Source organism: Cottoperca gobio, chromosome 22, assembly GCF_900634415.1.
Source record: "Cottoperca gobio chromosome 22, fCotGob3.1, whole genome shotgun sequence".
In the NCBI taxonomy this organism is placed as follows: Eukaryota; Metazoa; Chordata; class Actinopteri; order Perciformes; family Bovichtidae; genus Cottoperca; species Cottoperca gobio.
The window spans coordinates 8,306,502-8,378,590 of NC_041376.1; the positions used below are offsets into that span (position 1 = coordinate 8,306,502).

The 72,089-nt window shown below is 39.2% G+C and overlaps 1 protein-coding gene across 2 annotated transcripts; it reads right to left on the reverse strand.

The window, feature by feature from the left end:
• Nucleotides 1-1,026: 1,026 nt before the first annotated feature.
• htr1d (5-hydroxytryptamine (serotonin) receptor 1D, G protein-coupled) lies at nucleotides 1,027-23,438 on the reverse strand. Of its 2 annotated transcripts, none has more exons than XM_029461427.1 (2): nucleotides 22,942-23,438; nucleotides 1,027-5,365 (listed from the first exon to the last, which is right to left on the reverse strand). In XM_029461427.1, the coding sequence occupies exon 2, from the start codon at nucleotides 4,518-4,520 to the stop codon at nucleotides 3,375-3,377; it is 1,146 nt and encodes a 381-aa protein (XP_029317287.1). In that variant the 5' UTR covers nucleotides 4,521-5,365; nucleotides 22,942-23,438; the 3' UTR covers nucleotides 1,027-3,374. The 2 variants fall into 2 exon arrangements, with proteins under 2 accessions (XP_029317287.1, XP_029317288.1); XM_029461428.1 differs by lacking the exon at nucleotides 22,942-23,438 and adding an exon at nucleotides 8,912-8,986.
• Nucleotides 23,439-72,089: the final 48,651 nt, after the last annotated feature.

The window sequence follows — 72,089 nt, forward strand, 5'->3', positions numbered from 1 at the left end:
AATAATTAAGTTTTATTTGTTAACACTGTAAAATGTGATGCACCTTTACATTTGAAGAGAACATCCATTTTGTAACACCGCAAGGGTAATGTGACCTCTTTTCACAGAGCTTGGTATATTCACGGTGTAATTAATTTGGTTACATTAACCATTAGCTTCCATGACTATTGATTATTTACTTAAAGCTGTAGCTGGTATGTTAAAAGGAAAAGTATGAATGCATACTGTGCATTTTTCTTCTGTTCTACTTAGCAGTGACAACTCCGACCAAAGCTCCTCTTTTACATTACCATACATTATAATTTATTCTAAAAGTTACATTATAAGGAAATACATTTCACCTTTATTTTCATCCATTGTGGACGTGACTTTTCTGAACTTAACTGAGGAAAATACCATATATTTGCATCCAAGTTCCATACTAAATACTAACTCTGTACAGTATGTACAACATACTAATCATCATTGTACAGGTCTACTGTTTTAGCAGAATGCAAAAATATTAACATTTTATTTTATGGAATTATACAATATGTGAGACGTTGGTTTCTTATTTTCTAAGAGCTGTTTCACCACCGCCTACAACGTATTAAGATTCCTTTGCTCCTCAATTTCCTTTGTGCATTGCATTGTGGGAAAATGGTGTGCATCGACAGTACAGTCGGCATTAGGGTCTACAACTAGCTAATGCTAATGTTGGCAAGCTCACATGATCACAGTGACAATGCTAATGCTAATGCTTAGCAGACATGAGGCAGATGGGATATGCTCACACATCAAATTATTGGTCAAATTGAAATAATCTGATGACGGAACAAGATCAAAATGTATGTGAACAACAAAGTTATGATGATTCCTCCTGATGTGGACATGTGTGTAGTGGATTTCATGGCAATCCAGCCAATTTAACTCAAAACCACAAATGTCAACCTCAAGTTGGCGCTAGAGGAAACTTCAGAGGATCAACAAAGTCAGTAATAAACATCGTAAAGGCTCCATGAATGTCTTCACAACATTTCATGACAATCCATTCAGTAATTGTTGAGATATTTCAATCCAAAGTGGATCGACTGACCAACATAGAGCCATGCCCATAGCATAGAAACAAACAATACTTTTGATATCTATAATGAAGTTACTCCTCAGTAGAGTGGGCCTGTGGTTCAACTGCAGCTCTTGTTAAAAACAGAAAACAAACCAATTGCACATTAATAATACATTTATTTTAGGTTGATGAGCTGTCTTCAGTTCTATTTCCTGTGGACTGAATTTCATCTGCTCCAGCACTGACTGTTCAATCCACTCTTTCATCCAACCAGAGCTTTTCAGACCAGTGGAGAGAGAGTGAGAGCACTGCAAGGTATGGTATCTAGCTGTGTATAGTGTATGCAGCAGGCACTCTGAGAGACAGACATGAAGAATTGATGGCAGAAACAATTGGTGGTCCATTAGGTCACTCTGTGTTCTCGCTCCAGAGGTGGTCAACTCTGATGTGCAACTGTGGAGTCACTTGCAAAGACACCAGGACTATACTGCATCTCTTATCCAAACTAAAATGATTTTATGTTGTAGTTTCTTTTCAGCGGCTGGTACACACTGAACTGTGAACTTCCTGAAAAAAAATCCGCTGGTCAAGCATGTGAAGGTTATCCAACTTCCACTGTTAGATTCCTGTTTTAAGATCTCGACTTTAAGATTTCATGTCGACAGTATTTATGAAAATCGGGGATGTCTGAAGATATTTTCCAAGTATTCCAAAGATGAATGACTAAATTGACCTGCTGCAAATGCATTGGTAATTCAGGTCACATATTTCCCACTCACCACCAATGAAGTCTCTTGTAACTCTTTCTGTCAAGCAATGGTCATGCATGAGTTCATATGAGGGAGCTGGCTTCGTTAAATACAGTTACCGTCACTTCTTTTTTCAACTTCATGTTTGTATTACTTCATTCTGAATTCCCTTCGCCGGTCACACATAAGAAGTTAACCACGGCTTTCATGATAACCCTAACCCTCCATAAACCCCATAAAGTACATATAGTTTCTCATCGTGTCTGAAAAAATCGCTTTGAATTCGCCTTCGTCTCGTCTGACACTCTGAATGAGTGTTGTGAAAAAAGTAATTTGATATGAATGTCTCTTGCATTAAAAGTGGCTGTTCACAGTATATCTGATGTATCATTCATTACAGAAACTCATGTCAAGGTGCTAAATTATTCAGTTTACTATTTCTGCAGCTCACACCTGGGAAAATCAACATGATTTTTGGGGTTTCCAATGTTTTGATACATGTATCTAACGAGGGGGACTAAAATTTGAAAGAGGACAATAATGTAATTTTAAGTAAACAATAACTAATCTAACAATTTTGCTTGTTGATGAATTATTTGAATAAAAGACACTTCACAGAGAGTTAGCTGCTTGTTGTTCACCATCAAGACAAACATTGTTAACCCTTTCTTGCAAGTATGTAGCATCTGCCAATGATACTCTTTTATCTTTACATAACTGTAAAACATTAAGAAAAAAAAACACATTAGATTTTGCTCTCAGTAGCCGCAACTCTGATCATTTGCTCTTACCTTGTCCTTTTTGCAGAGCACATCATTTCATAATCTTTTTGAAGGGGTTTATTTGTTGCTATGGCATTGGTTTTACTTTTAAATTAAGAGGCAGGGTGAAAACGCTGTTTCCATTTCTGTCTCTGTACGACGAGACAAGCCTCGTTGGAGAAAAGCATGTATAAATGTCAACCACTTGACAAGGCTCTCTTCCCCAAACACGCATATATTACATTAAATTAACTACATGTACACACACACACACACGCAACACTTATAATTTCATACTGTATGTGACCACATATACGGAATCTCTAGAGTTTTGCAGTCTTTTCTAAGTTCTTTACTGTACACAGGAACATTATATGGGAGCAGCAGCATACAGAATGATGCAAAGATTAAGACAACAAATATTTCATGGCTTTTCATTTCCGCTGGATTAAATCCAGTCCCTCTGAGTTTGCTCGTTCCACGCAGTTCCACCAATCCTTGTTTTTGATCTCTGCCTTTGTCCAAGAAATAACAGCTGTGTCCCCGTGACATGAAATAGACTTCAAATCCTCTTGCTGCCACAATTCTTCTGGATCAAGACTTTCTCTTTTTTAGCATGCATGCATAAGTCTATAAGAAGGATATGCCGTAGGTATCTAAAGAGCTATGGCACGGAGCTGTTTGATATAAAAAAACATAAACATATAACAATTAGCATGGGTTTACAAGATGGGACATTTAAGTGTACAGTGCTTCCATTATCTTTATTATCTTGTTGGATTTTTGTCTTTTTTCACTTTCTGTTTTCCAACAGTGTTTTCAGGTAAACCGTCTGAATTTCATGAGTTTTTGGAAAGCCTGCTTGAATTCATCGTTGAATGCGGTGTAGATAACAGGATTGATGAGTGAGTTCAGGTATCCCAGCCAGGTAAATACATCAAAAAGCACTGGATCAAACCAGCAGTCTTTACATATGGCCGTGACGAGAGTGCCCACAAAGAACGGGAGCCAACAGATAATGAAAGCGCCAAGGATGATGCCCAGTGTCTTGGTCGCTTTCCTCTCCCGGGCCGCACACAGACGTTTCCTCTCCAGCACGCTGTCTGCCAGCTTTACTTTCACGCTATTCATGAACAAAGGCGATCCTCCCCCACCTCCTGCATTGCCAGAGTGTAGGTGGGCTTCCTGGTTGGAGGCAGAATTAAGAGAACAGAGAGAGGAGCCCGCAGAGGTCTGGATGAGCTGTGCTGTGGTGAATCGTTTCCCCGAGGACGACGGCGTTTTAAAGATGCGGGAGCGGGCGGCAACATAGATCCGTCCGTATAGGATGATGAGAAGCACTGTGGGGACGTAGAAGGCGCCGAAGGTGGAGTATAGGGTGTAAGAGATTTGATCTGTATTCACCATGCACTCAGTCAGCTCCTCGTGGGCTTTGGCCTGCCGCCAGAAAAGTGGAGGCATGGAAATCGATATGGAGATCACCCACACCACCCCTACCATGATCGCCGCCCGGCGCATGGTACGGCGTTTTGTGTACTCCAACGCGTCTGTGATGGCCCAGTAGCGGTCCAATGCGATCACACACAGGTGCAAGATGGAGGCCGTGCAGAAGGTGATATCAGACGACAGCCAGATGTCACAAACAATCTGCCCCAGCGACCACGTCTTGCTGACAGTGTAGACAATGCTGATTGGCATGACTAAAATAGACACCAGCATGTCTGTGACGGCGAGGGAGCCGATCAGGAAGTTGGCAGGTGTGTGGAGCTTCCTGGTCAGAAAGATGGTGGCGATGACAAAGGCGTTTGAGAGCACGGTAGCTAAGGTGACAAGAGCTAAAAGTGCAGACAGGGAGATCTGAAAACCGAGTACCGTGGCCTCGCTCCAGGGTGGAGTTGTAATGGTGTCTGGAATATCTGTGAAGTTGCTGGTAAAGTAGTCCAGGGAGCTATTATCCAGCTCCATCTCGCCTCTGCTGCTTTGAAACCTTCTTGTTCTTCAAGGTTTAAGCCAGCCTCATTACATCAGTTCAGGCATGACACTGAGGAGGGCTGTGCAGTGGCGTGGCACTGTTGGTTTGGGCTGAAGAAAACTTATCTTCCTTATTTCATATTGCAGTCCCCTGTATTGCAATTTCATATCAACCTTCAGCAATCATCTAATTCCATCCACAACTAATGCTCCTCTAATTGAAGCCGGCTAATATGTTCATTTGGCATCTCTAATATTGATTCGCCTCACTGGTGTAGCTGCAGGAGAGACAAATTCTAATTTGTATTCAGCTCCTGTCAGACTGGCACTCCTTTTCTCTCTTTCCAGTGCTCTTATCTCATCTCCAGCCAGCAGCCAGCTGGCAACACCACCTTCAGAACAAACCTTCCTATCTATCAAATGCTTTAATGGGCTCCTCCTTTTCAATAAAGCTAAGCGGGGAGCTGCATGTAGGAAGATGATGACGACAGATAGACAAGGTTTGCTTGTTGTCTCTCTCTTATCTGTTCTCAAGTCCACGTGAAGCCTTCTAAATTGAGATTTGCACTGAAACTTGGCTGTGCCTAGTGTCTTTGATGATATTAGAAAACCAGAACATTACAGTGACATGATGCGGACGAGGAAAAATGTTTAGTCATCGTGTGGATAACTGTTAATTATTCATATAGCTTTTGGCAGCTGTATAAAAGGCAATCAGCAAAGTTTGTTCCTGGTTCTCTGTGTTAAAAGCTTGTTTGTGAGCTTCTCCTCTTCACCGTTGCAGCGTCCATACAACTAGGAAGGTTTTGTCATGGATCTTCCTCTGCAGCACGTTCATCCTAAAGACAAATAGGAGGGACACATAGAAAAGAAGATTAGTTATATTGAACTTTACCATTATTCCCTCCCCCATACTGAATATGGGCCTCCACAAACAAACCTCCTACATGACAAACCGTACACTTGCACACTGTAAGGTACAATAAATGAACATTTCACCAAAGTTATAACCAGTTAACTTTGCTATTCACGCAAACAGCGGTGATATTCAATGTAGATACGTGAATTCTCAACATAAAAGCAGTCAATACTGAGAATGTTATTTCAGATTATTGTGGTATAAATGTATATTTTCTGCCATAGCAACAGTTTCCCCTAATATAATAGTTCCCAGTACAATAATGGAGCATCCTGGTTGCCCAGTTCATCATTTCCTGGTTGTTCTGTCACTAAAAATGGTCATTTCCAAAGCTTTTCATTTCTGTTGTCTAAAGCACACAAAGCTAATAATAATAACAACTAATAATATATGTTTCTCTCATTCAGAAGGCCACAGATAGACTTTTGGACTTGTGACTAATAACCTCGACTTTCTTCACATTTACTGGTAATGATGGCCAGAAAGAGACACTCACCATGGTGCCTCCAGGTAACGTTATCACGGGATGGAAAGCTGACTTGCTTTCAAATTAAATGAAAGAGATAAGAACTGAAATGTGGAAATGTGGCATTACATCCCAGTGGGCATCAGGACTGTTAATCACCACAGAAGGCATTCCCGTCCTCCAGCTTTCCATCTATATGTTAGGTTTGCTTTAATTTATTATTTAAGACCGGAAGCATGAAAAGTAACCACTTGTAATTCAGAGGAAATAGTACAAAAAAAACATATATTCAGTGGCACTATTAAAGGACCTATAGGTTATTAAACCAGAATTTGTACAATTAAAACAGGAATGGACTATGGGCAATATGATTATTGGAAAAAGGTTTGTATTATTGTTAATCAGTTTCTCATCAACAAGCTATGTTGGAATATTAATGAACAAACCTGCCAGGAAAACAAGCAACGGTGTTTGCCACAATAATAAAAATGTTTGCATTTTCACAGTCAACACATCCTTGTGCCGGCACATTACACGCGCTAAGACTGATTTCCGAGTTCATGTGTGTTCCTGATACAACTCTGCAAATCTCCTCCATTAATGAAGTGTGGATTTGCAGATGGGCTCTTGAGTGGGATTATTGTGCTTCAGCTGTGACAAAAAAATATGCTTATTAAATAATAGATGAGATGAGAACAGCCTTGTCTGTCTCAGGTGAGCATTAACAGTATTATAAACCAAACTGTCATTTGGAGCCTTGTGTATTCTTTATGTCTATGCGCACACACACACACACACACACACACACACACACACACACATACACACACTGGTCCTGCACTGCTTTGTTGCTCAAAAGCCTTGCTCTACTCATGTAATTTATTTCAGTTATTGATTTGCATTGTATAGGATTATTAATGGTAACCATTGATTATAAGGCTGAGGTTCCAGAGGGCTTTAACAATAACAGTTATTCATTTCAATCTGTTTTTTTTCCCTCAGCCATTTCCTTTGTAGCTCGTTGTAATGGCCATTTGTGTTTAACAGCCAAAACGCTAAGTACTTCCACATATCTCAGCCCAACATCAAAATAAAAACTGTATGATCCAACCCGTTGTGAGAGTATGAAGGGTACACACAAGACAAGACTAACAGCATGATTTGCTAATTTAAGAGCACACATTTGTTATTTTTCTCTCCATGACACCGCTCAGGCTCTGCGTGTTATTCTTTTTGTCAAGGACTGTAAAATAAACCCATTAATCCAGAGTACATTACATAGTGGGCCTAAAGGCGTCTGTTGGATTTTGGATTTAAATTCTAAATCTTCTAAATGTTCTTTCCTGAGCACCAGTTTAAAAGTAATACTCCAGCAATTTAGTCTTGCACTTAAATAAAGAGGTGGGGCTTGTGAGAAAAAAAGTCTGTTGAAAAAAATGTTTGTAACGCAGGCTTTATGTTACACGTTTGAAGTCTCAAGCCAAAATGTAGATACTCCTGGTGATATCACTATGACAGTATCAGGGTTATTTTCTCAGACTTTAGTAAGCTCTCTACAGAACTACAGAAGACATTATACAGGCTGTGTCCTCGTGACGAATAAACTGAGCTGCATTTGTCAAATATGCTGCTAGCCCATTTAAAACTTTGCTCTAGCTATGAATGAGTATTTTTTTGTTTCGCGTGTCCTGCGGATTCAAAGAGGAAAACACGACGTGCCAAATGTATTAGATATAGCTGTCACTACTGACGGGGGAAGGGTTACACAGCATGACAACCTTACAGTCACGCTTCATTGCATCAGTGGAGAAGAGATTGATAAGCGCACAGTGTTCGACAATAACGCCGAGTCATAGGCTTGTCATATCGAACGCTGCTCACAGTCAGCTAATTAAGAAGATTGTCCTGGGCAGCATCGACTTATTCATTCAGTTGTCTCTGCAGTATGTTTCTGGTGCACGCACGCACGCACACACACACACACACACACACACACTCACACACACACACACACACACACACGTACAGTTGCATGTTTGATAGACGGCTGAAAACCTTATCTGTTTACAGATCAAGCAAGTCAAGGACAAGGCTTATCTCCTCATGGTCTGGTTTACAGCACAATAAGGTAATGAGGTTCATAATGACTGGATGAGAGGAAAAAGATTTTCAATCAAGAACAGGCTTTGCCTAAACCGGGCTGCATACTGTTTGTGTGAAATATATTAGCTTCTACATCTGGCTTTCAAATTGAAGATCTAATACAGGGAGGCATCTCTCAGCCTAATGAGCGGAGATGAGCATTTATCATTGTTGAAACAAGGGGAAAAGTTGGTACAACAAGGCAAGATCACAAAAAAACAAACACAATAAAAAAGATTGTTCATGTTGGTCTGACGAAGAGCACAACTGGAGCCGTATACATTAACGTGGCCCATCCCAGTTGGCCTCATTGCATCACATACCCATTCACTACAAATCCAATTCATGCCTTTCAGGCTTGGGTCAAATCCAAGCAGATGCTGCAGTGTGTGGGGCAGCCTGTTTGTTGGTTGGGTGAAACAGTAATACCCTCTGAACCCAGCAGTCCTGCAAACACTGCATGGCCCCACTAGAGAGAGGCTAATTGATTTATCTCAGAGGAGGTAGAGCCATTGCTATATCTGCTGTCAGCTAATATCTGGTGTTTACTCAAGCGTGCAGTAAACGGTTGGTGAGCAAGGATGTACTGTGTGTGTGTGTGTGTGTGTGTGTGTGTGTGTGTGTGTGTGTGTGTGTGTGTGTGTGTGTGTGTGTGTGTGTGTGTGTCTGGTGTGTGTGTGTGTGTGTGTCGGTGTGTCGGTGTGTCAGTGGGGAAGTTTACATAGCTGGAGAGAGAGGTTGGGGATTGATGATGGGGTAAATATGAAGAGTGATTAGATGGAAAGAGTCATGAGAGCAGACTATTGCAGCTTTTCAAATAATTATGTTTTGAACCATTTTTTAATGAGAGCTTCATACCTTCATTCCGTCATTGGTGTGATTGCTTTGCAGACTTTTATTGCCCAGGGTTTCGCCTCTCAGGTTACATACAAGCTGCCTTTCTTTTAGGTGATCTGCCGACACTACTCGGGGCTGAAAAGGTACTTTCAACTTTGGGATAAGAAAATGTAAAAAATAAATATTGTTATTTATTGTTTAAATCCTCCTAAAAAGATGCTAGAATGGATTGAATATCAATCAAAGATAAGATAGTAAAACACAGAACTCTTTGTAGTAAACATTAAGTAAGCCAGTTCAACATTATCTATCAGAAAGTGTCGTCTATGGGAAACTAAGGATGATTATAAATACATTTAATTATTAATCCCGAGATTTAGCCTTATGTTACACCACCATTATTATGAAAATCACAATAACCAGTTGTATTTGCCTGATTGAGTCAAATATACATAAGTGCAGAAATATTATAAATACACACACACACACACACACACACACACACACACACACACACACACACACACTCACACACACACACACATCTATGACATTAAACAATAATCATTGTGCAATTGGTGCAAGTAGGTCAACTGCATTTGAACTGTCCCACAGCCATGCTTGGCTCATTTTGTTTATCATGACAGTCAGTATGCACTCCTTGATGCTGTTGTTTGACACAATGGAGTATGCTTCGCACCATGCAGATACTGAATTATAAATGGCTGTGATGCATCATGCGTGGGAAAATTAAACTATAAAATATAGATTAGTAGGAATGATTGAACAGTCAACATGACTTCAGAAGTGATGTCTGTCGAAGTGCAAACAATGAAAAGAGAGATGGAGTCCATGCCAATAAAATACAATTCAACAACATAAACACCGGTATGCTATGTGGATTAATAGAGACTGACATGATTGGCTGGCATGTATGAATTTGCAACATGTTGACATGTCGTGCTGCAATTCAGGTAATAGCAAATGAAATCATATTGTTTCTTGAAGGCTTAATGGTTTAGCTCATCTCTGTTGTCTGCAGCTGCCTGGGAGCGTGGAGAGTAAGTGTTTTTCTCAAGCTGTGTGGGATGCACATGTGCAGAAGCATTCACATGTACAATCACACATACATACACCACAATCCACCAACACACACATGAGTGTAAGCATAGACAAACTACAAAATACACAAAATATCACGTAATTAATCCTCAACTGGCACTGCAGGACTTTGAAGGGGCTTCACAGACTCATGTTAATTTATGATAAATGATTCCTGTGCAGGCAAATGAACTGCAGAGAGGGTGTGAGGAAGATCAAGTTACGCAGCAACACAGTGAAACCTCTGGGTACAAACCTCACAGGCCTGTAGAAAAAAGCAGGATTTGGGGTTAGCGAGTTTAACTTCAGGGTTAACCCTGTTGGGTTTTCAGTCCTACGACGGTGGTTCACTCCTTACCGGGGTCGATCACTATGTTAATTTATGCTGCACACATAATCTGCTCCGAGATAAGAGATCAACTCGTGTAAAAACAGCACCTGCTGACCGCAGTTCGGTGGGTACAGAACGGGAACAGATTGTTGAAAACAATTTAGCATCTTGAGAATGTGATTTTTGAGTTAATGAAAGAAATGTATTGCACAGCAGAATGTTAAAACTTTTTCAAATGCAACTCTTATCATCTTTTCTGCCTAAACTTTATCCACACATCAAAGCCTCTACTGCAGAGACGACCTTCAAACCATTGTGTTTCACACGACTCCACTGTAAAACACTCGTCGCTGTGTGATCATGACCCTTAGAAGGTTGAACAGGTCCAGTGCAAATCTAGAACACCTGAGAGGCCCTTCATCGAGAGAGGACTCGGGATGAGCTGATGCAGAGATTATCTGTCACTGCTGTGTGTGTAAATGTGTGTGTGTATGTTAGGAGGAGAGAAAGAAAGAGACAGCGGTGATGATAAAAGAGCTTATGATCAGAACATTGTTAATGCTAACTATGTATTAACAAAACAAAAGATAAAATGTAGGTTTTCCCTCCTGAAACTTGTGATGTTGTGCAGGATCACAGGAGTTAACACAGAACCAAGCAGTCTGGGGGTTATTTGTGAGAACTTGCAATTGTTTTAAACCCTTGCACAATTTTTTACAAAGATATGTGAAATTGCTCCAGCACAATAACATTTCCCTCACAAATAATCCAATTTCCACCAGCTGTCAGCACAAGTAAAATGAAAACTAACCTTCAACAAACCAAACGCTCATCAAACACATTAACGCCTGAAAACTTTCTTTCCCTCAGTGTCGTCTTCACAGAAAATGCTGACTAACAAGTGTTGAATCTTCTCAATAAGTCCTGTCTCAGCAAACAATTTCTATTCTGCAATAATATTGAACCATCTTACCTTATAGCCAAATTTATACCTATGACTCAACTTATATTTAACTTTAAATAATCATTTAGTGGAACTCCAGGCTGTAAGTAATACCTTCAGCTGCAGTAGCTGCACAGTCTACCCCACATTTACAAAGTTAAACTATGCGCAAAAACCTTTTAGGACAACAAGTGTTAATGATTTCATATGTCTTCCCTCTGATTTGCATTTTTAAACCGTGCCAGTTACTGCACAATAATACAAAATGGACGTGAATTGGGTTGAAATGTTGTTGCAGACTCAGTTGTTTCAGGTTTTCAAGAGCCAAAGCTCCCCATATTAATCCTGTGATAAAAACATGACTGAGGTAATTATCCATTAAAATGTTGAGGGGCAAAATACACCACTTCAAAGGAATCATGTTTTTCGTCACAATTTAACCGCTTTTGGTGAAGGAGAAGGTTACAGTTGCTGCTCTCCTGCCAATAAAGCATTTTTGTATGAAGACACAGAGTGAAGACTGCTGAGAACAGGCAGTGATGTGGATGTAGCTTTAGATGTATGAAGTAACAGTAAATTAACATTCCTTAATTATCTTTAAGATTTTTTATTACGTGTGAACTAATCACATACAGTCATAGTGACTTGATAATTTCTTAATGGTGAGCCACATGAATTCATGACACAATTCCTGCATTAAATCTGCATGAGTCATGCATTACGTAAGTATATTATTTGTACCTGTCATGATCTTGGTTTCTGTTTCCTGTTTTATTTTGAAATGTTCCCTTCCCCTTGTGTCATGTCTAGTTTACTTCCTGCCCTTGTGTTTTCTTCCTTTCTTCCCAGGTGTGTCTCGTTCCCTTCATTAGTTTCCTCCTGTGTATTTGCCTTTCTCTCCCAGCTGTGTCTCGTTCCCTCATTTAGTGTCTGTGTATATATCCCTGTCTGTCTCAATGTTCATTGTTGGTTTGTTATTCATGTTACGTGTTTGTTACCGGCCCATGTCTGCCCGTATATGCCTGTTCGTGTCCTGCTCGTACCCTGCTCGTACCCTGATTGGTTTCTGTTGTTTTGTTATATTGTATTTCTGTATGTTTATTAGCTTTTGTTAATAAAGCTCTCTTTTTGGTTAAAATCATCATCCATTGTACTGCATTTGGGTCCTCACCGAATCGTGACAGTACAATCCGACCAAAAATGGACCCAGCAGTGCTTGACGACGAGGATTATCTGAGTTTTTATGTCGAGATATGTATTTTGCGGGAATGGAAAGAGGCCGCATGTGGAAGGGACCCTTCTTCAAGAGGCCTGCAGGGAGGTAGCAAAGAAGCCCTGGTTGAGGAGTCTTCTGCCTGAGGTACTCGGGGATTTCCTCAACCTTGTCGATCGGTCTGCCTTTCCATCAGCTCGGCAGCCGCTTCTGCAGACCCCGGCCGTCTACCTGCCGCCTCTGCAGACCCCGGCCGTCTACCTGCCGCCGTCTACCTGCCGCCTCTGCAGACCCCGGCCGTCTACCTGCCGCCTCTGCAGACCCCGACCGCCTAGCTGCCGCCTCTGCAGACCCCGGCCATCTACCTGCCGCCTACCTGCCGCCTCTGCAGACCCCGGCCGTCTACCTGCCGCCTCTGCAGACCCCGGCCGTCTCCCTGCCGCCTCTGCAGACCCCGGCCGTCTCCCTGCTGCCTCTGCAGAACCCGGCCGTCTACTTGCCGCCTCTGCAGACCCCGGCCGTCTCCCTGCCGCCTCTGCAGACCCCGGTCATCTACAGCGACTACTCCGTCGGCCTCCCGAGCGACTACTCCGTAGGCCTCCAGCCCGGCCTCCCGAGCGGCTACTCCGTCGGCATCCTGCCCGACCTCCGCGCCGGCCTCCTGACCGGCTCCGCCCGCATCCTGTTACGTGTTTGTTACCTGCCCATGTCTGCCCGTATGTGCCTGTTCGTGTTTTGCTCAGCCTGTTAGTGTCCTGCTCGTCCCCTGATTGGTTTGTTGTTTTGTTACTTTGTATTTCTGTATGTTTATTAGCTTTTGTTAATAAAGCTCTCTTTTTGGTTAAAATCATCATCCATTGTACTGCATTTGGGTACTCACCGAACCGTGACAGTACCCTTATTACCTCCATATACCTAGTTATGTTTACCATTCGGTTTTTTTGTTTGTTTGGATTAGGGAAAAACTACTGACCCGATTTTCATGAAACTTGGAATGGTGAAGCATGTGCCGAGAAAGAAGCCATGAAATTAGGGAGTGGATGTGAATCACGTTGCAGATACACATTATTTTTGTACCTCCGGAAAAGGCCTTGGCGGAGGTCTGCACTCTCTAGGTGCCCCTCTAATATAACGTGTTACCAACTCAAGTGTAAAATTGTAGTTTGGTGAGCATCACTGCTGAGCCACAGAATTACACATATATACAGGCATTACATTACATAAAATAAGCTTGCCCACTCATGCAGTCTGTCAGTTTCTGTTTATTCAAACTATGCAGATAGTCCGTCCCAAAGCCTAACTATGGTTTAAATGACAATATTAAACAGTTACCATCCCTGACAAAAGCACCTGTTCACCAAAGCCAAGCAGTGTCTGAAATACTGTCCAGAGATAAAGAAATAGACAAAACAAAAGAAACACTAAATAGTGGTGAGATTCATTTAATAACCAAGTTTTGTCAAGATATTATCAAGAACAAAGAACGTTGTTTGTCCAAAAATATAGGCGTAAGTGAAGAAGCTCTGCAGTTGGAATTCATATGAGCGGATGTTGATGAACAGGAGGGCTTTTATCTTTATCTTCTATGTTTGACTATGAGTCATAAAAGTGAAGGGGCAGCGGTTCAACAGAGGTTAGGAAACAATGATCCCCTCAGGAGGCAACAGCGGATGTTTGATGGAAGCGCTGAAGAGGACAACATGAAAGGCCTATTACAAGTTTAGTTTTCTAAACTAAAGTGATGATACAAAGAATGTGGAGAAGAAGAATACAGATAGCACATGACTAAAAATAACAAGGTACAAACTGTTTTACATAAGATATATGGAATATGTCTTTAGAATAGGGAGTAAAAGGGAACATATCAAGGAATTTGTTTTAAGACGGGGAATAAGCAACAACGTGATCACACAGGAAGGTGTATAAATAGCAAACCATGTCATATCTACGCCCTGTTCTCATTCCCAACTTGTCATACGGTCGCTGTTTCAAACACGTGGTTAACGTCGTGAATTCAAACAAAACTACTTTAGTTTAGTTTAGGAAAAGATCATTCTGTGGGTTAAAAAAAAAGTACATTTGTTACGTAAATTAAGTTATGTAAGTTGTCGACTTAAATAAGTTAATGGTTGACTTTTGGTTCCTCACGCTACTCAAGCAGTGGTCTCCTGGGTGAAAGTCATGTGTGAAATTCTCACTTGCTCTGAGAGTCTAATATTGATAACATGGGAAATTACTTAACAAATTAATTAAAAAGACAATTAGGTGTAAAGAGAGTCTTTCTCGGAGCACAGCACACTCTAGATGACAGCTTGATTATATTTTGGAAATATACTGGAAACAGCCCCATGTGAGCAGAGTATAAAGGGAAACAAAGGTGTTAGCAATATACTTTTAACACAGTGCCTCTTTACAAGACAGGAGCACAAGATTATGTAAGAGGAGAAGTTGATATTTTAATTCAGTGGTGCAAATTCCATTCACATTTGAAATAAGTAATTACATTCCCCTAAAACCAACTGACACTCACACGCACAAGAACGTTTTGTTTTTTCTCTTTCTTACTCTAAGTTGGTGCATTCTTTACTATGATTTGGTAGTTGCTATAAACCCTTTTTTAACACTTAAATTGTTCTGCAAATATTTTTTATAAACGGTGGGTCATAAAAAAAACCTAAAGACAACCTTTGTACCCTGACGGTGTCCAGCTTTTATAAAAATGTAAATTACTTATCACTTTTCGCCAAATGATGTGCCTGTTTATTTCCATGCACTCGTAAGTAGATACACTAAAGAGACGTTTTCAGGGATTTTAGGGATCTATAGCCTTTAGATTTAAAAGAAACTGCAATGTTACTCTCCTGATCCCTACAAATCAGACTTGGTAATACAAAGGCAGGGATTGACATAAACATGGCAGTGAAATAAAACACAAAGATTCACATGGCCTAGCATGTACTGAAATTGCACCACGATTTGAGCCCTGCAGCACTGTGCGTGATGTGAGGGAGAGGAGCTGCAGCGGTGAGAGATTGTTCTGGAGCTACAGCAGCAGATGATCCAGTAGAGTGATCTCAGCAGAGACATTAACATGTGGGTTGATTTGATCTTGTGCAGCTTGTACACAATCTTACCAACCCACAGTTTGGTGCATGCCAAGTACACACACTTCTGTGTTTTTGTGTACTGTAAACATGATGGATATAACTCCAGGCATCCATTTAAAATTAGAGCATTGTTAAAGGATTAACATTTGACAATAAGCCAGCTTTCAGTGACATCTAAAAGGTAATTAGGTATTCTAAAAGATGCCTTCTGTGTGCTATTTAAATCTCTAAAACAAGGCTTGGATTACTTAGAAATGTTGTTACAAAGCAATATCAGCTAGATAAGAAATACTCTGGTTAGGAGATTACATATACACGTCAGTTTAGAGACGCTGTTACAGATAAACAGATTAATTACAGTTTTTTCTTAAAATCAAGATTACACATCTCCAAAAATATTTTATTTTCTTTATTACATTTACATTTCTACGCCTTATTAAAACTCTTTGAAATATATTCTCTGCAATACAAACAAACTTCTTTCGGAAAATAGGTTCAAAAGAATAAAAGAAAAGTAAATGGTTTAGTTGAGCTTATTAAAAAGTGTAAATTGTGACAACTCTTATAATCCCATGAAACTTTTGATGTAACTAACCAGTTTTGAATATGTTTTTCTAATAAGCAGTAAAGGCTGGTTGGTGAGTGCTGGACAGACAGCTGTAACTTTCAAAGAGATGGTTCTATGGATTGTATTGTAAATTAAGCCGGATGGATCCATATAGCATTGCAAAGCCCCAAGGAAATTGTGTGGAAGCCCATTTGTGAGTAAAAAGAACAGAAACTCTGACATCTTGAACAAAATTAGATTCAAGTTTCAGACGTAAAGAAGTGGCTGTCAATTAACACAACGGACTACTTTAAAAAATGAGAGAGCACGCTTTCAACTTCAGAGAAGTGTCTGAATTACAACCACAGACTTTGAAACCTCTGTGTTATATCAGTTTGACAAAAGAGACATGACCAGAGTGCTAACTAAGTTCAAAAATCCTCCAGTGATAACAAACTCCATTCATATTGGCTCAGCTCCATGCTGTATATCAAATGCAACATTTCAACCATACCAAGTCTGAAGGCCCTTCAACACCGACCTCATCACGTTTGGACTCAGTTTGATCAGAATCACAATTACAAACAGCTGAACTTTGATCCGACTAAACGAGGTGGTCTTGATCTAGATCAATTTGAACCATGGTTCATTTTTGGATTGTTCAGACTTTTGCTTGAATTGCAGGAAGTTCTGGCGGGCTATCGCCCTGTTACAAGAGCGAGGAAGCTCCTTTAAGGAACGCCTCGGTGCGTAAAAGCAGTAAATGCACAGTGTAGGTTCCAATTTGTCTCTGAATAAATGCTGCAGTTCCTCAAGACCCAAGTGAAGGACCCGTGTCTTGCTTTCTCATCTGCTGCAACAGTCAGAACCGGAAAAAAGGAAAAACAATGCAACCAAACAAAATGAGCCGGGGTAGCACGGGGGAATACATTCCAACACTAGACATTCTGACACTAGAGAAAGGATATTACGAGAGGACGGGGAAACCTGTCTACAAACGAAAAAACTACAAGTATCGGGAGCTCACGTAGGGGATGATGACAGGATGTAGATACGTCAGGTATAGTTCTTTAGTTTGCTCACATAAGTGAAATGTGAAACAGTTAAAATTGGCATACAGTATAAGGCTACCTGTTTATAAAAATGCTACCAAAGAGTAAAAAGAATCATTTCACTTTGCGGAGCTTCAGGTTCTGATTCGGAAATCAGCAAATGAAAACAGAAACACTTTAGCGGAGTCAGTAGTCATGAAACAACACGACAGCTGTCAATGACGTTTCATCAGAGCAGAGCCGAACTGTGAAATAAAGAGGGAATATTTAACATGATTATTCCATGACTAATAAGAGTGGCGGTCAAAGTAACAGAGATGATTTTATGGGATGCTACACTGACGGTGCCTCAGAGGATGACACTGGATACGTCTAAGTACGAGAAAATTGGTGAATGCCAGAAATTCTCTGAAATCCCTTGAACGTGCCACTTAAATCTGTTCGTATTAGCAGTTCTTGCATGAGGCCCTTTGTTTTAGGTCTTGAGCCATCAATGTCAATATGTAATAGGCATTATATATTATACAATGTGTTCTGTGGCAACCAAATACCATATACATTTGTAGGATAGCAAGCTATTAGCACTGGAATGTTTTAAATAAAATAATGCTTTCTTTAAGTATTTTCTTTACCTGAATAGAATTTAAAAGTTGCTGTTATTACTACAATACAGACACTATATCTTTCTATACACTTATCCGACATTCTTACCTGCAGGCTTTCAGTCAACATACTACAGACTCTTGGATAAGGAGAGATGGTCTACCTCCGTCAACCGGCTTCAAGTAATGGAAACAGGCATCTTTCACCAAGTAGTCAACCTTGAAACATTGACTACTAATGGCTTAAGTGGCCGAGCTGCTGCTGCTGCTGTGAGAGTGAGTCACGTGCAGGCTTGTATGGATTCTGATGAGACACTTCTGTCATTTTGACCGTAAATACAAATTGCCATGATCTGTTTTTACCACTTTCTTCTGGAGGACCCACTTTTAGGAATCAGCGCTAATTATATGTCAGAGATGGAGGTATACGGCAAGAAAAAACAACACAAAACTGGGAGATAATGTGAAGAAAGGTGACAAAAAGAGAGTAAGGAAAGAAAACGAATTAGGTAACGCAACAAAAATAAAATGACATAAAACAAAAACACAAAGATCTCTGAGGTTATCATCATCCAGAATAAAAACAAAGCCTGAAACGATACAATGCAGTAGATTGTCCACTCTGCTGAAGCTATGGTGTAGAAAATAATGATGAACAGAAAGAGGTGGATTTCATTTTGTGAGCGAAAGACTGCTTTCTCACGCTGAGTTCAATCTCATGTGAATAATCCTGCCTGTAAATCCGATGGGATTACCACTGATACGGTTTTTTTTTTTGCTTTAATTCAAGTGTAAAGAGAAAACACAGCAGCATGAAGAGTGACACGAGGATTTGATGCTAGAAGTGAAGCATACCAGAGATTGGGTTTGCAAACGTCTATTTTCCTCCAGTATACTGACTGTATAGATCAAGCTGTGGCGTTGTCACTTTAAAACGTTATACCTTCCACTTCATTCAGGTTTTGGGAAACTGTGACCGACATTTTTCACAATTGTCGGACATTTTATAGAAATAACATTAATCGGTAATGCAAATAATTGTTAGTTGCTGGCTGGACCCCTCCACTATAAAACACTACAGGAAGTTGTGACTGGCCTTTCTGGGCTTTAGGGTTAAAGCTGGACTTCAGTAATCTCCCATGCATTGTGGGGAATCTCAATCCTGATCCCAATCGCCAGCTTCCTCTTTCAGCCGATAAATTGGATCATTGAGTTGGTCTCACTGTCATTCTTGTCTCACTGGTTAAAGTTGTTCACACAGAGGTGGAGGCTGGTGGTAGGTCCACTTAAACTTGCATCAGTTCTACATAATGATCTAATGCAGCGCTTTGCAGAACAGCAGTGAGGCCACATCCTTTGTGAGCCAATCCTCTAATTTGTAATAAACTTTTAAAACAATCTCTTTCTCTGCTTATTATTTCAGTGTCCGATGCGACCGTCCTTTACCACCACCACCAACACTAGGGTGGTGTTCCTGTAGGCCTCATGGCATGACTTGTCAGGGTGGGGTCTTTATACATATACAGCACATATACATATACATATATCACATATACAGTATTTATTTTGCAACTGTGCAAAGCTATATCACATAAATTATAATCTTTAAAGGGAAACTTTGCAGATATTCAACCGGTTTGTATCGGGTGTGGGTGGTGCATGCAAATTCATGATGTTTGGCTTCCCTCCTTGCTGGAGCTCCTATCTGTACCACCGGCAAATGAGTGGGGGGCACCGGCAACCAAACATTGTTCATTTGCACATCCCACCCACATTGCAACGATACAAAGCCGGTTGGAAACCGAAAAAGTTTTCCTCTGAGCCTGTTTTTTAATTAGTCTCATCTGATTAAAAGGCCAGCAGTAGTTTCCATGTCGGGGAGAAGCAGGTTATTGGTCAGAAGTTTAATGAGGATGCCCTCAGGGAAGGAGGACTATCCTCCATAATGTTAGCCAGTGTTTAGTAACCTGTTCATACTGCTACGTGTTCATTAGTGTCTTTGTTTCTTTGAAGATCATACAAGCATTGCTCTTTAGGACCCGCAGTTGGATATCTGATGACGGTGACTGGTTCCTGTTTTTGATGCCACTGATGATTAGTGTTATGCGATGATTATTTCTTCCACTTGTTCTTCCTGTGCTGTGCTGTGCTGTTAAGTTTCAGCTTTTGATGTCACAGCTTCCCAACACTAGTCCATGTTTACTTCATCTTACTTTCATCGAAGGGCACCGTCTACAGCTTGCCAAGTTTTCTTTTTTCCTTATGTATTGTTGCTGCTGTGGCATATTAACACATTGTTTTCAGTAGCTGTGGGAATTGTAAGTAATGCTTCACCGACACATGCTGTCACACTGTCTGAGAGCTTCTCACTGAATTTAGGGGATCTAGTTTGTCTGTCAGTTGTCAGCAGTTGGGCAATGAGCATGGTGTCAGTGTTCATCTCATCTTCCTCATTGCACTTCCAGTATCTCTTGGTCATTAATCTACTATTGACATTTCCTTGAAACATGCGTATGGTTTTATCTGTAATTTCAGAGAGCTGCCACACAGATATGTAGTCAGGCAGAGCGTTTTACAGCTGAATATTAAAGTCTTCTTCACAGACGCTGCCCCACCATCTGCTCAGCTGCATGTGCTGCACAGTACTGTATACAGTAATCTGCAGGACAAACAATATAGTGATTTCAGCCTGTTTGCTATGTTGTGTTTTTTAACAGATCCTGAAAAAAGTGAAATGTTTTAGATAAAAGTAGTAACAAATGTTAAGATTGTGGAATGAAGCTGTAACTCAACTGCACACATCTGCTTCTTGTTCTAGTTTCCACACGTGCAAGTGAATTACCTCCAGTCACAATACATTTGTCATGCATTGCCAGACCCGAGCAAACATGCAATACATTATGGTGTGTGCTGTCCATAGCTCTAGTACTGTCTGTGAATTACAACTAAGTTGCATTGGGAGGTTTTTAAACAATTGGTCCTTGATTTCAGATCGTGGATTTGCACGCTTCTCATTTCTAGCCGTCGATTTCGTCGACTAAAATGACGACTGCTGCTGTTGGATTGGATCAGCTGTAGCTCGCTAGCTATTTATTTGAATGATAAATAGCTAGCTATTTGTATGAGATAATTCACTTTCATTCATATTATTCACAATAATAACACTATAAACGCTCCTAAATATACCCTTGGTGTATACATATACAGGATGACATCATACTAAAAGACTAAGGCTAACAAAGTGATGAAACATCTTTGTTCTTGCATTGCAGTGTAGAAGTACTGAGTCCCAGTGTTGTAGCTTTTAATGGGACTCTCTCTCACACTCGGCATCACTTTGCTTGACTTTGTCTGATCACATGGATCTGTGGCGTGTTTTTTACCCCTATATCCTCTGCATGTAAAAAGATGTTGTTAGAGAGAACTATTCTTCAATGCACATGTGCTGCACTCTTTAAACCATCAGGCATTTGTTCCATTAGTTATCAAACCAGGATTTCATGTCGTATAATGAGATATAAATTAGTCTTATTAGACTTTTTTGTGTCTAATAGACTTTTTTGTATAAGAAAATATTCAAGAGTATCATAATGTTTCAGTATCATAATTGTTTCCATTTACATCCAATTGTAATATAGCGTCATTATTATGTAGGGAAAATGGATGGCATGATATGAAGAGGAGTTGAATAGCGTACAGTTTAATGGGTTGTCAAGTACATATTCTGTCACACCCTGGTTGTTAAGGTACATGTGCACAGGAGAGTGTGTGTGCATCTCGGAGTGTGTGATGGGTGGGGATGGGTAAGAAAAAGGGTGTCAGTGTGAGAGCAACACAGGAAATTCTACATGTGAGAGTGTCCAGACCAAATGAAGGTACATTGTGTGCTGAAAGGTACTTTTCATCAGAGCACAGCGACGGTGATTCCCTTTCATTTTGCTGAGTATCTCTCACATCCGTTAGCTCCTTCAAGCTTCAAAAAATGCAACACTCTCTCCACTCACTCTCTGCAAAGAGAGCCTGCGGTTTCTGAAAAGCTTGAAAGCACAGAGGACAGATCTATTTTCTCCAACTTGAAATGGACTTAAGGCTTGGGCTGCTCCTCTTCACAGCAGCTACTAATGAAAAAAAAAAAAAAGCATCTGCCCTTCTCTTATTTAAATATTTGAATCCCTTCTTCAAAGTAAAGATGATCAGATAGAGTTGTGTGGATACATTCTGAAGATTTTTGTAATTCTTGTGCATAAATGGCCAGTCATAATATGAATATTAGGATATGGCAGGTTGCATAGAGCCCACTCTCCTGTGTTTAATGAATTCAGCTGCATGTGCCACAACTCTGCTGAGTTGGAGGCAAACACCTTCCATATAATGTCAGCATCATGGCCAACCAGTGGCTTCTCATATCATACAGGAATTTAAGCCCTATTGTGAAAGTAAATAAGCTTTATTACATCATAAGCTCCTCACCTGCCATCAGCCTAACCCTTAAGACGTTAGCTCAGAGGTCCAAACTAAACAAAACAAACCTTCATATTATCATTATTTGTATAGAAATTAGGAACAGCTAAAGGACAGCTCTGTACAGTTTTATTAAGCTACAATCAATAACCTCTCAGAGCTGAAATGGGTGTTTTCTTTTTACATAATGTGATTTTGTCTCTCTCCAGCAATTTACTCACCCTGCAAATCACTTTTGGCACACTGCTGCTTCATGCAGGTCCCATCCATGTGGATTTATTTTTGTCCCCATCTCTTTCACTTCAGAACACATTTAAACCCATGAAGCTGTTGTTAAATCCCCTTAGGGATTTTGTATCTATATAGTGACCTTCTCATAGCCTACTTTATGCCATTATAACATCTTCATCTCGATTGGTGTCACTAAAATAGTCTTATCAGGACTTACATGGTGCCAGTGGTGATCACAAGTGACCTTATCATACTCTGTGGTATCTCTGGTGTTTGGGATTATTTCAGGATGATATTTGCGTTAGTTCAGCTCTTTTTGCAAGTAAAAAGATTATACTCCACTGTTGACTCGAATTCAAATATAATGTAAATATGTTACCTGTTCCGTGCCCCCAGATCCGTGCGTAATGGTAACAACGAAGGTGGTGTGGTTATTTAAAAAATAAAAGATCGTAAAACTTACCATGTTTCTCGTCATTTGCTGATTTCTTCTCCCATTTCTCTTTAATAAAAGCGGAGCACAAAAGCAAACCGGGAATCCCAGCAGTGATGTCCTTCATTTACGCACGTCCAGTACAAACAAGCGAAATAGTAGACTGGTTACATTCAGAGGGAACCAGCGGACAGCTTTAGTAGATGTTGCTGCTGTTAGTGCTGGGATTGCTTCATATCTCAACTAAAAGGTAGAGCGTGCCTGTCTGTATATAAAAACAAGTACAAACATAAGTCATTTCAGTTTTCCCGGAAAACTTGAGCGACTCGTATTTGTGACATTCCGTTTCAAAAATGTATTTTTCCTGAGTTAAACCGCCAGAATGTGTGAAAAGTGTAAAAAGTGCGTTGAGCGCGGAGCTCCATCTGATGCTTAAAAGCGCAGCTCATTGTGTGCTGTCTTCAGCACCCCCCCTCCCCCTGAGGAGAGACAAGGGGGCTTCTCGGTGCTGATGCGATCCCCTCAGCTCCAGGGAAGATCACAGAGACATCAACAAGTTGCATTAAAATCTATGTTGATGTCAGGTTTTGATGGGACTGGCTGCAAGGCAAAGCCTGCTCTGTGCGCACCCCACACGCACACTGAGTGAATTTAATCGACGGCAACCACAGGCGTGTTTCCAAGTATTTCACTGGTTTTGTATATTTCTTTCAGGAAAGAGGTTCTCAAGTTCTCAGGGACCTCCCAGAGGTCAGACTGCAAAACAATCAACTTATTTCTAATTATGTTTAAATCCCTTTAAGTCAATAATGATCCTTTTTTTGACAAGCATTTGACTAAATCCCTCTGAGATTGAATGAGCTCTGAGATCATCCCATCCTTCTTATTTTAATGTGTAGCCCTCTAAAGGGATACTGCACCCAAAATAAGAGGGTAACAATCTGACCCCATAAGGACTTAAATGCTGGCTGTCAAATATTTGTGGTTTTTCACAGTAAATAGCTGTGATCATCTTGGATTCAAATTAGGATTTCAAGTTTTACATAACTTCCCGAACCATTCCTACAGGATAAGACTCATACTTAGTATATTTTATCCTCCTGCCTAAACCTGCACCAACAAACCTGCATGGTCAAGTTTAAGTGTAGTTGCATGCATTGGTTTCATTAAAATTTCATGACTTCGAAAGCCTCGTCCATCCAAACACATTACTCTTTATGTCGATACAGTGTTGATGTGTAATGCTGAAGCAGCAGGCATTCGATATGTACTCGCTTTACAGTGAAAGTGCCAGTAACACACATATGCACTGTTGCAATGCAGCATGACTACGCATTAGTAGCAGTAAACGGAACAAAGTGTTCACAAAAAGAATTCTGAACCACTAATGATTTTTTTTTTTTTTAAACCAAGATGCAGAGCTAATCTTAACATATCATTTTAAAGCTCATTTTGATATATATACAAAAAGAAGTTTGAAAGACAAAACCACAAACTGATGTGCAGATTAAGATAAAGGAGTCCCTGACACAACAAATGTCTTTTTGGTGAGTTAGAAATACTAACTTTGCTCACGGCGGTTGGAGCAGTATGAGTTTTATGCCGACATTCATGTCTCAGATTCAAGCAGAGTAATGAAGAAAACTGCAACTTTCAGCTCATATGTCCTCTTCCCCGTCCTGAGGTGGGGGCTGTTTAGATATGAGGCTGCAGAAACCTGGTTGTTGCAACTATTTGCCATTTTGCCACTTATTTCCAAAAGTTGAGGAAATTGCCTGCAGAGAGAAACCTTGGAAATGTCACTGATGATAAACCCACATCCAAATTATTCTTCTAATAAATATACCACACCTGCAGAGACATGTATTGAGATGCTGCAATGGTGGAAATAACGAGCAACAACAAACACTATGCAGGACATCAAAGTTTAAGCACATATAGTGTCTCTGATATAAACCGACAAAAAAGATAAGCAGTTGAACATGAGGGAAAATGATAAAAATAAAGTCCCTTGAAGTCCCCTAAATAATGGCATTGCTCTCTAGAGAGCATGCAGTATTCAGCATTATGTTGCCATAAACAATGTTTCATCCGTTTTCCATTAACTATCATCATACTGCTCAATTTCCTGGTGAATTAATCTCAAGAGAATCTTTTGAAAAGCTGCACTTTTAAGTACAAATAAAGTGTCTTAAAATTATTTTAAATGCTCCATACTAATTCACAGAAAGAGCGGTCTTGTTAGTTCATTAAGTACCTCTTTCTCTCTTCCATCTTCTGTATATTTAATCTTTAATTAAATCAATAGCAGCTCCTTGAAAGCTAATTAGCAGGCTCTTAAAGTATAGAAAATGTTAATGAAGAATCTTGAATGCACACGCACACACGCAACCATGCATCGATGCACGCATGCACACACGCATGCACGCACATACACACGCACACACACACACACACTTTATCGGCTGTTTAAAGTGGAAATAAAGTGGGCTTAAATTCGACAGATTTGTCTTTGAACGCATCGTCTCCATCCTGGGGAAATGGGGCGACCACATGGGAATGAGATACAGTGCAGCCTTGTTTTGCAGTGTGCAGCTCTCTGAAATACGTCTCTCTGAATGGAGGGTCAGAAATGTATCTGTGTTGAGTTTTTCTGGCTTTTTCTAATATTTCAGTTAAAGGTTCATTCAAATTTTGCAGAAAACTTTGTTTTTTGCAACACTTTGAGTAACTACAATGCTTTATGTTAAATGGTGGAGTCTCTAAAGTGTTTCTCTCCCCAGTGGACACGGGACTGGTCAACTGGTGAGTCTGATACGAAAACAAATATGTTTTAGACCTGCCAGAACTAGACTAGACAGAACTAGTGCTTTTTATGACCAGATAGACCTATAACAACAACAACAACAACAACAACAACAACAACAACAACAACAAATAGAAATTAAAACATGATGATACTTTCAGGTGTCTGGAAAAACCTAAAACAAGAAGAGAACACACACATATAGAAAAGGGGGCTCCATAGTGTATATTATACTATCTAGCTGAGACCTACTGTAGATGTCTTGTAGGGCTGAAATAATATCACATAATTTTAATAATAAAAAAAAGAATCTTTTTAAAATTCAATTTCTGTTTATTGAGGTTTTCGTACAAAACCTGGTTATTGCACAATCCAAAAATATATCTGTTTATAAATGCATTTACAAAAACTTTAGACAACTAAAAAAGATGTCATGTCACTCAATATTCTTCTTCCCAGCAACAGGTCACAAACCAGCCGCATTAGAATAGAAACATTTAAATAAAACACACAAAAACGTATTTTATACATTTAATATTGAGTCACCTGTCGAGAGATGACAGGAGATGAGGGGAGGTAGAGATGCAATATATAGAGATACAATTTAAACACGTACACACTTATAACAGTGAACACAGTCTGAAAACACCTGATCACTACAAACACACCTCTGTACTCTGCAGTCACAGTTTATTACTCTCTTCCAAATGAACAGATCCTAATTTGCCTCTCAGTGGTCAGAGAGCCGTTGCAGTAGCACCATGTGGTCACAGCGAGACTCTAATAAATCCCGTCGCATCTTTATTTGACAGAATAATCTACGACTTAGGGGTAGGTGAAGCAGGATGAGTGTGCACATTATAGCCTCCTGGAGATTGACCAAGAAGGAACCAGATATCTTTATTGCCTCTCCAATGCAAACACTCAAAAGATCAAACTTACAGCCCCTCCCTGTTTGTGAAGCGCAGAACAAAGGGCATTATTGTATTATTATCATATCCACAATGCAAAAAAACATTCCCCTCAGGACTTAATGTTTTTTATTAACCTTGTGTCTTACATCAATACACATAATACAGCTTTTAAATTCAACTTTAACCTGAAATCCGTGCCTTTCTGCAGTTCGTATTGATCAATGCAACAAGCCTGTTTAACAGCACTGGTATGTATTTATATTGATTTTTAAAACATGGATACCTGCTTCAAATACATTTGGGATTTCTAAGGATCAATATAGTAGTTTTGCTTATTTGGAGTTCACCTGGCAATTCCAGCGTGATGATAGAAACATTTCAGCATTCACCATCATCATGTCCCCAGAGGAGGATCCCTGTTCAGTTTTCCACTCGCCTCGCCGCAAAATGTCAACGTTACACACAATATATCATATTTTAACAGGTACATTACCGTTGTGGCTATACTTTTGATTTGTGATGTTATGTTTATTGTGTTTTTTTTGTTTTGATTTACATCTTTAGTAGCAGTAAATGAGCTCGGGGCGGCGGGGTGGAAGTTTGTTTTTCATTCATTAATGGGGTGCATCACTGATAAATCTTAAATTAATGACCACAGTGAGCGCGATGGCTACCCTCTCACACTAATCCATCATCATTAAAGTTATTAGAGACTGAATACTTATTAGCTCATGTTTTAATATAATTTGATGGATACTCGTGAATCCAACACTTGGCATGAATGAAAATTGAAAATATATAACGTGCGTGCAGGCGGGAGATTTTATAGACTGACATTTGGCTCTTTTATGGTCTTTTCTACTTTATACTATAAACTGATTTTGAGATGAATGATAAAAAACATTTATTACGGTGATGTTAGAAGGTGGAACAAGTCCCTTTTAATCTTTCTCTCTGCATGTTGTAACTTGTGCTGCTGCCTCTACGTTACTCTAAAAGCATTCAATTGAGACTGTTGCCGTGTTTGAAATGTATATGGAAATGTTCCAACGTTTTTGTCTTTTCATAGGATTTCTTAAGAAGAAGGGAACTTGAATAATGCCAGCCTTATCCTGTAGCCATAAAGTAAAAGCCTCGAATGCACCAATGTCAAAATGTCTCTGTAGCTCCCAATTTAAGTTTCCTACTCACTACATTTTTGCCAAAAAAAAGCAGAAGTTGCTTTTTGTTTAAAGATAACCCAAAGGCAATTTGGCTGCAGAGCTGTGTTTCATTTACTGATTGTTCACCATGAAAAAACATTTGCAGCATTTGTAAGGTATAAAGGTCAACGTGATGAGATACAAAGGCAAAAATGACAGTAAACAGATGGAAGACTGCTATAAAAAAGGAAACAGAAGAAGAAATAAGGACACAATACTGGCAATACTATACCTACAACATTTAGAGAAGAAAGAAATGATTATAACAAACTGTTTAGAAGTATTCATGCTAATTTCTCCCAAAATGATCAGTTTTGACATATTGGTTGCACAACTCCAGGGATGTCCTACAGGAAAATACCCATATTACAGTTGTTGAGCTCTAATCCCGTTAATACTTTAACGATTATCAGATGTGATGATGATGAACGTTGCAGGATTGAGTTCAGTATAAACGTACCTGCAGAATATTTTAGCTGCGAAAGATTTTGATATTTTCCATATTAATGCTTTGTTTATTATGTTAACAAAATGCATTTTGTTTCCAATAGAAAATAGTTGTAATCACTATGAGCAAATGTGGCATCTTGGTCGTCTTACTTCAGTTGAATGGAAACATATTGAGCCCATTTTCCCCCTCTGTCTCGTTCATACACCAGTACACCAGTACACACACCATTACTGTGCACACACTGTGGAATGTACTGAAAAGCAGAACTATAAGCATCTTCACATCCTGCTATTGATTCAGTTGCAGGTTGAGCGACAGGTCAACACACAGTACTGCACTATGTATATACTGTAGCTCTTAAATGGATTTTTCAACTTTCTTTACAAGTTAAGAGAGTATGAACCACCAGTGTTTGATACAGCCTACTGTATGAGTTCCTTCAGATATCTATCCAAAGTCAAACTACTGAAAACGTGTCTACGTGACTACTACAGGTTGTATTTTATATCAGCGAAGTGAAGTGAAATACTGTGTTTACCACCACTAACACGACTATTGTAATCTATATCCCTGATCCAGATTACTCTACTATAATGAGCCACTAAAAAACAAATTTTCAGTGTCTGCGGTCAAATTCTGTAGATTCAGACAGAGGGTCAAAACCTGCATCAATAACAGTTTCACCAATTTGAAGCTAATGTACTTGCAGTTTGTATCCTCATGGTCGATTGCACTTATTGTAAGTCGCTTGGGACAAAAGTGTCAGCTGAATGAAATGTAATTATTGTCTTTAATTTCACTTCAGGTATTATTTAAGCAGTAGACTGAGGGTTGTTGTGACGTTAATGGTAATGATGCCTGCGTGGACATTTACTATTAACTCACAGCATGCTGTCAAATACGTTGTCAGTGTACATATGACCTCAAGAGCTGGTTTAATATTATATTAATATAATGTTGTACAAGGTATATCTCTGCAAACGTATTAACTGTCATTACATTTTTGTATTTCACAAACAAAATTCTTTCAAGAATGAGCAGTCTTTTTTTTTTCAGTGTGAAGTATTCTGTGGAGGGGAACTGCACTGGGGCCAAGAATAATTATCTCCTCCCGATGGCATAATTATTTTCTTGGTTGAATAAAAATATGTGTTGGCTGAATTTGAGACTCAATGACAGTTTCTCAAAATCAGAAACAGAACCTGCATACTAGGCACTGATTACGCCGACATACATATATACATATACATATATTTCCTTCATAACTGGTGGCAGTTTGACCACAAGAAACTGCACTGGAAAGTAAATGCATAATGATATGGATACATATGACAATATAATGGATCTAAAATGATCACATAACATTTAAAGAGCACAGGTCGGCTTACTGCACGTTAACCAGTGAGCACACACTTCCCTGTTGTGTTAGCTCAAGCACACATGCCACTTGTGTCAGAGCTGTGCTGTGTGGCCAGACGATGAGGACAAATGCAAACTTGCTCCAAAGACACACACTCTCTCTGCAATTAGAAAGATTCATCACCTGCCATCTGTCGGCCCTGACTCCTGATTCACTTTTGTCCTCATCTCTCATTAGGCGATAATAGCCAAGTAAAGTACAATCTAAGTAATGACCCTTAAGTTTGAGGAAAGTATGACAGATTGTGACGGCGTAAAAGAGATGGGTAGGCCCGAGGAAAGTGTCGGGGTAAACACAAAATATATAAAAAAAAAAAACATTATGCTTGATTGTGTTGTACTCCTGACTGAACGGGAAACGGACAGAGGGCTCTGCACTACCGGATGAGGAAGAAAAACACATATTATAGCAACTGTATATCTGAATAAGTGACAAAAGGAAATGCTTACATTTAGGACGCTTTCTAAAAATGTCGCCTTACAGTTAAAACTAGATCCTGGTGAAGATAAAAGTTACTCACAAAGCATCTTAGCCCTTAAGAGAGCTCCTATGGTTAAAAAGAGGAGTAGGGAGGAAGACGTTAAAGAGGTATTAGAGTTTCTTAAGAGGAGAAACCGACATAAAGCTAAATAGGTAGGGGAAGTATTCTTCATTGAGTTAATGAAACGCTTCAGATTAGATTGTCAGGTAAATCTCATTAGAGAAGCGGTTCAATATATTTCCATTCAACTGAAGCAAGAAGACCAAGATGCCACATTTGCTCATAGTGATTAAAACTATGTTCTATTAGAAACAAAAAAATGTGTTAACATAATAAATTAATATTGAAAATATCTCAAATAAATCTTTCACAGCTAAATTATTCTGCAGGTACGTTTATACTGAACGTGATCCTGCAACATTCATTATCATCACATCTCCCACTCAACCCAATAACGTTATAACGGCAGAAATGAAATGAGATATTTGACAACTGAAAAAATGCAACAATGTTAATTACCAGAATGGTAAATGCAACTATCAGTTACTGCGCGAGTAAGCCTGTGCTAGTTTCATAGTTTGTCGAACACATTTATTCAACAGAGATGTTCATTACATAACATACTATTCATAATAACATCATGTCTTAATAGAGGCTAAATTATATGATTAGGCATATCATTTATCACTTAGAGTGAATTTTCTTCTTTCGATGAACTAATCACACATGTTGTAAAGAAGACTTAGCAACGGGGTCAACCACACCTCCTCACTAAGGTAAACGTTTCTGTCCCTTCCTTGCTCAAAGTTTTCCTAAATCACTCCTAAACTAGGACTCCTCGCTAGAAATGTTGAGGCTAAGTTAGGAGCTCTCTGAGAGTATCTCAGACTGTTTGTGAATACAGCCGCAGATAAATAAAGATAAAGGTTTGTCTTTACACATAGTCAAAAAAACAGAAACAAACCATGGTTACGAAAAGTTTCGAAAGTTCCTGTTTCTGCCTGAGAGAGGGAAGTTTAGAGGCTTGCCGCTGCATTTATACTTATTTTACAGTCTAGGTACAGGCTTACAGGAGGCTTCATTTAGCTGTGAGTGTGACTACAAGCGGAGTGGGGGGGGGGTAGTGATGCAGAAAAACAAGCAAACTGACTAATGACATGAATGAAGTGTTGTGACACATCACATCAGATATATCTCCTGCTATAAAACATTAAGGAACATCTAATCAATCCATTATTTGTGGTATAATAATTAGAAATACAAACACTTTATCAGCTTACGCAGGCCCTCGGTCTCAGCAGCATTCATTTAGCAGCTCAGTAGTCGACCACCGATCAATAATAGTTTTTTCTAAAATGCGACCGCAGGCATGCATTGGATCTGTTTCCAATGGCAAGTCACTAATGAGAATCCTTTCGCCAAATGGATTATAAATAACTGTAACATTGTCTCCTTAACAATACCCTTTTGAAGTAATGAACAGGATTTTTCATAGACCTGGGAGAGAGCCAGTGCAACAATATTTGGTCTACTTCTCTCTGATTTGAAGCCCAGCTAAAGAGAATGGAAGAGTAAAGGCTGCAGGTCCCTCATGTCCCTTAAACTTGACACATCTTCAGTTTGTGTCGATTGTTGAAGCTTTCGTGGAAATGAAAACATCCCAATACATTCTACATTGTATTTCAGGAAGTCTCATACACACAGAGAGACACCTGCATGCACTATAAACTTTCCTCTGAAAGTTATGCATGAGCTTAAATCCCAGTGGGACCCCCCCCCCCCCCTCTCAGTTTGCCCCAGGATAATGTCCACATGACTCACCTGTCCTATGCAGTTTGGTCAGTCCACACAGTCACATACCCATACATGCCCACCTGCGCTCACAAACACCACACTCCTACAGTTGTGTTTTCTAGTGGAAATGATGGAATCAGGATCAGCTCATTAATCCTTATGCCCGCTGCCACTGAACGCTCCGTGAACTTGGCTCCTCACCCAAGGTCTGTCAGTTCAAATCCTACCAAGCAGACCGACCTTTAAATGCTGACTAGACAAGAAATGGGACTTGAGCACGGCCAGGAGTTCTTGCTAAGATCCATCCTAGGGGAACGTGTTGCATTGTGAGGGATCGTGAGCCAAAGAGTGAAAGAGATTGTCTTTTTCGCCTGAGCTGCAGTTGTTAACACAGTTGTTATTTCACAGCAGACGCAAAGATGCTTCTTGAACCCTTCTGACCACAGATCTCTGCCTCAGCATCATCTTCTACAGTATACAGAAAGTGAGCATTTTCCTTTCAATGGATACCGATGGATACTTGGCAAACTGCATCATATTATATTTACCTCATATATACATCATATATATATATATATATATATATATATATATATATATATATATATATATTATTTACCTGCTATCACTGTTGAAAAATTCATTACAATTAATTCATTCTTTTTGGTATATACAATTTTGACAAAAATAAATACAGAAGTCAAAACATCAAAGAAATAAATATTGCTATATTTCCAACAAATTCATTTAGATTTTAGTTTGACTTGAATTTAAATCTTATTGGGTTGTTGGAGAATTTAAGTACAGAATGGACAATGATCAGCACTACTTCAGTTTAATTTGTACAAATGACCTTAAAAGAGAGGGGGAAAAAGTGTTGAATCTAGTTCCTAGAGAGACACAGAGTTCCTCGACCTTTGGCATTTTTTCTTGTAGATTGCACACACTGTCGATGCCTAACACAATGTCACTGTGGATATCATCAAACAGCAACACATCACCCACAAGTCCTCAAAAGTCCTCCAACCCAACTGACTAAATACACTGACTGGACAGATAGAAATACAGAATAAACAGCTACTAATACATGCGCATTTGTATGTTTGGAGAGGCTCAAAACACTGACGGCAGAGTGTTTACTGAGAGCAGATTGTTTCTGTAAATGTCCTGCATCCACAGCTCAGCTCAATGCTGTTCACTGATATAATGAACAGCTGCTGACAAAGGCCTCGGCTGACACACACACACACACACACACACACACACACACACAAACACTCACACTCACACTCACACTCACACACACTCACACAGTCTTGTTTTTGATATAGTCACATAGTCATCCGGAAGACTGAACATGAAGAACTCAGCCGTAACTAGGGTTGCAAAATTTGGGGAACATTTAAGGTGGAAACTTTTCATGGGAAGTAGAAGGAATTTATGGAAATTCACAAGAAATAATGGGAAAAATGGAAATAAAAGGGTTATTTGCTCAGGCTATATTTAACAGGCCATATGCAGACAGAAATAAACCTTTTAGCATATGTAAAACATTTGACACTTTAAATTTCAACCATAAGTTTGCACACAGCCCACTTTCCCCTTTAGTTAACTTGCTAGCTAGCTAACTCACCACATTCACATTTCACATGTTATGTATTTGACAGATTTATGGAAAATGTATTTATTATGTCTGCTTATCAATATATAATGAATGGAAATAGATGCACTAAAACTTTTCAATTAGCATGCTCAGCTACATCCCACAGTAACAGCTAGCCAACAAAAAAAAACTAAAAGTTACAAACTCTGTCTTTTGCTTTAAGCTGCTTTCTGCTGGTTAACTGAAATATCATAACAAATATATTCACTCCAGTAATGTAATCAAAACTTACATGGAAGAATGTAACTTTAGCTCAATCAGTGCAGTCGTGTTGGCAGCAGTACAATAAGCAAGCAATAAGAAGCTGTAAACATCATGCTTTATTTATGCTAAACAGTATTGAGCGTGGCTATGCTAATCTCAAAATAAAAATAGCAACCTGATTGATGTTTAATACGTAGAAGTACAAAGGCTTAGTTTTTACTGGGTCATTGTCATTTTACCTATATATAAGAAAGTGAGAAATAAAGTCTTTCCACTCCACAGACTGTTTATTATTTTACTTTTTGTCATTTCAGTGTAAATGAACTTATTATGAGGATTCACTACTGCCAGCATCCAGTTGGTTTTTAATCCTGTTATCTTCCTCTGGGAGACGCTACACGTGAACAGGGTAACCCATGAGACTTCCCCAGTTTATTACTTACCTTAAGAAAATCATTTTTGTATGACACGTTTACTCAAATGTCATGTTTAAATTAGCAAATGAGGCTTTTAGTTATTAAATATGCAATCATTTATCATATATGTATATATTTGCAAAAATGTTGAACATTGAATAAAGAAAGCATCAAAATTCTTACTTGATTCTGTTGAGATATTAGAGTCAAATGTGTTTACAATGGAAATTAGATCCGTACCACTGCATAAATCATAACACAGCCATAAGAAAATATATTTTTGCCATGTTTTAATGAATAAAATGTTCAGGCTATTCAATGATTTATGAACATACCCAAAGTAAAAACCTTCAGAATATACCGTGCATCCGGAAAGTATTCATACCCCTTCACGTTTTCCACATTTTGTTATGTTATGTTATGCTAATTCCAAAATGGATTAAATTAATTTTTTCTCTCAACATTCTGCACACAATAAAAGGACAAAGTGAAGAAGTTTCATAAAGAAAATATCACATGTACATAAGTATTCACACCCTTTACTGTGACACTTGAAATGAAGCTCAGGAGCATCCAATCTCTATTTATCATGGTTGAGATGTTCCCACACCTTGTTTGGAGTCCACCTGTGGTTAAATACATTGGACATGTATTTTTGTGCAAAAACCAAACCAGGAGGTCAAAGGAAGCCCGTGGAGCTCAGAGACAGGGATTGTGTCGAGGCACACAGCTGGGGAAGGCTACAAAACAATTTCTGCTGCATTAAAGGTTCCCAAGAACACAGTGGCCTCCATCATTCTGACATGGGAGAAGTTTGGAACAACTAAGACTCTTCCTAGAACTGGCTTCCCGTCCAAACTGAGCAATCGGGGAGAAGGGCCTCGGTAAGAGAGGTGACCAAGAACCCGATGGTCACTCTGACCGAGCTCCAGAGATCCTCTGTGGAGATGGGAGAACCTTCCAGAAGGACAACCATCACTACAGCACTACATGGATCTGAGCTGTATGGCAGAGTGGCCAGACGAAAGCCACTCCTCAGTGCAAAACACATGAAAGCCGCTTGGAGGACTCAGACTGTGAGAAACAAGATTCTCTGGTCTGATCAAACTAAGATTGAACTGTTTAGCCTCAATTCCAAACAGTCACGTCTGGAGGCAATCCATGCATTGCACCTGTGCACTACCATCCACACGGTGAAGCATGGTGGTGGCAGCATCATGCTGTGTTTTTCTTTTTCAGTGACATGTTTGTGCCTTTAGTTAATTCCCAGTGTTCCTCATTGGCACTTTGTTTGTTTTAATGATCTAAAGACAGACATAGAGCCTGGCTACATGCTGAGTAAGCTTATATATGACAGTTTCTAATGTGGAAGTGTGTTTCCTTTATGAATCAGCCTGTGTTCAGAGTTCAGTGCACTTAAAGTGTCTCATCGCTTAATGTAGTAAAAGCATATAATCCCCCTGAGACCTTCTGGCCGCCACAACGTCTGATTAACTCGGGGAAAAAGTAGTTCTTATCTTTTGCAGTCAAGATGAGATGATATAACGAGGCAAAAATCCACACTGAGCAAAAGAAAACCTGTTAGTTACAATATAATGTTAAGATTACAGTACTTGTTAAAGCAGTTTCATCCCTGTGTTCGTTCACGTTGTATTAACTGCCTGTTCAAAAGTTCATGTCAGCAAAATGAGATTAGTCAAATTAAAAAGGTTTCCCCTCCTGTTTTCATTAGCAGACTGCACCTCATAACCTTTGACTCAGTGTGAGCTCAAATTAATACGATTACAGTAACAGTGTTTCTTAATTTTCACTTCATCTCTTCCCTGTGGGATAGAAAAATGCTTTAATGAGTTTGACGTATTTGTGTAATCCTAAAAAACCAGACCACACTTTCCTACTGCGGCGTAATAATTCAGCAGTTCCTATAATATTCACTGCAGGCGGTTAGAGTCGGGCTGAGTGTGTATGTACTGTGTGTGTGTGTGTGTGTGTGTGTGTGCGCGAGTGTGTGTGCGTGTGTGTGTGTGTGTGTGTGTGTGTGTGTGTGTGTGAGCAGTATTGCACATAGACATACATCAACATAACATACCACATATTTAATAATATTAAAAACAGTCATTCTAGTTGGGTAGAGAAAGTTGTATATTTAGAAACATGATACATTTGAAAAAAAACACACAACACTTTCACACACGTGATTTCAGTCTCATCAACACCCTAGCTCATTATAAAATGACACCTGTACATGTAGTTTACTCGAATGTGGATTTTGTGTTAATTTAGTCTCTACACTAAATTTAAGCTAAACATAATTCTACCTTTAAGGGATAAGGTTTGTGTTTTTCTAAATTGTTCTTATTGTTTAAAAATCCCATTATAATACCAAGACAAACAGTTCCTTCATCCAACAAGCACTAGTGAGTGTTTGTTGATGAACATACAGTAAACTACAGTTCCCATGTTCATCATAGTGACATAACATGTCACCCAGTGCAACTGTGCGGCTTATTGATGCTTTTATATTAGTTTTAGGACAACAATGGAGCTCTATGGCACAGAAGAATGAGATAGATGAGGCTTTAGGTACACAGACAAAACTTCTTAGTTGGATCAATCCAGTGTTAGTTTTGGTCTTTCATTTGATTTATTATTGACAAGAACAATATTAAATATCACCAGCCTTATCCTTTAATACTTAAACCAAATATTAACCCTCAAACAAAAAAAGAAACCAGACAAAGATATCCTCATGCCTACAACTCACTTTAGTTCTCATATAGATGTATAAGAGCAAACACACACACACGCACACACACACACACACACACACACACACACACACACACACACACACACACACACACACACACACACACACACACACACACGCACGCACACACACTGTGACATACACGCTTCACTACACCGGCTTGCGGTATGTAACCTTCTGTCATGGTCAGTTTGTCTCAGAACTGTCGATCCAATTTGAGGAAAGTGTCACATGACTTTCACCATTAAATGTGATACGAAAGCAATTTTTTTGATTATCCTCTGTTCTAGTTTTCTCTTGTTTTTCCATTAAATCTCACGAAATTACAAATCCGTTTTGACATCACTGGCCTGGAACACCTTTCCTTTTTCCCATTCAACAGATTCACTGTGGTTACAGTGCAGTTACAGTCTGAGTATAAGAGGAGGCTGCGACACAGAGTGAAATAAAATGAATCACAAGTATTATTAGATGATCTGTGTCTGTGTTGCATTAGATGGCTGCTTTGAGTACATTATTTTAACTTGGCAAGGGGGAAGAAGTGTCGCCATTGAAAGAGTTTTTTCTGTTTGTTAATAAAAAAATGATGGATGCGGAAGTGTGCCAAATATATATATATTTATTTATATTTATCAATCGCATCAAGCAGCGCAAGCTTTCCAAATGAACTATATGTGGAAACCTGCTGGCAAAATAAATTAGCTTTTTTTCAGTCAACTAGCAAACCGCCATTCGAGAGCTTGACGAAACCAAGCCGGATATGAACAAAATCAAGCTACGTTGATGCAAGTTCTGCCGCAAGTACTTGTACATTTTCTGTTGTACTTTTTCCTGTGCTCAAAAAGTAAGTATGTCTAACTTTTAGGACATACGTCCTAATATGGAGAGTAAACCTAAGGAACATGATTCAGAAAGAACAATAAAAAATGTTGGTAAAGGGGGAAAAGGTGGAATACTTTAGGGTTTCTACCAACAGGAAGACTCCCGCTGCCAATTTGTGCAGCCTGTGTGCAAAGACGTATCAGTTTTATACTTGGTCGTATGTGACTTTTAGTTCAAGGGGAGATGCGGCAGCTCCAGAGATGAATGAAGACAGGTGTAATATACACATGTTAAGGTGTCAGCTGGAGTTCGATGAATGACGTGAACACAAGACGGACTGTGACAGCAGAGCATTAACCCTCACCCAGACACTGTTTTGTGTCTTGTTCAATATACAAGAGGCATTAAAGTTCTTCCTACTTTGTTTTGGTTCAGGGCTAGGTGGAAAAATAAGTTTGCTCTTTTTGCACATGTACATTGAAAGAACAGAAAGTATCAATTATCCTGTGAAATATCAGAATATCTATGAATTGGCACAGATATTCATGCTCCCCAGAGAAACACCACTGTGCCAAAGTACAGTCTCACAAAGCTGCTAGCATGGCGCTGCGTGCTCCGGCTGTGTTGGAGTCCCAAAATGGATATTGATCATCTGTAACCGCTACACGTTGCGCAGAGGAATACATTAGCAGATGCTGCTATGCCGCACAGCTGTGTTGCTTTGTATCAATAGGACCACCATGTCCTTATTCCCATGTGTCAAATTTCTTTCAGTTTTTATGTCAATACAGTTGCTGTTATTGGCTAACAAATTGGTAATCGGTCCAAACATTTCTTTGTATCTTTCATACATTTGACCTTACAACATGATCAATCAGCAGAACTAGACATTTTTATCTTGTGGTAACACACTCGTCCAATAATTTATCGGCACAACATCAACTGTGACCTGCCATACATGAACGACGCTCTGTGTTTGTGTGAACTTAAAACTAACACCTGCTTAGTGACACACATGCCAAATATTATTGTTATGTCATAAATAATGGTGTTATCGTAGTTGTCTTTTATACCAGCCCAAAGTTTGTTCAAATTCGTTGGTGTGCTTGGCTCTTTTAAAAAGTGTGCAATGTTGGAACCATTATTATGCATCATTTATGTTAAAATAATTTGGTTTGCCAGACATCCAAGTAACAAATCCACACTCAGAGTGCCATAGTAAACTCAAATAGAGGGAGAATGGGATTTTATGAATGCAAGTAATTACCGTATATTGTAATTCCCTGCTAATGGGCTGTTGGCACAGCATGCAGCTAACAGCAGGGGTGGGAGAATAAATCAGGATATGCTTCCCAAATGTATTCTGTCTGATCTTACAATCACAAGAGTAAGACTAAGCGAGAGAGAGAGAGAGAGAGAGAGAGAGAGAGAGAGAGAGAGAGAGAGAGAGAGAGAGAGAGAGACAGACAGACAGACGGAGACAGAGAGAGATCGAGAGAGATCGAGAGAGAGAGAGAGAGAGAGAGAGAGAGAGAGGGAGAGAGGAGAGAGAGAGAGAGACAGACGGAGACAGAGAGAGAGAGAGAGAGAGAGAGAGAGAGAGACAGACAGACAGACAGACAGACAGACAGAAATTTGCTAAGCTTAGCACACAGACTGGAAACAGTAAGGCTCATTCCAAAGGTTAAAAAGAATCTCCTCTAAAACTCCCTAATTAACATGTTGTATCTCATTTGATCAATCTATATGAAAACCTAAAAAAAGAATACTGTGACATGTAGGAAGTTACTAACAGTATTATGAGTCAGTGTGCTGTAACTGCAAATGATGAGTAAATGGAGATATAATTACTAAGGTTCAGGAACAAGACCACACTTTCCTCTCTAATTTAACCACCTGTGTTTTGTCAATTCCACCATCTGTGCCTCACTAATTTGATCACCTGTGTAGACCAATCCCCTTTAAATCCCTCTGCTTGACCCCCTTAACCCAATCTTTTGCGCATCCTCTAGCCATTCCAAATAAAACTACTTCCCTACTATACAAATAAGGTGGTCTTAGTTAGTGGAGTGACAGTTAATGCATTTAAAAATGAATTGTTGTTAGACTTGAGGTATGAGAACCTGCTGACTGTCTCAATATTATATATTATACATATATTCATTCAACACAACAGCATTGCCATCTTTTTAATATTCAGGTCTACATGTATCTGATAAATGTATTGATCAGGAAGCATTTGACTATGTTCAGGGGAGAAACCTGTTTTTATGGAGCTATGCAACTGCTGTTTTTAAAGTATTCCAGCACCAGCTGCAAGTTTTCACTTATTGAGTTTATGCTAATTTTGAATCAGGACAAGGTATGAAGCCTCAGCTAGCAACCATCTGTTTCAAAAGCAGTCTGTCCTCAGCTCTTCTAAATATCGTCTGTGACTGGAATAAATTACATTTAAAGACATTTACATCAACATTTCCCTTTCAGTTCTTCCATACGGTAGAAAACATCAGACATGTGGTGATAAGTGATGATGATTGAACATTCAGCTTCCATTTTATAGCTGTTAAAAGTAATACTAACCACAAGGTAAAATAAAACTTACCTTACATGCTTGCCAACATATAACTCCCAGTCGGTGCTTTATTTGGAAATTAGAACGGAGAATTATATTTTTAGAAAATGAATCACAGATTTTATTAGTAACGGAGGAAGTGCCAGATTCCACAAAATGTTGTTGATGCTCGTCCCAATCGGGAAGGGTCCAAATCGTGTTCTGGCACGATCCGGCACAATATAAGTTCTGGTCTCAGTCCACATCATTTCCAGGGTAAAAGTAGAAAGATTGTTTTATCTTCTCCTTCTGAAGCGGGTCTTTGTCTGTACCTCAACTCAATCAGGATATGATCATTTTGGGAAATGAATCCATAAAGCCTATTGTTCTCAATAACCCGTTGTTATGTGTTTATAAGTGAAACTTGCAAGAGTTTCTTGACATGTTTCTAATTCAAATCCTTTGAATAAGCAGGATCAGATAGAGTCAAAGTTCAAAGTATAGTTACTGCTAATGTTCACTCCCTTTTGTCACAGATGACATTTGACTGACAGACTGAGGAAGAATGAAAAGGTCACAGCTCTATTTTATCAGGAAACTTATGTCTGGTCTTAGTGCTTACAGTTTCTTTTAATATGTCCATCTTCTTTCTCCTTTGCAAAGATACTCTTACTGCTTTCTAAGTACAGTAAATCACTCTTGCTTCTGTCTTCGTCTTCATCTTTTTACCCACCATGCATTGAGGCTCACTGGAGAGGGTTGAAGTGTCACATCAGTGAGTCAGATCAGTCGTGTGCCTCATGCAGGGATCTCCTCAACAGTCCACTCTTAGCTGGGCTTGAATCTTAGACGTATTGCCTCAGCACAATGACAGCTAAATTAGGTCAAGTTCTCCCACAAACCTTCTCCTTCAAATGACGATGAGAAGTTAATAAATCTTGTTATTTTGGTGCCATACAACACAGATGACTGGTTTTAGCAAACAGCAGGTAATTTCAGCCAGTTGTATTTTATCCATCCACAATGTGACTTTCATTCTGCTTTGCATGTTGGGATAGATTTCACTTTTTTTTGGGTGGGGTTCACGTCATTGGTCATTTGGTTTGATGATCTGTGACATTAAATACTCTCAGCTGCCTAATTTCTGCAAACAAAGCCACGGTACATGTGAGGTAGCTATTCTTTATTTTTGACCTGATTATGGCCCTAGATGAAATTGTTAAACGATAATAAAAGTTATTCAAATTCATCCTGAGGGGGACATGAATGCTTGTACCAAATGTATTTGTTGTTGTAGAGACATTTCACTCAAAACCAGAAATATTAACCTCCTGGTAGCAGATCCTCATCAGGATCCATCCACTGGGGATCATGAATGTATGTATAACATTTTCATAGTAATCCATATACAGTGGAAGTTGTTGACATATTTCAGAGTGGAGGTTGCCATAGAGCAGGGGTGTCAAACATGCGGCCCGGGGCACAAACCCGGCCAGCCAGAGGATCCAATCCAGCTCGCGGGATGACTTTGTAAAGTGTAAAAATGTGTTGTTTTGATCATAAAGTAAAATACTGTTCCAGATACCTGTGACGAAATATTTTGTGCCTTTGTAGATACACTGTGATCTGTAAGTTGTAATGCACATGTGTAAATGATAAACTGAGGCATAATATTGGTGAAATTGCACCTTTGTTTGTTATGAAATGTCAGGTTGTTCATAATGTTTTGTAAAAAGATAGTTCATTAAATTTGAACATTTTCAGAATGTACTTTCTTGCACTAAGACGAAGGGGAACATTTGGAGCTGTCGTTATTTAAAGGTTATTATGCTGTGATTTTACTGGTCCGGCCCACTTGAGATCAAATTGTGCTGCATGTGGCCCCTGAACTAAAATGAGTTTGACGCCCCTGCCATAGAGCCATACTTAAAAGCATAGAAAAGATGACATTTCCATTACTGACTGAAAATTAGAGCACATTTCTATGCACTGATGCCGACTTATGTGCCTCAGTATATGTGACTCAACACATACTTTTATTAATTTTCCCCGACACATTTATCACCTTCAGTTCTCGCTCTCCTCCTACATTGCGTATGCATCCCGTTATCAGAGAGAGAGGTTGTGGGAGGCAGAGTCCTCCGTCACAGGCAGGTATGCCTTTGCTCTGCGAGCCCAATCACTAATTCAGTGACATCAAAGGTTATCCACTCAGGTCCCATTTATAACAATGACACCCTCTGCTTGTCAGCAGCAGTTTGTCAGGCTGGCAGGCAGGCAAAACTCCAGAGGGTTTGATGCCTGTCACTGTCAAGCAGTTTCAACCTCATCAACCATTCCTGCAAATACCACTAATTACTGTTTTCCGAAAGATGAGTTTGTTTCCACTCATACATCAACAACAACCTACAAAGATCTACATACTGTAGATAATGATAATTAGAGGCTGCAGAGTATTTCACATTTTGAATGTAAGTTAAAGGCAGCTCCATGTGTCTGTGACTGCAGGTGTGCTGGAGATGGAGCAGTGTGTGAATCACGGTGGTGGCAAAAGTTCCTCGGAAACCAAACAGATTAATCCTTAAACTGCTCTGACTCTATCAAAGTCGAGCTAAACCATAGTATCCCACAACAAGCCTACAGTTACCAGTATATTAGGTACAACTAGCTTTGAATGAAGTCTAACACAGTAGCATGATATACGATAACATTTGAAAGAACGTGATGCAGCAGATGCACACTGCTACCGTTGCAGAATCTTGCAGAAAAAAATAAATATATGTATATAGAGGTGTGATTGAAATCTCTAAAAAGCTAGAGCAGGCCTGAGGGAAAATTAAAAACGCAGAATAACCAAGTAAATCAGACAGCTTCCAAAACTAATTAGATTTCTGCTGAATTTATGTTTTCATTTTCAGAATTCATTAGAGGGCAACTTTGAATCTAATTTCTAAACCGAATATTAAGGTTCTGCATCACAGATTCAAGCGTAATGTATATTTATATGTGCTCCTTTTTTCCATATTATTTCCCAAAGTCGGAAGCAGTGGGACGTTGCTATAGAGCCACAAAGGATTTGTTTCCCCTTTTTCTACCAGCAGTCAAACTGTTTGTTTCTTTCAACGATGACTGCAATCTTTTATCCATAACCAAGTAGTTCTGCAAGTACATAATAGTTATATGAATCGTTTCTGGCATGCAGATACTGTATGTGTCATTTTAGTCTTCTTTATATGTTTCTTTATAAAGGAGAATGTCAGGTGTTGAACCAACTTCCTTGTAAAAAGGTATCATCCTCCAGCTCTGTGCTGATCAGTCCTCCAAGTTTCTTTTTCTTAGGGCTTGTTACTGTTAAAAATAAATAAAACATTGAGGACCCCTTCTCCTCTCGTCTCCCCTTTAGTCTCCATTTCCCTCCTCTCTCCAGAGCGCCTCTGTTCCCTCGGGAGAGAGAGCTGGAGCAGGAGTGTGACGCAGCTCCTCAGTTGTGGCTGAGGGCGGTGAAGTCAGTTTGGAGGTTTCCTTCAGAGATGAGAAATACGGGGGCAGGTTGGTGTTACTTCTGGAGGGATAAGGCTCCCAACATTATTACTAGAAGTTCAGTGAGACCTGCAGCTGTGGCTGAGGGCAGTGAAGACGTCTGCCTCCCTCAGTGACAGCACACGTCACAGAGCTTGATGTTGCTGCTGGCACACTGCAGGAGGAGGCGTAACAGCTCACAAACCATGTCCTCAGCAACGCCAGTGTGACTGAAGCTGATAACAGCAAATAAGGTTATGATAATAATAATAATAATAATAATAATAATAATAATAATAATAATAATAATAATAATAATAATATACAATATACAATATACAATTTTGAAAGTGTGAAAGGTTTGATTCAACCTTTGAATCAGTTGATTTCACTGATTGATATTTAAGCCCATAATTGTATCAGGTTTTGCAAGAAATAGAAATTTCCAATGTGGTTTTGTTTCCCTTGCATAATCTAAAACAAATGGGACTTCAAGTCAGAAGCTGAGCCTCAATTCGCAGGGCAATGCGGAACAGCTGACTCTGCAGATGATTGTGTAAAGCAGCTGATACAGTATATGCACTGCAACTGTTGCTGCTGAGCATATGGTTGAATTGCAAGGTGTGCAGTAACACTTGGATGAATTCACCCCTGGAATTTCTCAACCTTTAGGGTGACCTACCCTCCAAACAAAGAATCAACTTTTTGAGAGAAGAGTGAAAAGTATCAAATATAAAACCAGGAGTAGCTGTGAACTGTTATAGAAAGATATGAAAAGGAACCAGTTGTGCCATGAGCTGTTTATATTGATACGCTGCCATGGCGACAGCTTGTGTGTGAACCCTAAAAGACCTGAAGTTATGATGCTACTGTTACTGGTTATTCAGGTTATAAACCTCATGCTTCACCAGGCCTCTGGCATTTACCATATGTTTATTATACTCACTTAAATGATTTGAAAATAAGATTCACCTTTGCATTTTGTGTTAAGGGTTCTGTATGATTCAGACAAACCAGGTCGAACAATGTGTTGGCGGACCACGTGTAGCTGGGTTCATTTGGCCTGGATGAAGGAAAATCATTTTTACGTGCTGACGCTGACCTTTTTACAAACAAACCAAGAGGAGTAAACATGATGGCATGCACTGACATGACAGGGAACTCATTAATTCTGCATCATCAGCTGTACATTGACCCACGTGTGGTAAAACCAAAACAATGCAGTAATTTACCGAACCTGCAGAGTTCTTTTGTCTTCTCTGACGTCCACAGTTTGATTGACATCTTTCACACCAGCCTTAACAAACTGAACCAAACAGGGATATTCATCAGAGAGGCTTCGAGGGAAAGCCTCCTGCAAGACAATTTACTTTTGCACCTCCACACACCAGGTTTTTAGTCATGAGTTAGATCAACACCATGTCTGAAAGTAGCAGAAGTTGGTGCAAGACAGGAAGTAAACTGCAGCCTCCAGTGTCCTCTGTAAACCAACCAAGTTCACTTTCAGATTATCTTGAAAAGAGTCGGATAGTATTCGTAAAGTTTTTAAGAAGCCACATTTTTTGTCCTTTGCAGGAGTGACAATATAGAAACACAGAGCTTCATATGTATTCTTACCCAGACTCAGAACCAGGATACACAGTAGATGCACGGCTCTATTGTGCATCTCAAGACTCTCGCTCCTTTTAAGTTATCTTTCTAACAATCTTTCAGCTTTCAGCAGAATTCACACATGCGCACAGTAATCCATGTGACCTTGGTCCTGCCTTTATCTCCCTTATGAAGAGGTCGATATGGTTTCTGCTGTCTGAGTCCCCACTGGGAGCCACGGAGAAATGTCGATAGCCATGTTAGAGAGTCACTTCAAGATCAAGAGGCTGACCCTGAACCATATAAGAGTCTGTCCACTCGTGGGCTCTCTGCGATACGAGTTGTGTGATTCAATGTATCCAGATTCACTGTATTTAGCTGAGAATAACCACCCATGTGCATTTCCTTAGATTTATTTATTTTTATCCAAATAACCGATCGGCACGTGAAGCTCATTCAGTGATGAAACTGCAAAAATCATTACGAGTAATTAAATGTTAACAGTTGACTGAGCAGTAATTACAGGAAGCCGCTAATAGTGATCAAAAATAGATCTGGAAATATTGAAGGTGGTTTATACAATAAGTCTGCCAGAAGCTATTATAGCCTCTGATTATATTTCTTTGTAATTACAGGCAGTTTATTTCGGGACCGTATTACAAATTATGTGTGCTGGTAAAATTGCCCAGTGTGCTGTTTAAGTCCACTCAAAACCACCTCCTTTTATTTTATCAACCACTTACTGTACATTTTGTGCTCCAGGGGTAATTTGCACATGTGTTTGTTGTTCAGTTGCACTAAAAGTGCTGTCATTTCATTGACTGTGAAATCTATGTAAATGGAAGTTATGATGCACTTGAAAGTGGCTTTGTACCATATTACCATATTAAAGTGTAAATTACTCTTCGTGCTGCATGTGTGATGCTAATCTACCAAGGCTTGAAACCTTGTGCCTTTAGTATGAGTGTCCTCTGATCTGATTTAAGATTCCAGGATCGAAAAACCATTTCCTTTGCACGCTCTACTGACTTACAGTTAACAATACCTCCACCACAGCAATGACAGCAGCCTTAGTTGTAGCTTTCAGAAAGCATAACAGTAATTTGAGGGGATTGCTGCAAGTGCTTTTGACAACTGAAATGGTGCCCATGTGCAAAACACCCAAGGCTCTGCATTCTGCTTGCTACAGAACACTATGAGAGTGGTGATAGTGAACCAAAACCAAAAAGTTGAAACTCTCCATAGAGCTGAGGGAAGTCTACCTTTTTGCTTCATTCATTCACAATTCTCTCTCTCTCACTCCTGCAGCTGCTTCTAGTCAGCTGATGATCCACTATTTTAGTTAACCAAGTAAATGTTGCAACAATCTCCAACAGCCGGTGATGTTGCTGCTGTCAATCTTTGAATCGGTTCTCCTCTTTGTCGCCATTAAACTGTCATTTCAGGCGATATTGTTGCGTCCCTCCTCCACTCCGTTCACATGTCAATACATTTTCATTCACTCAGAAATAAGTCTTTGCTGATTGAAATAAAAAATATTGATGGGAGCAGTTTTAAAGCTTTTACTTTAGACAACCAAAGGTCCCTCCTTTCTGGCTGCCTATATATCATATGGACTGCTTTTATATAGTGCCTTTCTTTCATATTCCAACAGAAAATATCAGCCGTCATCATCATGTTTCTGGCCTCCACCCACTGGATTAGTGGATTCACAGGTAAGACACTCCAGAGGATTTCACATGAGTCTTTACTTTTGCAGCTTCCTCGGGTACCTCAGACTGTGGAGGTTACACAGTGGTAATAAATCAGTCAGTGTAAGGAGATTAAGCCTTGAGAGCTCAGTAACCCAACCCCTCAGTGCTCCTAGGATACCACATTACAGTACTATCACTCACACAAAAGACTAGTCAGTATTAAATTCACAAATACACTGCTTCAAAATTGTTTCCATGAAGAGGGATACAATTTGAAATACAAAATACATTTTCATAGGTTTGATTGGTGTCATTATAATTTTTTTGTATATACGGTATACTCTAGTCCTTTTAAATTAACCCTTACTATGAGTTTGTTCTTATATTTAGCCTGTAATTATCTGTAAATAATGAAATATTTCAACATGTATTTTGTATCATTCATCTGAATCTTCAACGTAACTAGTAACTAAAGTAATTAAATAGAGTAAAAAGAGTAAAAAGTACAATATTAACCTCTGAGATGTCGTAGAGTCGAAGTATGAAGTAGCAGAAAATGGAAGTAAAGTACAAGTACCTCAAAATTGTACTTAAGTACTATACTTGGGTAAATGTACTTAGTTACATTCCACCACTGCGTGTAACTCCCATGTCACTGTCTGTAAGACATGCTTTATACTAAAACAAAGCATAGATGTTGTAAACTACACAATAGAAATGTTTGTACAGAATGTCAGTATGAAAAGCATGAATGTTCAGTAAACAGTACACAGCTTTTAACGAAAGCGATTAATATTATGGGCAAGTTTTATTTAGTTTTAGTTTTCTCCTATTTTACATACAACAGAATCAGAATCAGAATCAGAGAATCAGTGGACCTGGCAAAAAACAATGAACAATGAAACATTTAGTTTGTATTTCCTCCTGCATGTTCCAGAGCTCTCTTAGCCTTCAATGAGTGGGTAGGAGGCACTTGCATTTCTATGAATGTATTATGCTTTAAGCTAAGGGAGGTTGGTAAAAATTGATTTATTACAATCATCTTAGCCTTGCGATGCCCAGGGCTGCTTTCTGACTCAGATTCACAAATATTATCATAACATACATTTTAGTTCCAGTAGAAATACATGTTGCAAGCAGTGTGACATCAAAGCACGTCCGCTCTCTGAGTCCTGTGTAAATATTCATTGGACAGTCCTGAGCCAAATGAACACCACAGTTGATAAGAGTTCCTATACTGACTAACATCTCCTTTTAAAATGTACCATTGCCACCACCGAAAGCTAAATAGACTGAAAATTAAACCCTCAACTCGCAGTTTTGAGCCACACTATATCAAGATGCAGTACGTCAAAGGATGTCAGATATGAGTAATAGGCCATACAGCTCCATGCATGCACAATCTGATGGGATGACCTCATAGATAATGGCAGTGTGTGTGGGAGACCAAGGTCATTTTACAGTTTATTTATTACAAAATATATCCCTCTCACAGATAACACCCTAGTGTTATGCTTTATCGTGTGCTTAAATCGATACAACAAATATCAGCTGTCACCACAGCTCCTACTCCAGTTAAGATACCTGTAAAGATTAGAGGCCTGTTTTCACATTCTGCCAATCCGACCCCACATCCAACAGCAGGAAATGTTTACCATCTTTAAGGTTAGGGTGTTAGCATTTGTTAGCTAGCACAAAGTACAGCTGAGGCCGATGGGAATGTCATTAATTTAGCAGGTATTGGTATGAGACAATTAAAAACATTTGACCTGATGATGGTGTTAGAGGAACATGAAGATGGCCTTCTAGTTCTTACAATTCATTCTGAGAGGGAAATTGATTTGTGCACCAAATATAATGACAATCCATCCAATAATCGTCAACACTTTTCCTTCAAAACCAAAGTCACATGTTCGATTCCAGTGTTGGGACATTTTTTCCATGTCATACCCCTCTCCCCCCCCAAAAAAAAACGTCAAGATCATTACTTCGGTCATGTTGGTTTACCATGACCACAGAATTATAGAAAGCTGCTCTGCTGCCACATTCTCACATCCCACCTATATTTAAATCTCTTTTGACTTGACAGCTCTGAGGTGCTTGTACTGTATATTTTTTTTATGGTGGAGCAATGGTGGGAAAAGTGTATGTATTATTAAGCTGTTCAGGGTGAGAGGGTACAGACACTGCATGAATTATACAATATGTTATTTGAGCTGCAGTCTTCCCCCGCACTTGAATGGTGCCGCATAAAGGCTCAACATACTGCTGCCTTCTGCAGACGTCACTTTGGTCTGACATGAAGCTCGAAACAACAATGAGAACTGAAGGATACAATATTCTGTTAATCTTGTATATTTTAGAAATATACTATTCATCGTCGGTGATTTATATAAAGCTATAATAAAGCTATATATTTTGCTTCTCAAAAATGTCTTTATCATTGTAAGTGATACTGTCTTTTCACATTTTCAAATGATGTTCTTTGCAAACCTGTGCAGGAGTAAAACATACCATGTTAGCTTTTGTAACATGAAATGGTAAGATGCAAAAGTGCAAGCATAGCATAAACACTACTCTGACTAGCTTTGTTTTAGCAATCTGCATCAGGTAGCTTTTCAAGCTCTTTGAAATGGATTAAATGGCAACTACTGGATTTTAAAGAATTGTAACTAACATCTCCGCTTAGACTACGAGTCCACAGCCATGCTAGCAGCTCTAACATCAGCATAGCGGTGCTTTGAACTAAATGCTAACATCAGCATGCTAACATTGACAATTCTAACATGCTGGTTTTTAGAAGATATAATGTTCACTATTTTCCCCTTCTTAGCTTAGCGTGTTAGCATGCTAACATGTGCTATACAGTAATAGCCTAAGCACTAAATGCAAAGTACAGCTGAGGTTGATGGGACAGATCCACAGAGCTACGCTGTTAGCATGGCTAACAGTGCTGTACAGAAACGTCATGTCGTAATTAATTTATACTGTTTCTGTAATAAGCTAAAATCTGACAATAATATTGGCCATGCTGATACACACTTCCCACTCCTTATTGGCATGTTGAGGTACAGCACATTGGCCAGGACCTTACAAGCCATTTGGGCCAATCATGGAACACAATATTCCAGAAACCCATCTGTGTGCTCTTAAAAATGTCTTGTAACATCCCTGTTGTATTGATACCAGTGAATGTGTAGTTATAGGAGTTTCTGTAAAAGAGGGGTAGTGGAGAACTTGGTAGCCGTCTCCTTCTCCTGACAGGCTGGGGACCTGGGGATGTAGGGTAAATAAATGGAACTGCCTCATTTGCAATTCATATCAGAACATAATGTCTGTATGGAGAATTGAAAGAAATGGGAGCAAATAGCCCTATACATCTCCGGAGATTAGGGGTGTAAGAAAATATTACTACACTACACAATACTACAGTATTGCAATATGATGTTTTGTGATACTTGATACAGTATCACAAAACAACTTCATTTTTATTAATAGTTTAAATAATGTATACAGTGTGCATGTGTATAATAAATATATATATATCATTGTTTAACTCCAATTGTATTCATATGGCGGTGTGTTCTGTATACTATGCCATTTTTCTTGCTTACAATATCGCAATATATTGGATCGTAACCTCTGCATCATGATATATAAAGTATCGCCAGATTCTTGCCAACACACAGCCCTAATTTCCATACCGTCACATAATATAGTTTAATTTACCTTATGTTTCTATATTTGGCAAAAGGTGGGATAATGAGACAGGAGGTGAGCAAAGGGCAAACCCCTCTACATATTTCACATTTTCTCATGCATACAGTATAATGAATCAGAAACTTCAGATATGTGCTGTATATGTTCACCCACTATATTTCCACTCCTCCGCCTACAGCACATTCAGTGCTTTGCATGTTTTCATAGGGGACAAAATGTACTGTTTTAGTCTGGTCTGCCATCCACACTTCAGCAGTGGTGTTCCCGTTTCGTCAGAAAATACTCCCCCCAGTCCAACCAGCCGAGGTTTCATCAGGCCTCGGCTTGTGTCTGGCTAACCGCTCTTATGGCTGTGTTTCTCTTAACCCCTCCATTTCTTTTCCTTCCTACCACATTACTGAAGACCTGCATCTAACCCCACATGCCATGACTCCAGGCTCCAGCTGCTGTGGCAGCACTTTTGACCAGAAGCTCATACTGTTCTCTTACGGTTTCTTCTCAAAGGCTTCCCTCAGAGACTCTGCATCAGGGAGTTTCTGTTCCGGCAAGAAAACTTGCTTTCATCCATCAGAACTGTTTGGTGCCTGGGTGGTGAAATATATGTCTTTGGGAAAAGTGAAGCTGATTCCTCTGGTTTAAAATACTTACCAGACTAGAGCAAAACCAAAGAAAGAGGCCTTTGCACCATACATTCAAAAAATGCAATGACTGACGACTCATCTAGATGAAAGCCTATTGTTTTAATCCATGCAAATGTGAGTGACGCATTGCATTGTTGCAAAGGTTAAACCAGGTTTCCTTTCATCAAGGTTAATTAAAATTGGGGCAGTAGCTCTTCCTTAACTCTGCTGACTAACAAACGAACCAAACCAAAACATAACCTCCTTAGCCGGGGTAATGCTAATAACATTTTTAACTTGAATTAGTTAATATGCACTTGGTGCAGGAAATAAAAAACGAAAAAGAGGAAAGCCTTTTGACTTTTGAAAAAGAAGACAAAGTTGCAAGAGTCTCCTGTTCTCAAATGTAAGTCTGTTCTTCGACCTGCCAAAACATCACCATTAGACCTAAGTTGCATGTTTCTGTCTTACTCTGACATCTCTACACTAAACTTGTAAAGTAGGCTACATTTGGAAGAATTATAGAATAAGTTCAGAGTTTCAGAAGTAAAACTTCAAAGTGCCATCCTGTTCCAGGTCACAGAAACTCCAGCCTAGTCCACACTTCATTGCTTTTTCTGCCAGTAACCCGCTGCAGTCAGCACCTCACCAACACTGATGTGTTTGTTCCCGCTTCCCCATTTTGTTCTCTTAAAAACATCACTGCAAGTCAGACAGAGAGCTTTCAACTGATTGAAGTGGACGCCATGTGTTTTGGATTTTATATTTGAAAGGGATCAGCGTTTTTTGTCTTTTCTCTCTTCTTTTCCACCTGTCAGAAAACAGTTGATTGTGTTTCCCCAGTCCTTCTTTAATCTCCCAGCGATGAGATGGAAGACGAAGAAATTCTATTTTCTATCTTACTGTCTGAGACTCCGGGGGCAATATGTCAACTCAATCCCCACCAACCTGTGTGTGCACATATTTGTTCGTGTGTGTCCTCCTACTCACTACGCCTGTCACCATTCAAGTGTGTGAGGCCACCCATGGAGGTCTCCATCTCTTTTGACACTTCTGTGGGCTTCTCTTACTGTGAGGCTGCTTCTCTCCCTGCAACATCAGTGGGGTTTCGGTGATAAAAATGACTACACGAGGTTACAGCTACTATTAACCGTGTTTGACAGACATGGGGTGGCACTGGGGATGATCATTACACAGCTCTTCAAAGAGGGATGACATGGAAGCAGGGCAGAAGTCAAAACCTGAAGCTGTAAATAGTCTTTTCAGGATGTTAAGCCCTGCGTACATCACCTCCCGAAGCACTGAACCATGAAAGTGAGTGAAAACATTATTTTGAATGTGATGTTGATTCAGCAAATGTATCACCTTGAGGCAGAGATGTCTAAAGTAATGGTGTATCTTCGCAGGAGGCCAGGCAGGAGAGAGCCATACTAATCCATACACAGCAAGCGGTGAGGGAATTTAGTAGTGCTGAAATAATTAGTTGATTACGGCAGACAGACACAGTAAGTGATTAGCTGCTGGACATTGTGGAACATTTAGCAGTTAAATAACCAGATATTACCATCGGGAGCTCAAAGAGAGTGAATATTGGAATGGCATTCATCAGGTGTCCTGATTCCTAATGAATGGTAATGTTGCTTCATAACTGCTGGATGTATAGATAAGCAACTCTACTGCTCCTGGCAATTGATACCTCAGATCCGTTCTGAATGTGAATGAAGTTGGTGGATTGAATATGTCACTTAGTACAGATTGGTTACGGCAAAACAGAACAAATAAACCCCTCTCCCAACATTTGCACAATATCAAGCGAATGAAAGGAGTGAAACAGAATTCTGTCTAAGTGTTGAGCATGAGCCAAAGTGCTTTTAATTTGAATAAGTGAATTCAGAGCAATACTGATAATCATTTAATAGACATAAAAGACATTCATCAAGCAGGTCAATTTTTTCGTTTTCTGTCACTTAAAATAAAACACTTTCTTTACGACCTTTTTCGCCTTCAGATTAAAGTGAAGAGGCAGACTGTAATGGAAAGAGAGGGGCATGACATGCAACAAAGTTACCAAGGCTGGAATTGAACTTGGGACGTTGCAGTTATTTGGTACGCACTTCAACCATTCATCTACCAAGCGCTCCCAAATTGAATACTTTAAAGTTGTATCAGACAAAGCAATAAGCAATTTAAAGACGTCACTTTGGATGCTTTCCACAATTCTTTTTTTTAACACTTTATGGACTAAGACATCAATCAGAGTAATCTAAAAGACCTCGGACGCCAAGTAACCAGGAGACGGCTTTGGCGGTAATGGGTTTATTTGTAAACGGAGAGTTCATTAAACATCTAGAAATGCTTCAAAACAGAAGCAAAACAGTGATTATATAATATATATAATACATGCCAGTATTTGCCACACGATGAACCAGAGTTTGAGTCCATCAGGGGAGAAATGCAAATGTGTTCAATCTCCACAGTAATCATCTCCATGTTATCGCTATATGTTATGTCTACTATTGATATTAATGACAGTATGCTAATCAAATAACTCCATAAGTCAGTGGTTATTATATCCTGTGAATGTGCAGCCAGACATCCTGCCAATGTGGTTCTGTTCTATTTATTCACGCAGTAATACCTTGTTACTGAGCAGTGCGTGTGATTTATTGCATATTTTAACCCCTTTGAGGATATAAAATGATGCATATAACACATGAATTGTTTCCCTTTTTTTTAGAATTCATCACAAAGCCCATCAATCCATATGTTTTACATTTTAAGGAGCACAAATTTGTTTTTTATAAGCCCTTACCATGGTGAATAAACTCCAGGTTGAATCAGCGCTCATAAATGCAATTTAACTGCATCCGTTCACATCAATCAGTCACATGAAGATTATAGCTGACCCCCCCCCCCTGTTTCTCCGTTTGGTATATGAGCTTATTGTCCGTTTGTGTGAATCTGTGTATATCGAGCAGTATATCTACAGAACAGTATATCTTTAGCAGCTTTAACATGCAAACCTCTGGATGTATTCCTACAGTTGATTTAGCAGAGTCATTTATCTTCCACTCCTAACAGCCTTAAACATGACAGAGTTTCAGAAATCTGTTAAATCCTCTTCAGGAATTACTACCCTTTGTGTACATCTCTGTGTGAGAGTATAACAGTAAGCTGTCACACACAGGATTTATAGTGAGGCATTTAAAAGACTCCAGTGAAAGCTATAATTCATAGCTTGTAAGTATGAACGACAGCTCAAACACTGTGCTCTATATGCCTGCTTAATGACAAGCCAGATTACATTAAAAACAATGCAAATAATTGTCCACTAAAGATTCAATATTAATATTTGACACGTTTGCCTCCAGTCACTTTGGGATGATGTTACTGTAAAATAAAATATTTATTTACTGTTTTACTTCCCAGGTTAAAGCTCTTTTTAAATTCACCTCAGGGTAGTTGTGCCTCAGGTTCAGATGGTGAAAAGATATAAGCTAATCCTCTTAAAACGTATTTTATAAGTTGTCAATCAGGTGGGTGCGAGGTGACAAGGAATTATATCTAAAAGCAGACAGAAAGGAACCATTCAGGGATTTATTTTAAGGTATGATACGTGAGCTCCAAGTCCAAACACAAGTAGTGAGTAGAAGGATATTTGGAGAGCGCAGCCCACAACCAAGAATAAATGCCCCATCTAGCAATGTTAATGAAAGGGAAAATTAATTTGTGTATCCGCACCAAAGTTTATTGGGTACTTCCTTGGTCCAAGCACCCCGCGGGCCAGTAGTACAGACAAACAAACCTACTTGCCAGAGGACAGCAGGAATGGGGCAGGGTAAAATTGTGGCAGGCCAGCAAGTATAAATAAGGGCTCAGGTACAGGTTTAGATAACAGGGTTCAGGTTGCTGTGTTCAGAGGCTGGAAAGCAAGACATGAAGCGTACAACGCAACTGTGACGATCTGGCAAGGAGCGGGTAGAAAAAGAGCTGGTTAAATACTGCAGTGGAGGGAGGGACAGAGAGGCAGAATGTGACAGTTATTGCAATCATGTTTGGAAAGTAACTTCATTAAACATAGCGAGCTCTTGATTTCACTACATGGAAACATCATGGTAGGCAATGCTGTGGTGCTAAAAGCAGAGTTGGTTGCATTCTGTTACTCAGGGAATGTAGCTGATAGCGGAAACAAAGGGGAAAAGAATGAAGAAACCATATTTAATCTGAATGTTTTTGACGTTTTCAGATTACAGCATTTTATTTTCTATCTTTTAGTGGTTTCTGATTTTTTTTTATACATAAACAGCACATATGCTGTACCATGTTATATAATTTAAGACACAGTCAATCATTTAAAAGAGGAAAGAAGATGTATAGTCTGAACACATAATTTCTGTCGTGGACTTTGTGAGCTGTGTTTGCAGATGGATGAGGGAGGGAGGACAAGGCAACACTGTAATCATACCCTGATCAATAACACAAACATAATATATATCTGAGGTGGTGACAGCTACAAAATGTATTGATCTGGAAATCAACGTAACTCAGTGTCTCGACTGCATGGACATGTGGACTTGACGGTTAACATACAGCTTTGTGTGGCAGGTTTGTACGTCGATAAAGCTTGGTGATCAAACATCAAGGTCGATGGACAACATCCTCTGCCCGGAGGATTTATCATTGTTTTTGTTTGTTTACATTCAGTTTACATTTAGAGTTACTGGGGCCAGACCTCATGTCAAGAGATTGTTGAGCATCTGCCAAAAGGAAGTGACCTTTCACCGTGACCCCGAACTTCTCTCCGCCTCATTTTCACATCTTTTTAACTTGAGGTTACGGCACGAAAACTTCTCCCGGAAATATATTTTTCTGTAGTTTTTCGGTTCAATACTTCTATTAATAAAATGAAGAATACCTACATAAATCCATGCTTGTTCGCATCACCCAAGGTTGTAAACATAATTGAATATAAGTGCTCGTTGTTTGTCCCCCCCCCAAAAAACCAAGGACTGTTTATGAAAAAGTTATTACATTCACTGATCTATTGTTTATACAGCAGATAATGAAAAGCCTTTATGTGCTTAGTTATTTGGTCCTGCATTATTTGCCTGCTGCACAGCCAAGACACTGGAATATTAATGAGTCCTCTTGACCTCTTGGCTAATAGGTCAACGCAAAGCCAGCTAAGGAGGAGGGAATACAAGTAGCCTGCGGTGTGATTTGAGCTCCTGTGCAAAATAAGCTTGAGCTTGAAATGTCACGTCCTGTGGCTGATATTAAACGTACTACAGTGTGCATACCTGAGTTTTCTTTTCATGTGTCTGTGAAAAGGTTAATCGCCTCTGAGTTCTAATTTCACACCCGCTGTTACACATAATGTAATGCTGCACGGCGGATATTTCTCTATGTTTGCAGCTCCCACAGGCAACATCTTGACCTATTAACAATGAGTACTGCGAAAGAGCCAGAGGCCTTTCAGCACAGTTTGAGCGTTTCTCTGTCCACCGCCGCTCCACCACTTTAATTCAGCTGGATCTATTTCGCAGGTTGAAGTTTAAGCAGCTTGTATTTGGTCTAAACTGAGTTACACATGATTGAGCATAGATCAACAATGTTTTGGACACACGTTTGTATGTTTTACATGCTTATTGAACACACGTTTGCAGCTCATTTAGGATCGATGTTATCACAGATCATTTCTCTCTGGACTTAATTTGTTTTACTACACGTACCACTTCCTTTTATCGACTGTCTGTATCTCTTGAATAGTAAATGTTAGTAGAAAACTCGTTTTTATCTCATTAGTGAAATAAACAAAAAATACTAGTTTTGCTGTATGTGAAAAAAGACGCTAATAACTCATAAAGGCATATATATATATTTTTATAAGTGAATTTTATATCACAGTCATGCTACTTTTTAATTCTATTTTAAAAATAATTTTCCTGTTTTATTGTGTTCTTGAAATAATGTTTTATTAATGCATTTCCTCTGCGTAATGAAATCACGTTGAATGTCTGTGTTAGCTGCTACATTATTTGCTTAAGTCACTGCATCATCACATATCTTCACCACTAAATATCTTTGTATTTAATCTTTTCCTTACTTTTATTAAACTAATATTCAAATTGTTGAAATTGGGATCGTGACTATTGTGACACTTTTCTATTACTCTTTTGAACTATTGATGATTTAAATATGAATGTGTCTGCCCCTCCGTTTGGTTTTTGATTAAAGTTGAAACTAGAAGTTTATCTTGATGAGCTGAATGAATGCAGCATCGACCTTTGTAGTATAAATCAAAGTTTCCAAAGAATTAACTTTTCTTGTGTACGTGAATGAAACGAAATGCTTTAGGTCTTATTACATCTTTTTGTCGACAAAGTAATGAACCTGTATTTGTGCTGTAACCTTCCCGTTATCACCTTCACTCATACAGACAACTGTGGCATTGAAAAAAGAAAAATCTCTGCAGATGAGTTTGAATTTTGGCTTTATGCAAACCCAATCTCATGAATCTCTGCTATTATCCTCAGGAACTTATGTGTATCTCATAATCAGGGTAATTTCATGCATAACTAAACAGATATGTCACAGTAAAGTGGCGGCGTGATATTGATTACAGATTAGGTCGACATCATTATCTTCACTGTGCATGATCCATTAGTTTGGTGTCAGTGTGTTGGCTCTCCAGCCTCCCAATGCTTCTATCTGATTGATTAAACTAGCGTAGCTAAATGAAAGCAAATGAATCAACCAATGGAAAATCATTTGACTGCGATTCTCTGAGGCTCAAACTTGTTGCTTCTGAAAGCATTTTAATTCGCTCAACAGGTAAATTACACTCACTTATCTGCTCTCCTGTTAAAGCACTATCAAAATCAAAAACACCTGCCGACACTAACAAGTGTGTAGATAAAATTGTGTGAATCGCCTAACATGGTTGAAACACTCACTCATAAGCATATAACACTGATCATACTTTATGTTTACTGTATATTTTTCATTATTCTCATAAGGCACAGTTAATTAACAAACCTTTCCCTCTACAAAGTGTAAGTATCCCCACTAATGTAAAACAAAACATACTGAGGTATCTTTAAATGGCGGCCCCTTTTGCCTCAAAGCTCATTGCTATGCAACAGCAGTTTGTGTGCATTTACATGCAAATTACACATTTGAGCCATTGGAGCATTCTGCTTATGAGTTGGCACACGTAACAGTGTATTCTGTTTACTAAAACCAGGATGAGCCAAAAAAAGCTAGCTTGGATTTGCCAACTATGAACAGGCCTGTAAACAGTTTTCAGTGTTCTGTTGGTTTCACAATGGGTTTATTGTTGGAGCCTCCCAGTGAGCATCTTAAATAAACCAGACAGCCATGAAAACAAGGACAACAAGAACTTTATGTTAGTCTCATGAGATATGTGATAGAGCTAAGAGTCTACAGTCATGCAGGCAGCTTTGTGAGACCGTACTTAAACACATTTGAGCTGAATGCTAATATTAGCTAGCATTGTGACATGCTTACTGTGCAATGACAGTAGCTGTGTTTCCATTCTGTATTTGAAGTTTCGCATTAGAAATGATGAAATGCTTTTTTTAGTGTTCTGGGCTCTGGTGAGGCAGTGTTTATTAGCAGTGTCTCTGATGGAAGGAAGAGACGTCCCGATGATCTTCTCCACCACTCTCTGCAGAGACTTCCAGTCTGAGGTGTTGCAGTTTCCAGACCAGGTAGAGATGCAACGGGTCAGTATGCTCTCTGTGGTGCCTCTGTAGAACGTGGTGAGGATGGGAGGGGGAAGCTGTGCTCTTTTCAACCTGCGCAGAAAGTGCAGGCGCTGCTGTGCCTTTTTCCACCAGTCCACACAAAGTACAGCATTTGGTCATAAACCCATACTTGAAATGTTTACCTGATGATGTTTAATGGAAACATAAGAGAACAAAGTGATAACAATTCATCTCGATGCGACCACGATTATCTGATGCAAATTTCTAGACAATCCATCGAATAGCTGTCGAAACATTTCACTCCGAACCGCTCTGCCTCTTGCTTCTATGTAGGTGAAGCAGATACAGTGAAGTCGGCCTAATAGGATAAACATAACCCTGTCCGTCCTGGGAGGGGGCTCCCTCCTCACTTTGTTGTAGTATATATTCATCCAGCAAGTACTTTGTATCTAACAGGTGATAGATCAGAAGAGAATGAGACAAACACAGTCCCTTGATTTATTGTCAGGAGACTGAGACGATGAAATGAATGACCTTTTAGCCTCGTCATACGAGGTGTGGGCAAATGTGAATAAAAGAAGAGCACAGAATGTCAGAATTAAGTGTTTACAGCCGGTTGTAACCTCGACTTTGTTCTTCTCCAGTGAACTTCTTTTGAATCTGTTGTAACTTTGGGACTAGAACTAGACCAGAACTTCAATAGCTTATTAGATTTGATTCGAGGAAGAGGTCCAGACTTCACTTCTGGCCCGCAGAAAATACTTTATCCCCGACAAGTTGCTCTCTCCCTGATACATGGAGGTCTAGGGTAAACCACTTTAATACCAAGGAGCACACAGAGATCAGAGGTCTTATGGACACTGTGCTCAGGTAGCTCAGATTAGAAATGGTTTGATGGATTAAACATCAGAGCAGGCCAGATGATAGCAATCGACAGCCATCATTAAGATGGCAAAGAGGTCAAATATGAAGCAGCTGATCAGGAGGAGATGCTCCGCTGGAAAACCTCACTCAACTGCTTGGCAACGGAGGATGTTCTGATATAATGAAATATGGAGGGTTATAAATCTGCTAACTGGAGTCTGACAGAGGGAAAGAGGGCAGAAGAAAAATAGATTATTCTAAAATCAAACACAGTTAATTGAAGCTTTAGCGCAGGTGAATTCAGGAAGCCTGTTATGCGATTTCATTCGTTGTCTCCCTCTCGCCTTCCAACTAATCAGCTGACTATGGGCGTTCTCTCCCTAGTAAACTAACCAGATTTCAACATCCATCATCAGAAGCTCCATCCCTTCACCACCAACACTAGCGTCTAGATCCCACAGAGATAATCCTGTACTACTTTATCATGTACATTTATTTCACTCAGTTGACTTGAGTTTTTCGGTTTCCCCCTGCAACTGCCTTGTTCGAATTACTTTCATATAATATCATCATGTTAGCGGCGTGGTTCCAGGGATTTCTTACTTATTTATTTTGTGGCTACCAGGAGGCAGTTAAACAAGCTGTAAACACTGTGTTATCACTTTATCAAGTTGATAAGGCGAACATGTAAGCAAACAATTGTTTTTTTACACCTGCAGTATAAGATAATGTGTATCTTTGCATGCAGAGGCTGTACGCATGGTAGTTGTTTAGAAACATCGATGAGGAGGAGATTGTTCTTGAGTGATTGGCTCCTGATGACCGTATTACCAAGAGCCATTGAAGCTGTGGCTCGAATAATCACTGTGTCAGCATCAACAGGCTGGGGAAATGTCACAGTAATGGCAGTGAAAGAAATGGCCGCTTTCACTGCAGCCGAGGACATTCTTCCTTTACATGGAACAGCAGCTGTGGTCAGCTTGAATTGAAACTACTCTTGAAACATAATCTACTTATCTGCTGTACATATATATGTTGAAGCAGTTTGTATGTTCCAACAAAAGTGCTCTGTTATTTTGATATAATTTGTTCTAACTTTTGCTCTCAACGTTGTCCCGCTGTAACTGTTGGACGGAGCCAGTCAAGCTGTTTCTCGGTTTCCACTCTTCAAGCTAAACTAAGCTCACCGGCTGCTTGCCGTAGCTTCATAATCGTACAGACAGTGGAGAGTACTTCAATCTCCTCACCCTAACTCTCCACCAGAAAGATCCTAGCATAATGAGGATCAGAGATGTAGGGTTTCCTGTCTATGTTTTGTACATGTAAAAACATCACATCCTCGTTATGAAAAAAACTAAATAAGCCCTTACCCTGGTCTGAGATACCTGAACGTCTCAGCTGCGATTACTGTGGACGAACACCAGGAGACTTGTAAACATCTCATCTCAGTTTCACATTTTTGAAGGCACTTATTGAACTTTTCAAAAATTTTAAGATCCACGATCTACAACAAGCACTCATCTGCATATTGATGAACGTGTGACAAAGACGAGAAGGAGGACAAACTCATTATCAGTTGTCGCTCTCGTCTTACTGCCGATAAGACGCAGAGGTCAAATCCAGCAGAGTTAAGATGCAGCAGCGTCCAGGCGGCCATAAATGAAAAAGTGGTTTCATCTTCAACTGTTGAGAAAACTTACTACAGAGACTAAACATGTGAGGTTCATGACAACATCTTACACTATAAAGAAAATACAAACAGAGAAAGTTTTTTTTATAACACCATGGTCATGGCAGCTAAATAGATGAACAAAAACAAGAATGTGTGTGTGTGAGTGTGTGTGTGTGTGTGTGTGTGTGTGTGGTGTGCGTGTGCGTGTGTGTGTGTGTGTGTGTGTGTGTGTGTGTGTGTGTGTGTGTGTGTGTGTGTGTGTGTGTGTGTATGAAAAGATTATGGGGGACACTGAGCAGCCTCTTTTTGGTGCATTCATCATCCTGAGTAGTTTCTGCATCCATTCTTTTTCATTAGTTCGGGGATGCTGTTTTGTTCCTGACAATGATTTTCTCTGAATTAAAGACTCCCTGACACACTTTCAATAAAAGCTGAGCTGTTTTTTTGCCACAAGAAGTGTTTTCCTATTTTATCAACAAGTCATTCAGGAACACATCACCACCACCTCCACCTCCTCTCTATTTCTTTCTCTCTCCTCCTGTGTGACATGCAGGTGTTTCAGGGGGAAGTCACAGGAAGGATCTTGGATTTAGAACAAAAGCAGGGGGCTGTCCCAGAAGTAAAGCAGTCTATTAGTGGTAAATGTCCGACTCTGTGCAAACCTTGCCAGGGAAAATGAAAATAAAGGAAGTCAAATGGAAACTGCCTCCAGCTCCAGCTGTCAAACCCAACGTTGCCATTTGAAATCTCGATACAAACAAACACTCGGTTGAAAAGGTTGAGCAACAGTTTAAAAAGTCTACTAAACCAACCAGCTTAAACAATCCAGGCACTTTAAATGTTCCCTGCAGCTGGTTCTTTGGTGTTCTGTTTCTGCATAGACATACTGGCAGCTGACAGCAGGTTATATTAGATGTGAAGTTTCATCTTGTAATAATATGTTTTCTTCGCTATAAATAGATTTGCATTTGATTATGTCTGTCTGTCCACCTGTCTATGTGCTTGAATGTCTCTATGGGCCAATGTGCTTGTGAGCTTGCACATGTGTGTCAACTCGTTCCGGCTAAATGCTAACAGGCACTTGCAGATTAAGAAAATTGTATTTGAACAATACTCCATAATAGACTTTAGCTGTGTGCTGCTGGCGGGGTGACACCCCTATTATACAGACAAGTGGAGCAAGTCGCAGGGCTGTGTCAGCACGATTAAAACCGCTTCGAGGTAAAGACCCGACACCAAAAACAGAAATAGAGGTGCCATGTGGACGGGTATGCCATGCAAATGTGTGTTCTCGTGTGCAATGACAGTCCAGAAGGTGTCGAAGGAAGAATTTGTTTTGAGGAAGGTGAAACATTTAGAGGGAAATGCGTTCTCTCCTCTCTCTTTTTTTTCGATCAGTGTCATCCATCAGTGTTTTAAATGAAGTATTTTAATGTAACTACAAACCCTGAGTGATGAGTGTCACCCAAAGGGAACGTGTATCTTATTATTACTGATATTTATTTTCTTAGCTGCAGATTTAATTCCTTTGTTGCAGATATAATTACATCAGTACCCCCTTGATGGGAGGAGCTCCAGTCCTCAGTGACCTTGAATACATGCACTTCAGAACATTTATGAATGGGCGGATATTCTCATGTTGTATATTCTTGCTAACCACCTACATCTATATTTCAGTTCACATATGTTCCAACGTCATATAGAAAATCACCACATTCACACACATTTATATTTCCATTCAATGTTATCTATTTAAAGCAAGTTGGGCTGACAGTGATGGGTGATAACCAGCAGGAATCATTGGTATTAATATCAACATTTCATAAGAATCTTCCATCTACTTTCTTGGAAAGAGAAAACTGTTCTATTCTCCCATGGGTCTATGTCACTGAACACATTGTAGAAGTAAAAAAAACAAGGCAAGCGAAGAGAAGAGAAGGCAATCAAAACTCTGACAAGCTGGTCTTTGTGAGACGTCGTGAGACATCCCAGATGTTGTGTTGGTTGTCTTCCACTATGACACACACGCGATAACATTGATTTGTATTCACGATGCAGCATGTCTGTCTGTCGGGTTGGAAGATATTTGTTTTATTTTGTTTGAGGTCTGGTACTAAAGCTGAAAACTAAATTATTCAAATGTCCATTTCATGTGACATTGCGTCAAACCTTCCGCATTAAATCAAACAACCCATGATGCTGGATGTTTCCTTAAGACGAAGGAGAACTTATACAACACCAGACCTCCATATGAAAGATGTAGGAAGAGAACGCGCATCACTTTCAATGCAGCTAAGCCAAGTTAGAAATGTGGAGGAGATTTAAGCTGATCCCAATGAGAAAAAGCTTTTACATCTGTTCCAGTAGGAATGAGTGGAACGTTTTCCAAGAGCATTGGAGTCCAAATCAAATTGTAGGAGGAAAAAATTTGCATCAAAAATAGGCCTAAACTAAATGACTGCTTGATTCCTGCCAGGACAAATGATGGACAGAGAAACAAAAGATGATAAGCTGTATATTCATCACATACCAGAACCATGTTAGTATGTTTGTCTACTGCATGTGTCGTAATGTGTTGGTGCATGCACGCATTAATGCATGTAAGTGTTTATACGGTCCCTTTCTTATTGGCAGCGCTTCACCTCAGATGCTATTAACTCTCTCTGAGCCCAGAGAGCATCATTTGTAAGATTTCCACAGGGTGTTTTCTCTTTACTTTTTAATCAAGGGTTGGATCCCATGCTGAGAAGTTTATTCGGCTGTGAAACAAGGCCCTGTCGTCCCTAACTAACGACACGCATCCTGAACAGAGTGAGCTGCTCACTGACAAATGAGCTCAAACACCAACTGGATAGGCCACTGAAAAATGAGCACAGGGACAGAAATGAGAAGGAGAAACAATGCTTGATAGACAAACACCACCACAGTCCAAATAGAGTAATTTACAATACACCCACTTATAGACCACTGTTAGTTTTTACTTCTGTAGCAGCAAAGTAGCACGGTCTGTAAATTACTATTTTGATTAAGGCTGCAACTAATGACTATCTTCATTATTCATTAAGCTGTTCATTCTTTTTCAATTATTGTTTAGTCAGAAAATAGTGAAACATGCTGATCATTGTTACCCATAGCCCGTGGTTATGTCTTAAAATGGCTGTTCTTGGCAGCACGGCTCATGGTTTACACACGATGACTAATGACTCTGGAGATCCCCTGACTTTTCCTCCAGCACCGAGGTCAAAAATGTAATTTTTCTCCCATCAACCTCAACTGTCGGCCCGCTTTGTGTTACTTTGCATGCCAGGCAATGTTTTAATACCCAAACATGCTAAACTGAAATATTAAATCAAACAAATAAAAATACATGAAGAAAATATAAACCTAATTAATTTCAAATGTAATACCTGAATTAAGGATTCACTAACTACTTCTATTGTTTTCAAATTATTTGTGACTTTTTTTTTATCATTCTGACACCACACGACTATTAAAGATGACAAACTAATATTATTCTTGTTTCTTGATAAATTACTTAACAATAACAATAACATTAAGTTCATTTTACATCAATCTTTTAATTGACAAATTGTTTCTGAACTTATTTAAATTGCCCACAAATTATTCAATCATCCATTGATAGGCTATGTTGTGTTTAAAAGTGTATTTCACATTCTCATCTCTGCTACATTAATATGATGCACATAGAAAACCAATAAGGAAATGGAGTCAATCAGTACACACCAATACAGCTTGTATTATCTAGCTTGTATTATTCAGTGATGTATGTAGAGCCTTGAGACATATGAGAGCATATGATAAGCTTCTTTTATATTCATGAATCATAAGGCATGTTAGCAATGTCTATATAACCCTCCAATAAATGGAAGGTCAATGGAATCTCTTTTAAAGTGTCAAGGCATAAGATTGTAACGGTGCTGCTTAATCATACCTTTCCCTGGTGAAATGTCCTAGATGTATATCTTTCGATCGAGCAATATAAGATCATATCAATCCTGAAATCTTTTGGCTTCAACAAAAATTACACCAGCATCAATTAATCATGAGGAAAATCCAAGATAGTCAGCGAAGCCGTCTGAAGTTGATCCTGAGGAATGAAGTCCAGGCCTCCAGTGGGCATCAGTTATTTTCTGTGGCAGGTTTGTCATGCAAGACAGAAGATCATAACTGCTGGTGAGATAGCTTGACTGATTCACTGAATGAGTAAGCTCAATGTGTCACCGAGTTTTGTGGGCCGTGAGCAGAGCAATCAGCAGTGGCTTGAAATGTATGACACTTGAGAGAAGAAGAAATTAAAGTCTCCACCATTCCTCACCGACTAACTGGCTGCACACATATACATTCTCAAGTTGTTCAGTGACTCAAATCATGACAGAAACTAGATCATGAACTATAACTGAACTAAAAATAACACCTAGTCTTCTATTTCTTTGGTCCCACACAATGTGCTAGTGATGTGCTGACTATACAGTAGTGGAATATACTTATTAAGTACATTTGCAGTTTATTTACTATACTAGTATTTGTACTGAAGTCCACTTCTATTTCAATAGATAAGTGAACTTGTTTTCTCCACATTTATCTGAGATGTGTCTTTACTAGTTACTTTGCAGATGAGGATTTGATAAATAACACATATGATGAGCTTTTAAAAAATATATAAATATATATGATGCATAAACCACCAACAGTATATCAAAATGGTAAAGTTATCTTTTTCTTCACCAAATTAAAATGCTGATCATAGTAAGAATAGTACATTTATAATACGATTTTTAAAGTAATATTTCTCCTTAAAGTATATGTTTACTTAAAGTACATTTTGCTGATAATACTTCTGTACTTGATGTTCAATGCAGCACTTGTACTTGTAATGGAGCTCTTTACTATACACATATTCATTCATACGAGTCACATTTCTGGCCAACTGATCAATATAAATTCAATATTCACTCTCTTTAAGTTCCCTCTCCAACTCCTGAGGGAAATATCTGATTCTTTAGCTGCTAAATGTTCACTAGCAAGTTTACCTTTTGGTTTGCGGAGCAGTTAGTGTACAGTGTGCAAGCTTTGTTCGATGAAAACAGTTCCCTGCTAAGGCCAAAAGACGACATGATGAGAGTGAACCATAAAAAGGTGAAGTCGAAGTCACTTGATCCCGTTTAAAAAAGAATTTAAAGTAAAGGATTTGAAAACTTCTCCCACCACTGGCTGGTTGAAGACAAAAGTAGATGAAGCATCAATGTGTGACTCCAAGTGTATGGATAACTTCTCTGCAGACTGGAATGGTGAAACAAAAGGTGGGGTAATTGATAGGTTGCAGCTGCAGTAAAAGCTGTGCTCCAAAGGTATTCTGTCTTTTCCATATTTTCTGCACCTCATGCTTTTTTTTTCCACTTCACTTCATGAAATATTTATTAACTTTGTTACAACAAGCAAACTTCATAAAAGCCCATTCCAATAGGGAAGGTTAAGGAATGAGAATGAGTGCTGTGTAGTGCTGTGTTTATAGTGTACAGGGTGTCAACACGCAGCATTTAACACAGTTTAAAAAACCTTAAATCATTGAAAAATTATTAAAGCAGCTGAAGTTATAGTTGAAACTGTACAGTGCCGTAATGCGTCAATAACATCTTTAAACCAAGAATAAAACTCTGGCTGGTCCATTTCCTGTCAGAGCTATATTTTATTTAACAAGCAAAAGCATAAAGTGAAGCCCCGTACTTTGTAGATAAAAACATATGTGCCTTCAGGCAACTGGAAACTACCACTGGAATCAGGGTCAACTCGAAAGCAATATTTAGTTTGTTTAAAATGCTGAGGGATTCCCGGTCTGCCGTATGTGTGTGTTTCTACCCATGTGTACAGAATGATTCCATAATATATACAATATATATATATATATATATATATATATATATATATATGTATGTATGTACATATGTTTATCATGTGACAACAACAATCTTTTTTTCCAATTTGTGTCTGTACTATTATTATGTGCAGTGGCAAAAGCAAGATGTTTTAACCATTGCTGCATTACTATATTATGTATTTATGCTTCTTTTTTTCCTAAACCAATTTAAAATCCTATTCATTTTCATATTCCTTCATGATTTATTTTCTTTTTTTATTAGTTGAGTTACTCCTCAATCTTTTCATTTACCCCCAGGCAAATGCAGCAGTACTCTGTGGGTATGTTTATATACAGTTCTACTGTGGCACAGAACACAAACCCTACACCGTGACACACAGACTCTCAGTAAAACGCCTTGTTAGCTTTAATAGGCGCGAAAACAATGCTGGAAAGCCAGGACAGATGCAAAGTAGACAATCTGCCCGAGCGTGAATAGAGACCGATATATATGCTGCTGGACTAATTGGGGAAATGAGTAGCAGGTGAGTGAGAGGACAAGGAAAATCAGGTGGTGGAAATAGCGAGGAAAAGGAGGTTACTGCAGGGCATGAGGGAGTGGCTGGATCTGGAATGACATTGAGGGTTACTATATGGGAGAGAAAGAAAGCGAGCAGCAGAATACATTTCTAGGAGCTATGTGGAGTTGTGACAACTCATTTGGTTTGAAGGACATTAATTACTGCCTGTATTTTCACTGGTGACATTTGTAGGGAGAGTCCAGTCCAGGGAATGTCCAATCCCTTGTCTGATAATGTAAGCTACATGCCAAGTGATGAATCAGTAAATTAACCGTTTAGTTATGGTTAGAGAAAGATTGTGGTTTCAGTTAAATGTTAGTAAACTTGTCCGGCCTCATGCACTGTTGACCTTTTCATTATTTAACCACGACTGTAACCTTTCCTTTTCCTACGAAACACACAGGTGTCGTAGCTTCAGCTGTTACCGATCCTTTACAGCATTTATTGTTAAGTTTGTATTTAAAGTGGATGCTAGCAAGCTGGGCTAACCAGAACGTTTACGCTGCGTTCACATCATATTGTGTAAGCTGAGCGTGACAAACGTTCAGTCAGCCTGCACCGTGTAATTCCAAGTCGGAGATATCTGGAATTTCACTTGGTGGAAAGAACTGCTGACGTGACAACAAACTGTTGCAACGCCACTGCCGATACCTCCAAATGAATTATAATAATAATACTAACACAATCAATTCAGCTCATTTAATACTATTTATCTGGTGTGACTACACCTTGGAATAATAGCATAACATTGTCAGTTGGAAACACTAATGTAGAAGAATATATAGATTTCTAAGCAAAAATACATTTTAATTTCAGTGTGACAAATAATAATATACATTAAAATTCTAGTGGACGGTAACTCTGGTAATAAAAATGCAGTGTGGTCTGTTAACAAGTCATTCAAACCTTGTAATACTTCTACCACAGCTTGAAACTACAGTAAGGTGATAAGATGTACTTGATTGAACTGAAGGAACGCCGTGCTGAAGTGCTTTTCTGGAGCTGTAAGTGAAGTCAGCTGTGTAAACCTACAGGCAGAATGAGAGCTCTGGGAATGGAAAGATGCAGTGAAAGATTGATGCATAAGGTACATACTGTATTAGCATGTCTTCAGTAATCCTTCAATCTAAAAGCAAAATATTCTGCATGGTGCCAGTCTTTATGTATTTTATTATGCAACATAATCCAGTGTGTGTGTGTGTGTGTGTGAGAGTGTGTGTGTGTGTGTGTGTGTGTGTGTGTGTGTGTGTGTGTGTGTGTGTGTGTGTGTGTGTGTGTGTGTGTGTGTGTGTGTGTGTGTGTGTGTGCACAGGTGTGTACATCATTGTGTCCTCTGTTCTCTCCACACCCGACAGGAAATTAACTGACTGCTGATCAGTGAACATCCAGGAAAGGAAGAGATGACTGTCTTATTAAAAAATATGTCAGATGCTGCAAGTGGTGGATTCAGAAACATACCAGACTGAAATGCACAGACAATTCAGTTTATGCTTTTGCCATCATCACTATTTGGTTCAACATTTGAAATAATAGACACATTTTTACCTGTTTTGCATGTGCATGTGTTTGTGTATCAAACTGATGTGATCTCCTGTGATCTGATTACCTCCCGGAGTAGGAATGATGTCAGCTACCCAGAGAGAAATGAGCTCTGCAGCCTCACTTCACAGTTGACTTCTGTAAATAGAAAAATGACCATCATCCGAACGAAAATATAATTTGAGCTGACTGACTTCGTTGAAAATGTGTGTTGGAGGGGAATACTGGCTGACTACAATTCCTGCAAGAATGTTTATCCCCGTATAACTTCTGTCAAGGTTATTAGGCATGATCGGAAGTCTATACAAAATAAAAAAAACTTGATGGTAGACACTGTGCATTATAGAGGGAGTTACATATTTACATCTATGCAGACTGCATATCCGGCCTGGTCGGACAAGTACGTTAATTGCTTTGTCTTGTGAAAAGCGCTATATAAATGCAATGCAGTGTTTCCCCTGTGCATTTAACAGCAGTACTGCTATATAGAAATCTTGCAATAATGCAATAAATTTGTTATCTCTACTTTAAGCAGAGTCAAGCGTGACCGAGGATTATAAATCAAACACCTCAAGACATTGCCCCACCGTTAAGCAGTCTGTTATTAGTCTTTCGAAAGCGCAGTTGGCTGTAACAAAGGCTCCACTGCCGGTGTCGTGCTAAGAGTATAAAGAAGGCTTACCCTCTGATAGGTAGTGTGACCCTGGCTGCAGGAGCGCGTGTGCATTCATTTATAAACACTGCTTAAAAGTGAGGGTGTTGAATGGTGACAGGCAGATTAGCCTGGTGAAGCCATATGAAGAAAATGAAGCGCTGGATTTACCTGTTTCTGTATGGTTACAACCTTCACCTACAGCCATGAGGTCTGGGCAGTGACTGAAATAATGGGATCATAAATTCAAGAGGCTGAAATTAGTTTTGTTCTCACGGAGACTTGGCTCCTCTTTAGTAATGGGAACTCTCACCAATCACTGCATTTTAAACGAACCTGATGCGTTCCTGTTGAGGTATTCCAGGCATGCCCAGCGGAGAGAAGACATTAGATTTACCTTGCTGCCACAAACAAGTTGATAAGCATGGCATGGTGTTTACATGTCATTGATAATCATTATCTTTATTTATTCATTTACTAGCACAGAAGGAAGGTCTAACTCCATTTTCACACTATTACTTAATTTGTTTGGTCTTTAAAAGATCATTAAACAAAATATTAAACGTTGACACTCAAAGCCAAAGCTAACTACAAACTCTTTCCAACCTGTTTCATATAAATGTTGCAGGAAATACGTTGCTAGCCTTAGCTAAAGCTAGTTTTCTATTTGAATAATCAGTATTGATGTTCCAACATCTTAGAAATTGAGTTTGTTATACCATATACATAGATAAAGACCTAATAATAATCATAATACCTCAATCTAATCAGGTAAAATAATTAATAGGCCAGATAAACTAGTCCTGCTGCTAAATGCTAGCTAGCCTAGCTTACCTTTGGAATGTCGATACAGAGAGTACAATTTATTTTTATCTGACAATCACTTTTTTTTGTAGCCTTAAAATTTCAAAATCCTTTTACTTTTGTTTCTGCTGTATGCCTTTGTAAGACAGAAGAGGTATTTTCTTAAAGACAAAGGCATGTTTTTCATCCTAAAACTTGCTGAGTAGGCCTACTTCTAAAACGCTTCAATGCTCAGCGATTATAGCGATTGAATATTGATGTTAAGTGTCTGCACTTTTCCTCTTTCTCCCTCCCAAACCTTGAAGCTGCCCCTGGCCTGAACCTTTAAAAGTAGAATAATGCTCAGTGTGTAGTTAGCCTCGTGCCCTACAGAAAGAGAGAAATACAGAAATGTTAGAGGGTTTTAATGTTTAATGTGACTGAAATATGAAGCTTAAAAATATTCTTAAAATGTTAGTTTTAGGGGTAAATTAGAAGAACGACTCTGCACAATTTGCACTTTTGTTTTATCGCTTTCCTTTGGCCTTTCACGGCAGACGATTCTTCACGCCACATTATTTGTTTTGTTGTGTGAGGATGTGATGCCTTAAACAAGAAAAACAACGATAACCTCGGTCACCAGTTTGGGAAGTTCTCAAATTAATTACTTAATAAACCACCCAGAGGAGTAGCTTCTGAATAAACAAAAGCCAAGAGGAGTTTTGAGGAAATGACTCAAACTGTGTGTCGACTATAAATCCCTTAACTACAAAACACACATTTCCTAGTTGGTAATTTTAAGCTTAAATCATGAAAAAGCTTAATTAATAAGATTGAATCTTCCC

What these genes read in the sequence shown, in the direction of transcription:
- htr1d (XM_029461427.1), bottom strand. Translation starts at nt 4,520, where the DNA reads ATGGAGCTGGATAATAGCTCCCTGGACTACTTTACCAGCAACTTCACA.